At 58.0% G+C, this 52,527-nt stretch overlaps 6 protein-coding genes and 1 long non-coding RNA gene across 11 annotated transcripts; 4 read left to right on the top strand and 3 right to left on the bottom strand.

Moving 5' to 3' along the window:
• Positions 1 to 230: 230 nt before the first annotated feature.
• Positions 231 to 5,233, bottom strand: CUTC (cutC copper transporter). 2 transcript variants are annotated; one of them, XM_068139591.1, is made up of 9 exons: positions 5,067 to 5,233; positions 4,701 to 4,772; positions 4,558 to 4,617; positions 4,105 to 4,314; positions 2,849 to 2,884; positions 2,310 to 2,443; positions 1,737 to 1,764; positions 1,236 to 1,341; positions 231 to 655 (listed from the first exon to the last, which is right to left on the bottom strand). In XM_068139591.1, exons 2-9 carry the CDS (start codon positions 4,768 to 4,770, stop codon positions 544 to 546), a joined length of 756 nt encoding a protein of 251 aa, XP_067995692.1. In that variant the 5' UTR covers positions 4,771 to 4,772; positions 5,067 to 5,233; the 3' UTR covers positions 231 to 543. The 2 variants fall into 2 exon arrangements, with proteins under 2 accessions (XP_067995692.1, XP_067995693.1); XM_068139592.1 differs by lacking the exon at positions 5,067 to 5,233 and adding an exon at positions 4,882 to 4,959.
• COX15 (cytochrome c oxidase assembly homolog COX15) lies at positions 4,913 to 9,338 on the top strand. Of its 3 annotated transcripts, none has more exons than XM_068139590.1 (8): positions 4,913 to 4,950; positions 5,902 to 6,024; positions 6,259 to 6,445; positions 6,669 to 6,836; positions 7,334 to 7,415; positions 7,645 to 7,799; positions 8,686 to 8,799; positions 9,047 to 9,338. In XM_068139590.1, the coding sequence occupies exons 2-8, from the start codon at positions 5,924 to 5,926 to the stop codon at positions 9,176 to 9,178; spliced, it is 939 nt and encodes a 312-aa protein (XP_067995691.1). In that variant the 5' UTR covers positions 4,913 to 4,950; positions 5,902 to 5,923; the 3' UTR covers positions 9,179 to 9,338. The 3 variants fall into 3 exon arrangements, with proteins under 3 accessions (XP_067995691.1, XP_067995690.1, XP_067995689.1); XM_068139589.1 differs by lacking the exon at positions 4,913 to 4,950 and adding an exon at positions 5,057 to 5,138; XM_068139588.1 differs by lacking the exon at positions 4,913 to 4,950 and adding an exon at positions 5,172 to 5,436.
• An 86-nt stretch (positions 9,339 to 9,424) lies between these two features.
• Positions 9,425 to 11,382, top strand: ATP6V0E2 (ATPase H+ transporting V0 subunit e2). The gene is made up of 4 exons (XM_068139593.1): positions 9,425 to 9,762; positions 9,835 to 9,882; positions 10,138 to 10,282; positions 10,529 to 11,382. The coding sequence occupies exons 1-3, from the start codon at positions 9,548 to 9,550 to the stop codon at positions 10,229 to 10,231; spliced, it is 357 nt and encodes a 118-aa protein (XP_067995694.1). The 5' UTR covers positions 9,425 to 9,547; the 3' UTR covers positions 10,232 to 10,282; positions 10,529 to 11,382.
• A 14,282-nt stretch (positions 11,383 to 25,664) lies between these two features.
• On the bottom strand, positions 25,665 to 31,127 carry ENTPD7 (ectonucleoside triphosphate diphosphohydrolase 7). The gene is made up of 12 exons (XM_068139585.1): positions 30,821 to 31,127; positions 30,576 to 30,749; positions 30,285 to 30,490; positions 30,022 to 30,172; positions 29,528 to 29,631; positions 29,398 to 29,454; positions 28,778 to 28,923; positions 28,528 to 28,694; positions 27,483 to 27,807; positions 27,319 to 27,404; positions 27,028 to 27,189; positions 25,665 to 26,862 (listed from the first exon to the last, which is right to left on the bottom strand). The coding sequence occupies exons 1-12, from the start codon at positions 30,826 to 30,828 to the stop codon at positions 26,634 to 26,636; spliced, it is 1,815 nt and encodes a 604-aa protein (XP_067995686.1). The 5' UTR covers positions 30,829 to 31,127; the 3' UTR covers positions 25,665 to 26,633.
• A 346-nt stretch (positions 31,128 to 31,473) lies between these two features.
• Positions 31,474 to 35,655, top strand: SLC25A28 (solute carrier family 25 member 28). Of its 2 annotated transcripts, none has more exons than XM_068139587.1 (4): positions 31,474 to 31,491; positions 32,112 to 32,340; positions 33,212 to 33,268; positions 34,545 to 35,655. In XM_068139587.1, the coding sequence occupies exons 1-4, from the start codon at positions 31,489 to 31,491 to the stop codon at positions 35,060 to 35,062; spliced, it is 807 nt and encodes a 268-aa protein (XP_067995688.1). In that variant the 5' UTR covers positions 31,474 to 31,488; the 3' UTR covers positions 35,063 to 35,655. The 2 variants fall into 2 exon arrangements, with proteins under 2 accessions (XP_067995688.1, XP_067995687.1); XM_068139586.1 differs by lacking the exon at positions 31,474 to 31,491 and adding an exon at positions 31,595 to 31,965.
• An 8,533-nt stretch (positions 35,656 to 44,188) lies between these two features.
• On the bottom strand, positions 44,189 to 46,523 carry NKX2-3 (NK2 homeobox 3). Its single transcript, XM_068139235.1, has 2 exons — positions 45,906 to 46,523; positions 44,189 to 45,255 (listed from the first exon to the last, which is right to left on the bottom strand). Exons 1-2 carry the CDS (start codon positions 46,246 to 46,248, stop codon positions 44,615 to 44,617), a joined length of 984 nt encoding a protein of 327 aa, XP_067995336.1. The 5' UTR covers positions 46,249 to 46,523; the 3' UTR covers positions 44,189 to 44,614.
• A 145-nt stretch (positions 46,524 to 46,668) lies between these two features.
• Positions 46,669 to 51,454, top strand: LOC137441605 (uncharacterized). Its single transcript, XR_010987447.1, has 3 exons — positions 46,669 to 46,748; positions 47,642 to 47,697; positions 49,706 to 51,454. It is a non-coding gene; the product is annotated as an uncharacterized lncRNA (long non-coding RNA).
• Positions 51,455 to 52,527: the final 1,073 nt, after the last annotated feature.

Here is a 52,527-nt window from a genome sequence, read left to right as displayed (position 1 = left end):
ACCTAGCAGCCGCTAGATTGCTAGTCCCTAGCTATCCTACTGTCAGACCACAGCGGGCCTTGCTTTCCAGCTGTGGGTATGATGTTTCCCTCCCTGGCATTCTGGATGTGACTGTGCTCTCCTCTGCTACAACAGGGGCCTGACCCATTCAGGCTATGCAACACAGGTCACAGTCTTGCCTGGAAAATACAAATAATTATTTTTTTTTAAAAAGCACAGCAAGAGAGGGGCAGCTGCAGTGTTTATTTGACAATCACATGCAGTGCTACACAATTCAGTCCCCCTGTTTGCTCCCTTCCTCCCCAAACCTGCTGAACAGCTTGCTGCTGCAACATCTGGGAATGAGTCCTTTTATTTAAAACGGCCAACATAAGTTTCCAGGCCAGGGACTGGTCATTCAGGGGAAGCCAAGGGAAGAGATGTCAGGCTTCATCACCTAGCTCCCATCCTCTGCAGCCTGAGAACAGAAGCAGTACCCATCTGTCCGTGAGGCAGGGAAGACCCTGGAGTCTCAGCGCTCTTGTCCCACGACGGTGCCTTCCACTACAGAATGTTCTTTGCGATCGCGTTCAGGGTCCTCACTTTGGCCACATCTGCCACCTTTATGGAGTATTCAGGAGCAGAGAAGGATGCTCCCATGGTAACGTTCGGGTTTCTGTCAGGAAAACCACTGGTTACTATCTGCAGGTGATACAGAGGAGTAAGACACACCAAGAAAAAAACTCAACATACCCCCTAGTCTCAGCAGTGGTCCCAGAACCTTCTTGGTGCCACCCAAACCAAAGATGAGACAGTAATAGAAAGAACAACCCAAAACCCAAGAAAGAACAGCATCAACAGAAAACCAGATGACTTTTGACAAATATAAGCTATTCCACACACTCCTCAGAAGTGCATTCCACTGGCCTTCCAAATCCTGCATGCTTGTGTTTTAAGGCAACCACACCAGAACCTGCCTCCCCGAGTGCCACACAAGTGCACTCACAAGCCCTAGGGCAGCAGTAGCAGAAGAAATGCACCAGGGATCCAGTTCTGCATGGAGCTTGCATCCAGGTGATGAGCAAGGCTGGATTCACACACTGCAGAATACAGAGCCAGGCACCGAGATACCAACCACAAGAGCCCAATTAGCACTTAGGAAGCTGTTTGAAACTGATGCCTATTCTAAGTTCACATGAATACAGCTTTTACCTGCTAAGAGTTTTGCTAAAAAGCAAAGTTAAATAATCAGTTACCTGAACTTCATCCCTGAGTCCCGGGCTGAGCGAGCAGAGCAGTGAAACTCCGAAGCAGTGGAGCCTTCCAGAATTCTCTGCAGGTTGCGCTCTGTGATGCCACCCCCTGGTAGGAAGAATCCCAAAGTCACATACAGTGCAGGTGGCACTGTCCACACTTGGCATCACCCTGGGATCCATCCCCTAAGGGACATCCATTTACACTGAGCAAAAAATATAACTTTTGGGACAACACAGACCCAGAGGCATGAAAAGAGACAGAAGCCTTGTCTCACATTCTCCCACCTATCTAGAGCTGTTCCCAAATCCTCCAGTGAGCAGCACCGGCAGGGCTCTGCCACCCCAGGTGGTTGTGTGGCCTTTACTCGCACCAGGGCAGGAGCGCATCCTCCTGGGGGCCTGGCTCAGAAACCCAGATCAGACAGAACATCCCAGGGCAAGAGGCTAGGAAGGAGGGGCTAGGGCCTACAGGACCTGTTACAGATGACAAAAACACATTACCTGGTACCACCACAATTCTGCCCTTGGCCTGAAAGAAGAAGAACACATTAGTGATACTGCCCAGCACTACATCCACAAGCACATTTGTAGGGCAGCAAAGAAACTTTGCACAATGTCCTCCATAAGCTCAAGGATGTCACCAGGGTGTACAGTTTGTCCACTCTCATCTTTTTTTGTTTTACAAGGAAAAGACAACTTGTCACTACTTCCTCCTGCCTCTCTACCCCATCTAGCTAACTCTCAGGTACATCTGTTACATGTTCCAAACAGAAACTGTGAGAGCCCCAGCAGGAACCTCATTTTGCTGTTTCGTGGGCTAATCACACCAGCTGCTGAAAACAACTCCCAGTGTCCTTCTCCCAGCCTGCAAGCTCCAACCAGTCTTTGCTGTGGGAGACTCTGGGGTCCATCCCACATGGATTTGGGAAAACAGATTAAAGCCAAGCCACAGAGAGAGGGCAAGCAGCTCTTGACAGAAATTCTGTTAGAAGTGAGAGCCACCACAAAGGAGTGGCCTCCAGGCAATGCCCAGGAAGCAAGCACAGTCAGCCAGGGAAGCAGTGGAACACTTACCTGTTCTGCAAGCCTCTTAATTAAGGATAATCCTTCCAGCGCTGAGCTGTCACAGCCACTTGTCAACACCCGCTCAAAGCCCAGCGAAATCAGAGTCTCCAGTGCCACCATTGGGTCATGCACCATGTCAAAGGCTAAGACATCAACACAACAGCCCAAAAATCACTCATCTCATCATGTTCAAGCTCAGACCCTCAGCCAGCCCAGGAAACGATGAGAGTAAGGGTCCTTCTCACAGCTGGTCACCATGACAGGGATCTACAGCTCCTGACTATGTCTCCCTTTGCAGCAGCGGCAGGGCCACTGTGCTCAGCCATTCAGACACCACCTGTGACACAGCCCCCAAACCTGGACCCCCTTCACTTATGCCCCCCAAGAGAACAGAACAGACATAGACTGCTCTGGCACAGTGTGCAGAGCTTCCCCTCCTCCAAAGAAGAACCAAAGTACATAAAGCCTGGGTCTCTCCCATCCCCACCTTCCCCTGGCAATGGGGCAGAGGCTAGTCCCTGCTAGGGCCACTGTCCCAAGTGACATACCTCGATGAAATGTAACTGGCAGGGGACGGCACACCGCTGCAATAAGAAGACATATGGTCAGTCTGGGCTGGTACAGAGAGTCCCTTGTACTAGAACCAGAAAAGCACATGAAGTGAAAAAGGGCAAAGACTTTTGGGGCCATTCCCAGGTTGCTCAGAAGAGTTCCAGTACCTGCTGGGAATGCAGCTGCTGCTCTTTGGTGGGGAAGAGTTTTTCTGCCCTTTGAGGAAGCAACATGGCTTTGGTTTTATGAGCAATGCCAAAATCCCCCATCTCACCTGTATCATGCAGAACCCTCATTCCCACCAGAGATGGCTTTCTCTGCAGGAAGGAAGCAGAGAAGTCGTATCATCTACTTGGAGAAGGGGCAGGGCCAGTGCTTTGAAAACAGGAAAGTTGATTTTTGTGATTTCTTTCACTACCTGTAATTTCTGCTCCCAGACCACAGCAAACTTCACTAATGGTGCTCTGTTTACTGGACAAAGCTTAGCTATTTCTTTGAAAATAAATCCAACTGCCTCCTGTCCTGAAAATGCTGGTTCCAGCAGCCACCTCTGTGCTCTTTTGGAAACAAATCCTGGCAGGACTCCTCTCTTTTGCTGCACTCCCTACAATACACTCACCTTCATACAAGAACCTTAATATCACATCACAAGAGAAAGGCTCAGGCCTCTTTAGCTTTCAGGCATAGTTCCCAGACAAGATGTGGAATCAAATTTACTTCCTCTGTGTGTGTTGTCTGGACTATCAACCTCCCACAGCAGCTTCAGTAGCCCTTTATATGATTCTACCTCTCTTCTCACCAAGTGGGTTAACAGGAGAATGCAAAGATGAGTTACCTGCTACCCAGAAGGACAGGCATACCCTAGACATCTCTAGCAGGGCCGTAAGGAAACGAACAAAGGGCAAAGAAAACGAAGAAGGAAGAGAATCCAACCATTTAATTCAGTTTAATGTCCCCAAAGGAGCTAACCTAAGCTTTTCTCCTTCATATATGCTGCTGTTAAGTACCACGTGGCCTCACACTGTGTGAACTGCTTGGCACAGCAGCCTGTGAAGCTTTGTAACTATTTAACAAGCCACAGGTATGACAATACGTGAAACTCGAGGAGGAGAGAGATGGCAAGACACATAGATCAAAGCAGCCTGTGCAGTTCTTCCTACAGCATCAGAGTAGCACTGAACACCTGACCCAAGTCAGAGCATAGATATTGCTTAAAGCTCTGCATAGCATTTTTCACTGGAGACACTCTTACCCAGTAACGCTGTGCAGAGCTCTGTGTCAATGCGCCCATCCTCAGTAAGGGCCCCGAACACCAGCCCATCAGCCCCATGCAGCTTGGCAAGACGAATATCGGCTTTCATGACTTCCACCTCCCGGTCCGAGTAGAGGAAATCTCCCCCGCGAGGCCGGATCATCACGAACACGGGCACCCGCACGCACTGCTTCACCACCTGCAGAAGTCCTGGGGAGTGAAGGGAGACAGGCAGCTCAGCACCCAGCTCCTGCAGCTCTACCCACCAGCAGAGACAAGAGAAGACAACGGAGAGGGGTACCCAGGACAGAAGGGAAGCCAAGCTGACGGGAGGGGAAACAAAGAAAACCTTAGGAGGGCGCGCTAGGCACGCTGATCCCCAAGAAGAGACGGCAGCCCCACAGAGGGGAGAGAGCCCGGGCCGCCGTAGCGGAGGGGGCGGGTGAGGCTCACCCATGCTCGGTGTGGTCCCTCCTTCTACGAGGCCCGCGCACAGCTCGATCCGGCCGGCACCTGAAAAGAGGCACATCAGAACCGGCCCTGCCAGGGCCCACCACGCTGCTGCCGCCACCTCCCCTGAAGCCTCCCGGCCTTACCTCCACGCTCCGCGTTGACGGCGGATTCCACCGAGTCCACACACACCTCCATGAGGAAGCCATCGTCCATACCTGGGAGAAAGCGCCGCCGTCAGCCCGGCCCGCCCCATGGCAGCCGCCCTGGTCCGCACCACCGCCGGTCCCGCCCCACTTCCGCCGAAGGCCCCACCCCTTCACTCACGCTTCCGTTCTCGCCCCCTCGCGGTCCAGGCCCGCGCCGCCTGCGGGCGCGAGGGCGGGCGCGAAGAAGGTGGGGAGCGAGTGGGAGAGGGCCGGCGCGCTTCGCTCGCGCGCTGCGGCGGAAGCCACACCCCCTGCTGGCGCGGCCCCGCCCGGGCCCCGCCCCCGCTTCGCACACGCCCTCACCTGCGCTGGCGGCGCTCGGGGGTCGCTGCTAGCTCTTGGTCACGTGCCGGGGATTGTCATGGTGACGCCCAGGTGTGTCCGGAAGTGCTCGCCCCGCTTCCGGCAGCGCGCCACTTCCGGGGTCATTCGGGATGCTGCGGACGGCGCGCGGCAGTGTTCGGCTCTTGCTGTCTGTGCGGGGCGGGCTGGGGCCAGGTTCACCCCCAGGCTTGCTCCCGCAGACCCCCGCCTGTCCCCTGCTGCAGCGGTGCCTTCCACGGCGGCTTCTGCAGCAGGCGCCCCCGCCCGCCACCCCGCCCGCCGTCGGGCGGTGGCTCCTGGCCTGCAGCGGTGCCGTGGCCGGTGCAGTGGTGCTGGGCGGCATCACCAGGTGAGCGCGGTGTCCCCCGCCCCACTGGCACCGGTTTACGGCCGTGGCCGCACCAACGCCTCCGCATTTGAAGGGGCTCAGAGCTGAGGCTGTGTGGCGGCAGTGATCACTGCAGGCCCGTGGCCTCTGCCATCTTCCTGCCCCTGGTGCTAGTGACTCGCTGTCCCTGCGGCCTGCAGCTGTCTCCCGCGCCTGACACGTGTCCTGAGTCCTCTCATGTCTTTGCTCCCCAATTTTTAGGGGTCATCATGGGGTAGGGCTGGGAATACCAGAGAGATGGTGCTGTGTGAATGCCGGCTAGGGATAGCTTTCTTTTCATGCTTTTGTTAAAAAGGCCTGATTGATTACTTCCAGAATTAGTGATTTTCATTTTGCTTCTAACTGAGTTACCTGATGCAGCCAACAGCTCTTGCTGAAGTAGATTGTCATGCTGCCAGGGAGTGAACTGCTTGTTTCTGTCTCTAGGCTCACAGAATCGGGCCTTTCCATGGTGGACTGGCATCTTGTGAAAGAGATGAAACCTCCAAGAACACAGAAAGAGTGGGAAGCTGAGTTCCAGAAATACCAGCAGTTCCCAGAGTTTAAAATGTGAGTGTGAAAAAGTGAAAGGAGGGCGGGCTGGGAGTGCCCTTCTTGCAACTCAGTCGCTCAAGGAATTATTGGAAGAAGAAAAATGTTTTTTTTAAACTGCTAGGAAGGCACACGATGGTGGCTCCTTTGCTGTCACTTCCCTTCCCTAGGGAAGCTGATCCCTTGTGTGAAACTGTAGTGTAGGAATGCTACGTCGTATTAAATGGTTCTTTGTTTTACTGTTTTTAACAGTCTGAATCATGACATGACACTGACAGAGTTCAAGTTCATTTGGTACATGGAGTATTCACACCGGATGTGGGGCCGTGCCGTGGGGCTGGCCTATATTCTGCCTGCTGCCTATTTCTGGCGAAAGGGCTGGCTCAGCCGCCCCATGAAGGTCTGCGTTCTTGCACTCTGTGGCCTGGTCTGCTTCCAGGTAAGCACGCTCTGTAGCTGCAGGGACTAGCAGCAGCACCTTCTGGAACATCTTGTGATTGAGCCTAGTTGAGGCAGTAGGATTGATGAAAGCTTGGGGGGTGTCAGTGCTGATAGCTGGTCAAAGGTGGAGAGAACAAGTTGCTTTGCCTCTAGTGTTTACCTAGTCTTGGCAGTTACTGCCGCATTGTCTGACTCTAACACCTCTCTTCCTGTTTTGTCAGGGGCTGCTGGGGTGGTACATGGTGAAGAGTGGGCTGGAAGAGAAGCCAGACTCTTATGACATTCCTAGGGTCAGTCAGTACCGTCTGGCAGCACATCTTGGCTCTGCACTGGTCCTGTACTCTGCTAGCCTCTGGACAGGGCTGTCTCTTCTGCTTCCACGACACAAGGTACAGTGGGGTGTCAAGAGTCAAAAGTGCAGGGTAGTGTCAATTCAGAGGACTGGGGGCATGATGTGAAGGGTGAGGAAAGGATGTTGAAGGGTGGTGGTGCGTCCGTTTTAGTCTGTCTTTCTGTCTCTGATCTAATAGTGATTTACAAAATACCCTTTCTGTGAACTTCTTGGTTGTGGGACACTTCCTTTGACCTGTGCTGTTGTACTCAAAAGTGATTAGTTTCAAAGTTCATGCAAGCTCAGGCAGGGGTGTGCCTGGCTGGGCTAATTGGTTTGTGCCAGCAGCTGCCCAGTGGCCACTTCAATTGAACTCAGTTGTGGTTTTCAGAAACCACTGAAGTGCGACTGTGCTGTGTGGTGGCCTCTAGATTCTTCCTGTAAGATAGGACAACCCCTTGGCCTATATATGTGGTGAAAGCTTTTCTCATTTGATGCAAACAGCCCTGGAAATGCTTTGCCTTGACTATTTTCATTGTTTCAATTATTTAACAGTTACCTGAAACTCGTCAGCTTCTTCGCTTGAGACAATATGCTCATTGCACTACAGCTCTCATTTTTCTTACAGCTCTTTCAGGTAAGACTTCCTTTTTGCCATCTTCTCTGTGGCTCTTTCCTTTCTGACCTGTGGCTTTTTTTCTGGTCTGGTGGGGACTATGAGCAACCCCACCTTGTTCTCTGGGAAAACTTTATTGCTGCTAGGAAGCCTACAGTCAAGAACCTCCCTTACTGATCTTTCCTGGGCAGGTGGAGATGCATCTTCCAGCCTGCCTGTTGCAGTCTCATTTTCTGCTCTGCAATTGCAGGTGCTTTTGTGGCAGGGCTGGATGCTGGCCTTGTGTACAATTCTTTCCCTAAAATGGGGGAACGCTGGATCCCAGATGATCTCCTTGCCTTCTCCCCCGTGCTGAGAAATATCTTTGAGAATCCTACAACTGTGCAGTTTGATCACAGGATCTTGGTAAGTACCATCTTCCTGCTGTGTCTGTGCTGCTTCTCATTTGCCTCCTGCAGCCTAGCTGTCCCCTTTGGGTCGTGGTTCTGTCAGCTTGAGTGATATCCAAAGGTCTTGAGAGCGTGTTACCAATTTGCTTCTGCAGAAAGGAAGTTTAGCACTTATATTTATTTTCAGTGTGGTCTCCTTCCTTAAGGATGTCTTCCTCCTGCGCAAGCTGCAGACTTTGTATCTTTGTGTCTCTTTTTCCATAACATGAACTGCAAACCAGGGTAGCCTTGAAGTGTCTGGGAAAGCTGTGTGAAATAAAACTTGGAAATCCTGATACTGAATGCTTCCTCCAGAATTTCTGAACTTCCTTTACACCAGCAGTGCCCTGTAAAAAATATCTTTTCTAGTTAGAGCAATCCAGATGCTCAACTGGCACCGTTGCAGACTAAGCCGTTACTTAGATTAAAAAGAAAGATTAAGTGACTTAGAAGATGAAACTCCTGGGGTGACCTGCACAGCAAGATTATGCTGGTGAGCTACAGCCAAGTGGTGAAAACGAGATCAGTTTTCTAGTGACGGCTTCTGTCTTTAGCTGTTAAGGCGAACAGATGGGGAGAGGACAGAAATAATCCCTAATGAGTTGGAGAAATGAGGAAAAGCTGTTGGGAAATAAAGCATTAATTTGGAGAAAAATGGAACTCTTTATAACTTTAAGTTTCGGGGTGCTTAATGAGGTGGGCATGGTAGCTCTGGGATTTGGTCCAAGGTCATTTAAACCTTTCTTCAGTTAAATATCGCTCACAGACTTTTTTTGCTGTGTGGAAGGCACAGCCAAAGGCCACTGCAACCCATTTCCTTTGAACTGTTCTGGAAGGATGGTTGTTTCCTTTCCCTTCTATAGGGAATCACCTCAGTCACAGCTGTCATAGCACTGTACCTCTTTTCACGGAAGATCCCACTCCCTCACCGGACCAGGATGGCAGTGACTTCCTTACTGGTTGTGGCTTGCATGCAGGTACTTTCTTTTTTTCCCTCCTCTCTGTAGTCTTTTGCAGCATGTTCACAAGACAGAGCTGTCTCCAGCTTAGATCTGTGCTGGTCCCAAGAGCCTGGAGCTGCCAAGATCTGGTGTCTCACCAGGCTGTGTCCACAGTGTGAATTTGAGGGTGGGAAGTTTCACTGTGTGTCTTTATACATCGTATACTGCACCTGCTCCATCAATGCTGCACCTACAGTTGCTCTTACCTCTTCTCTCTTGTCAGGTGGGCCTGGGCATCAGCACCCTGCTGCTGTATGTCCCCACACCTCTGGCAGCCACGCATCAGTCAGGGTCCCTGGCCCTGCTCAGCATGGCACTCTGGCTCATGAGCGAGCTCCGGCGAGTCCCCAAGTAACCCACAGGAGTGAGAGAGAGCTGGCAGGGCAGCTGTGCCACTGCGCCCAGAGGCAGCAGAGACTGTGCACGCTGGGCGCAGAGCCCAGCTCCGCCGTGCGCAGGGAGGTGGCGGCGGGTGTGAATGCTGACTTTGTAACATAAAGGAGTTTTTATGGACAGGCTGGTGTGTGGTTGGATGCTTCCTTTCCGGAGCGAGGTGAGGAAGGACGCGGGGAGCCGCGACGGGAGCAGACAGGGGGCGCCGAACCGCGCCGCCGCGGCGGGGAGGGAGTGCAAGCGTAGAAGGGCAGGCGAGGTCACTTTGGCGCCCCCTGGCGGGTAGTCCCGTACTCCGTTCCCCTCGTCTCCGCCAATCAGAAGCGACGATATGGGCAGCGCGCCGCACTCTGGCCGCGGATTGGCCAGCGCGCGGCAGTGGCAGGGTGGCTTCCGGTGCGGCGGCGACTGTCAGTACGGAGCGGATCGGATCGGAGCGGCCATGACGGCGCACAGCTTTGCCCTGCCGCTCGTCTTCTTTTCTGCCTTCTGGGGCCTCGTGGGCATCGCCGCCCCCTGGTTTGTGCCCAAGGGGCCGAACCGCGGGTGAGTGGGGACTACGGGGGGGATGAGGGGTCCGAACTGGGCCTCAATGTCCTAACGCTGGTGTCTCCACAGGGTGATCATCACGATGCTGGTCACTACCGCTGTGTGCTGCTACCTCTTGTGAGTAACTCGAATCGGGCCGTGGCGCCGTCCCACCTCAATCTCCCTGTCCTTCATTTGTGTAGTTTCACACATCCATGTGCCAGTGGATGAACGGGACGGCTCCCGGGTTGCGGCCTGCCTCCCTGCCGAATACTTGACTTGACCTCCCGAGGCAGCAGTCCCTCTGCTAGCTTCTTGAGGCAGCAGCATCCCGGGAACCGGGTCCCTGCCCCTGTGCTACCGGGGCTGACAGCAGGTTGGGTCCCTTTGCAGCTGGCTCATCGCCATCCTGGCCCAGGCCAATCCCCTGTTCGGGCCACAGCTGAAGAACGAGACCATCTGGTACGTGCGCTTCCTCTGGGAGTGAGCAGTCCCCGGAAGCCAGCGCCTGAAGAGAGAGCCCCCCCAAATTACCACCGTGAGTGGACAGAGGGTCCTGTGCCTGGCTGGGGAGGGGGCTGCAGGCTGGTCCTTGCTGAGTGGGAGATGCTTTGGCTTCTGTGCATTGTGGCTGTGGTGAACTGGTCTCAGTATGGGGCTGCTGGTTCTGCACTAGCCCTTATCAAGCCAAGCACTTTCCCACGAGCCTCTGGTTCTTTAGGTTTGTGGGAGCTCCCTTCTGGGTACAGTTTGGTGCTAACTTCTCCTTTCTTCCCCCTGCCAGCTCTTGCTGCTGTTCCAGCCTCTACCTTCCCATACCAGGCAGCTCCCAGAGTTGTTGGGACAGAGGCTGGACCTGCTGCTGTGTGCACCCTGAGCACTGCAACCTGGACCAATGATGGCTGGGCCCCTGAGCATGGCATGCGACACCCCTGCCTGGGATGAGAGCCTGCTAAATCTGGCCCTGGGAGCAGCCATACTACTAGGGGGACATCCTCTCAGCTGGCTAAGTGTTGCAGTCACTGACACTGAACACCATCCTAAGACAGACCTATGTTTAATGCCAGCAGATTGTGCCCCTGCAGTGCTTGCCTGCTCCCTTCAGTGTGCTTAGCCCTAGCACCCCACATCCCACCCCTAGTGAAATGTCTGCTCCCAGTCCAAGCTGCCCAACCAGTTACTATATCCGTGGTCATTTCAAGTACCAGTCATCCCTCTGCATGAGAAAGCAGGAGCCTGTAGCATCCTCTGTATGGTCAGTCCCCTATGGTGGGGGTGGTCCTTACTAAGCCAGATTCTGGCTGGGGGTGGGAAAAGGGAGGGCTGACTCTGGAGAAGCATGCAGACCCCTTTGATTGTGATGAGAGAGGTCCTGGGGTTGCAGGGCAAGGGATTCTGCTAGAGGGATGAAAGGGATTCAGTGTTTCCTTCCACCCCAGCAGCGAGGGTGCTGCAGCAGTGTCTAGGTACCACCACTACCCCAACCTGTATCTTGGTTCTGAGAAGTGAGTAGGGTGTTGTGTTTTCAGTTTCCCCTTATTTATCACATAATTTATCTGTATTTATTTATTTGTCTGTGTTTGTTAAACTTGCATTGTGGAAATAAATCTTTTTCTAGTAAATGAGGCCAGAAGCAGAGTCACTTGGTGCTTTGAGGGTGAAGAACAATCTTGGCTTTATTGAAACTTCCTCCTTTCCCCCTGGCCCCACTCTTGTACTGTAAGAACATGGTTGGGATCCTCAGCTGTTGAGCAGGAGGGTGGCAGCACAGTGGTGTGTGGAAAGCTTTATCCTTGATGCCACCTCTGCACTCATCCTCTTGGGCCAGGGTCACGGGAACGACATGTGCTAGAGGGTGACCTGGGTACCTGCCCAGCCTCTCATAGTTTCATAGTTTCATTCAGGGTTGGAAGGGACCACAAGGATCATCTAGTTCCAACCCCCCTGCCATGGGCAGGGACACCCCACACTAGATCAGGCTGGACAGAGCCTCATCCAGCCTGCTCTTAAACACCCCCAGGGACGGGGCCTCGACCACCTCCCTGGACAACCCATTCCAGGGTTTCACCACTCTCATGGTGAAGAACCTCCTCCTCACATCCAGCCTGAATCTCCCCACCTCCAGCTTCATTCCATTCCCCCTAGTCCTATCACTACCTGATATCCTGAGAAGTCCTTCCCCAGCCTTCCTGTAGGCCCCCTTCAGATACTGGAAGGCGACAATTAGGTCACCTCGGAGCCTTCTCTTCTGCAGACTGAACAGCCCCAACTCCTTCAGTCTGTCCTCATAGGAGAGGTGCTCCAGCCCTCTGATCATCCTCGTGGCCCTTCTCTGGACACGTTCCAGCACCTCCACATCCCTCTTGTAATAGGGGCTCCAGAACTGGACACAGTACTCCAGGTGGGGTCTCACCAGGGCTGAGTAGAGGGGGAGGATCACCTCCCTCGACCTGCTAGCCACACTTCTCCTGATGCAGCCCAGGATCTGATTGGCTTTGCGGGCTGCAAGTGCACACTGAGAGCTCATGTTGAGCTTTTTGTCCACCAGCACCCCCAAGTCTCTCTCCTCAGGGCTATCTTCCAGCCAGTCACTGCCCAGCCTGTATTTGTGCCTGGGATTGCCTCGACCCAGATGCAGGACCCTGCACTTGCTCTTATTGAACTTCATGAGGTTGGCCTGTGCCCACCTCTCCAGCCTGTCAAGGTCCCTCTGGATGGCCTCCCTTCCCTCCAGCGTGTCTGCTGCACCACACAGCTTGGTGTCATCAGCAAACTTGCTGAGGGTGCACTCAATGCCACTGTCCATGTCCCCCACAAAGATGTTGAATAAGACAGGTCCCAGGACTGATCCCTGAGGGACTCCACTTGTCACTGGCCTCCACTGGGACATGGAGCCATTGACAGCCACTCTTTGGGTGCGGCCATCAAGCCAGTTCCTTATCCATCTAGTGGTCCACCAATCAAACCCATGTGTCACCAGTTTGGAGACCAGGATGTGGTGTGGGACAGTGTCAAAGGCTTTGCTCAGGTCCAGGTAAACGACATCAGTTGCTTGCCCCTCATCTATTAATTTTGTCACCTGCTCATAGAAGGCCACCAGGTTGGTCAGGCAGGATTTGCCCTTGGCAAAGCCATGCTGACTGTTCCCAATCACCTCTTCACTATTCTTTTGAGCGAGTAGTGACTCCAGGAGGATCTGTTCCATGATCTTTCCAGGCACAGAGGTGAGACTGACTGGCCTGTAGTTCCCTGGTTCCTCCTTCTTGCCCTTTTTGAAGATGGGGGCAATGTTTCCCCTTTTCCAGTCTGTGGGGACTTCACCAGACTGCCAGGACTTTTGAAATATAATAGAGAGGGGTTTAGCAACCTCATCTGCCAGTTCTCTCAGTACCCGTGGGTGTAACCCGTCGGGTCCCATGGACTTGAACACTTTCAGGTTCTTCAGATGATCACGAACCTGATCTGCACTTACAATGGGCAGTTCTTCCTCCCCGTCCCTGGCTTTGACTTCCATAACATCAGGAGTGTGGCTAGAGGCCCTTGCAGTGAAGACTGAGGTAAAGAAGTTATTAAGTACCTCAGCCTTTTCCTCATCACAGGTGACCATGTCACCATTTTCCTTTCTGAGGGGGCCCACACCTTCCCTAGTCTTCTTCTTCCCATTAATATACCTGTAAAAGTTCTTAGTATTCCCTTTAATCTCCCTGGCTAGATTCAACTCAAACTCTGCTTTGGCTTTCCTAACCAGGACTCTTGCTGCTCGGGCAGCTTCCTTGTATTCCCCCTGTTCTACCTGTCCTTCCCTCCACTTCCTGTAGAGTTTCCTTTTAAGTAATAGTGTGTCCAGTAGCTCCTTGCCCATCCAGGCAGGCCTCCTAGCATTCTTACCTGCTTTTCTCTTTGTTGGTACACAGAGCTCCTGGACACAGAGGAGGTGGTCCTTGAATACTGACCAGCTGTCCTGGGTCCCTCTTCCCTCCAGGGCTTTGTCCCACGACACTTTGGCTAGCAGATCCCTGAAGCGATCAAAATCTGCACGCCTAAAGTCCAGGGTCATGAGCTTGGAATACTTCCTCCTGATTGCCCTGAGGATGTTAAATTCAACTGCTTCATGGTCACTGCAGCCAAGGCCGTCTATGAGCCTCACATTGCTTACCAGCCCTTCCCTGTTGGTGAGAACAAGGTCCAGCATAGCACCATTTCTTGTTGGTTCCTCCACCATTTGGAGGAGGAAGTTGTCTTCTATGCAGTCCAGGAACATCCTGGATTGCTGGTGCCTTGCTGTGTTGTCCCTCCAGCAGATGTCCGGGTGGTTGAAATCACCCATGAGGACCAGGGCTTGTGACCTGGAAGCTGCTTCTATTTGCCTATGGAGGGCCTCATCTGCTTGGATCTGCTGGTCAGGTGGCCTGTAGGAGACCCCCACAGTAATATCTTCTTCCCCTGTCCTGCCTTTAATTTTGACCCATACACTCTCAACTAGCTTATCATCCCTCCCCAGTTGGAGCTCCACTGATTCCAACTGGCTATTGACATAGAGGGCAACACCTCCTCCTCTCCTTCCCTGCCTATCCTTCCTAAAGAGTTTATATCCATCTATGCCTACATCCCAGTCATGGGATTCATCCCACCAAGTTTCAGTAACAGCCACTATGTCGTGGCATCCCAGCAGCACAGTGGCACTTAACTCATCCTGTTTATTGCCCAAGCTGCGCGCATTCGCATAGAAGCACTTCAGCTGGGCTGGCCCTGTCCTCCTCTTGTGCCAAATCCCCTCGGTTTCCACAGAATGTCCTGGTGGATCATTCGTGGCTTGCCTCAGGGTAGCAAGTTGAGAGCCCTTACCAGCTCTCCTTCTCTCTACTGCTGGTGAGCTGCCCCTCTGTTTGTCACCAGCCAGCAGGAGACTATTAACCCCATCCCCCTTCAAATCTAGTTTAAAGCCCTATCAATGAGCCCTGACAATTCCTGCCCCAGGATTCTTATCCCACTCTGGGACAAGTGTGTCCCATGAGTTGTTTTCAGCTCAGGTGCCTTGAAAACCAGTCCGTGATTGTGGAACCCAAAGCCCTGTCGATGGCACCAGCCCCTGAGCCATGAATTGATCTGTCGGCCCTTCCTCAGTGTATCCTCATCCATTGCTGATGTTAGAGGGATGGCAGAGAACACGACTTGAGCCCCTGATCCCTTTAGCATTTGCCCTAAGGTTCTGAAGTCTTTCTTAATAGATTGTGAGCCTCTCATTGTTACATCGTCACTGCCCACCTGAAAGACCAGCAGTGGGTAGTAGTCCGAAGGACTCACGAGGTTGGGAATTCTATCTACAACATCTTTTACTTGGGCACCAGGGAGGCAGCTGACCGCTCTATGAAATGGGTCTGGTCTGCATATTGGGCCCTCTGTTCCCCTCAGTAGGGAGTCTCCTATGACGATGACCCTGCGAGGTTTCTTTTCTGGGTAAGTTTTGATGGCTGGCCTGAGGCAACCTGTCATTGGTGCAGCTTCTGACCTTCTTGGGTCCTCGACCTTACCAATGACCTGTTCCTCCTGCAGAGCCTCATACCTGTTCTGTAACTGCACTGGAGGCAGCGTGCTGCTCACAGGAGCAGACTTCCTTTGTTTGCATTTCTTCCGTCGGGCAGAGACCTGTTCCCATTGGCCCTGCTCATGGGGGTTACTACAGGGAGGTTGAGAGGCTTGCTGCTGGGAAGGTATCAAACTCCCTGTTCCCCTAAGTGTTACCCCCTGTTCTGGTTTAGAAGAGATTACCCCCTGTTCTGGTTTAGAAGAGATTACATTATGGGAATCGTCAATTTTCTGCTCGCCATCTCTTCTATCTCTTAGCCTTTCTACCTCTTCTTTTAGTTTGACCACCATGCTCATCAGATCACTGACCTGCTCACACCTGAAACAGGAGCTGCTCCCTCCAGCCTCCATGTCGAGTGCCAGGTTCCAGCACTCACTGCAGCCACCTGCCTGAACATCTGCATGCTTGTGTGTGGTCTCTGTTTGGGTGCCCACTGTCCTTCTGCTAGCCTTTGCTCTAGTGGTGACCATCTTGCAGTAACCACCCTCTCTCCACACGGCCTTTTTTTTTTTTTTTTTTTTTTTTTTTTTTTTTTTTTTTTTTTTCCCTGTCAGTGAGAAGGCGAGCTTCTGAAGCTGCCTCTCTCCTCAGCCACGCGCTGGGGTCTGTTTGGTTTGCGCGCGGTCTCCGCGGCAACCCCTCCCCCAGCTACGTCACTGCCCTCCGGCAGGTAGGCAATCCGAGCCCGCTGCCCCTCCTCCTCTCTTTGGAAAGTCCCAAGCCACCAGCCCCTTACCGCCTGAAAAGCAAGGGAATCAAAGCCAAAAGCCAAACTCCCAGAGCTGCGCTTCTGAAGCTGCCTCTCTCCTCAGCCACGCGCTGGGGTCTGTTTGGTTTGCGCGCGGTCTCCGCGGCAACCCCTCCCCCAGCTACGTCACTGCCCTCCGGCAGGTAGGCAATCCGAGCCCGCTGCCCCTCCTCCTCTCTTTGGAAAGTCCCAAGCCACCAGCCCCTTACCGCCTGAAAAGCAAGGGAATCAAAGCCAAAAGCCAAACTCCCAGAGCTGCGCTTCTGAAGCTGCCTCTCTCCTCAGCCACGCGCTGGGGTCTGTTTGGTTTGCGCGCGGTCTCCGCGGCAACCCCTCCCCCAGCTACGTCACTGCCCTCCGGCAGGTAGGCAATCCGAGCCCGCTGCCCCTCCTCCTCTCTTTGGAAAGTCCCAAGCCACCAGCCCCTTACCGCCTGAAAAGCAAGGGAATCAAAGCCAAAAGCCAAACTCCCAGAGCTGCGCTTCTGAAGCTGCCTCTCTCCTCAGCCACGCGCTGGGGTCTGTTTGGTTTGCGCGCGGTCTCCGCGGCAACCCCTCCCCCAGCTACGTCACTGCCCTCCGGCAGGTAGGCAATCCGAGCCCGCTGCCCCTCCTCCTCTCTTTGGAAAGTCCCAAGCCACCAGCCCCTTACCGCCTGAAAAGCAAGGGAATCAAAGCCAAAAGCCAAACTCCCAGAGCTGCGCTTCTGAAGCTGCCTCTCTCCTCAGCCACGCGCTGGGGTCTGTTTGGTTTGCGCGCGGTCTCCGCGGCAACCCCTCCCCCAGCTACGTCACTGCCCTCCGGCAGGTAGGCAATCCGAGCCCGCTGCCCCTCCTCCTCTCTTTGGAAAGTCCCAAGCCACCAGCCCCTTACCGCCTGAAAAGCAAGGGAATCAAAGCCAAAAGCCAAACTCCCAGAGCTGCGCTTCTGAAGCTGCCTCTCTCCTCAGCCACGCGCTGGGGTCTGTTTGGTTTGCGCGCGGTCTCCGCGGCAACCCCTCCCCCAGCTACGTCACTGCCCTCCGGCAGGTAGGCAATCCGAGCCCGCTGCCCCTCCTCCTCTCTTTGGAAAGTCCCAAGCCACCAGCCCCTTACCGCCTGAAAAGCAAGGGAATCAAAGCCAAAAGCCAAACTCCCAGAGCTGCGCTTCTGAAGCTGCCTCTCTCCTCAGCCACGCGCTGGGGTCTGTTTGGTTTGCGCGCGGTCTCCGCGGCAACCCCTCCCCCAGCTACGTCACTGCCCTCCGGCAGGTAGGCAATCCGAGCCCGCTGCCCCTCCTCCTCTCTTTGGAAAGTCCCAAGCCACCAGCCCCTTACCGCCTGAAAAGCAAGGGAATCAAAGCCAAAAGCCAAACTCCCAGAGCTGCGCTTCTGAAGCTGCCTCTCTCCTCAGCCACGCGCTGGGGTCTGTTTGGTTTGCGCGCGGTCTCCGCGGCAACCCCTCCCCCAGCTACGTCACTGCCCTCCGGCAGGTAGGCAATCCGAGCCCGCTGCCCCTCCTCCTCTCTTTGGAAAGTCCCAAGCCACCAGCCCCTTACCGCCTGAAAAGCAAGGGAATCAAAGCCAAAAGCCAAACTCCCAGAGCTGCGCTTCTGAAGCTGCCTCTCTCCTCAGCCACGCGCTGGGGTCTGTTTGGTTTGCGCGCGGTCTCCGCGGCAACCCCTCCCCCAGCTACGTCACTGCCCTCCGGCAGGTAGGCAATCCGAGCCCGCTGCCCCTCCTCCTCTCTTTGGAAAGTCCCAAGCCACCAGCCCCTTACCGCCTGAAAAGCAAGGGAATCAAAGCCAAAAGCCAAACTCCCAGAGCTGCGCTTCTGAAGCTGCCTCTCTCCTCAGCCACGCGCTGGGGTCTGTTTGGTTTGCGCGCGGTCTCCGCGGCAACCCCTCCCCCAGCTACGTCACTGCCCTCCGGCAGGTAGGCAATCCGAGCCCGCTGCCCCTCCTCCTCTCTTTGGAAAGTCCCAAGCCACCAGCCCCTTACCGCCTGAAAAGCAAGGGAATCAAAGCCAAAAGCCAAACTCCCAGAGCTGCGCTTCTGAAGCTGCCTCTCTCCTCAGCCACGCGCTGGGGTCTGTTTGGTTTGCGCGCGGTCTCCGCGGCAACCCCTCCCCCAGCTACGTCACTGCCCTCCGGCAGGTAGGCAATCCGAGCCCGCTGCCCCTCCTCCTCTCTTTGGAAAGTCCCAAGCCACCAGCCCCTTACCGCCTGAAAAGCAAGGGAATCAAAGCCAAAAGCCAAACTCCCAGAGCTGCGCTTCTGAAGCTGCCTCTCTCCTCAGCCACGCGCTGGGGTCTGTTTGGTTTGCGCGCGGTCTCCGCGGCAACCCCTCCCCCAGCTACGTCACTGCCCTCCGGCAGGTAGGCAATCCGAGCCCGCTGCCCCTCCTCCTCTCTTTGGAAAGTCCCAAGCCACCAGCCCCTTACCGCCTGAAAAGCAAGGGAATCAAAGCCAAAAGCCAAACTCCCAGAGCTGCGCTTCTGAAGCTGCCTCTCTCCTCAGCCACGCGCTGGGGTCTGTTTGGTTTGCGCGCGGTCTCCGCGGCAACCCCTCCCCCAGCTACGTCACTGCCCTCCGGCAGGTAGGCAATCCGAGCCCGCTGCCCCTCCTCCTCTCTTTGGAAAGTCCCAAGCCACCAGCCCCTTACCGCCTGAAAAGCAAGGGAATCAAAGCCAAAAGCCAAACTCCCAGAGCTGCGCTTCTGAAGCTGCCTCTCTCCTCAGCCACGCGCTGGGGTCTGTTTGGTTTGCGCGCGGTCTCCGCGGCAACCCCTCCCCCAGCTACGTCACTGCCCTCCGGCAGGTAGGCAATCCGAGCCCGCTGCCCCTCCTCCTCTCTTTGGAAAGTCCCAAGCCACCAGCCCCTTACCGCCTGAAAAGCAAGGGAATCAAAGCCAAAAGCCAAACTCCCAGAGCTGCGCTTCTGAAGCTGCCTCTCTCCTCAGCCACGCGCTGGGGTCTGTTTGGTTTGCGCGCGGTCTCCGCGGCAACCCCTCCCCCAGCTACGTCACTGCCCTCCGGCAGGTAGGCAATCCGAGCCCGCTGCCCCTCCTCCTCTCTTTGGAAAGTCCCAAGCCACCAGCCCCTTACCGCCTGAAAAGCAAGGGAATCAAAGCCAAAAGCCAAACTCCCAGAGCTGCGCTTCTGAAGCTGCCTCTCTCCTCAGCCACGCGCTGGGGTCTGTTTGGTTTGCGCGCGGTCTCCGCGGCAACCCCTCCCCCAGCTACGTCACTGCCCTCCGGCAGGTAGGCAATCCGAGCCCGCTGCCCCTCCTCCTCTCTTTGGAAAGTCCCAAGCCACCAGCCCCTTACCGCCTGAAAAGCAAGGGAATCAAAGCCAAAAGCCAAACTCCCAGAGCTGCGCTTCTGAAGCTGCCTCTCTCCTCAGCCACGCGCTGGGGTCTGTTTGGTTTGCGCGCGGTCTCCGCGGCAACCCCTCCCCCAGCTACGTCACTGCCCTCCGGCAGGTAGGCAATCCGAGCCCGCTGCCCCTCCTCCTCTCTTTGGAAAGTCCCAAGCCACCAGCCCCTTACCGCCTGAAAAGCAAGGGAATCAAAGCCAAAAGCCAAACTCCCAGAGCTGCGCTTCTGAAGCTGCCTCTCTCCTCAGCCACGCGCTGGGGTCTGTTTGGTTTGCGCGCGGTCTCCGCGGCAACCCCTCCCCCAGCTACGTCACTGCCCTCCGGCAGGTAGGCAATCCGAGCCCGCTGCCCCTCCTCCTCTCTTTGGAAAGTCCCAAGCCACCAGCCCCTTACCGCCTGAAAAGCAAGGGAATCAAAGCCAAAAGCCAAACTCCCAGAGCTGCGCTTCTGAAGCTGCCTCTCTCCTCAGCCACGCGCTGGGGTCTGTTTGGTTTGCGCGCGGTCTCCGCGGCAACCCCTCCCCCAGCTACGTCACTGCCCTCCGGCAGGTAGGCAATCCGAGCCCGCTGCCCCTCCTCCTCTCTTTGGAAAGTCCCAAGCCACCAGCCCCTTACCGCCTGAAAAGCAAGGGAATCAAAGCCAAAAGCCAAACTCCCAGAGCTGCGCTTCTGAAGCTGCCTCTCTCCTCAGCCACGCGCTGGGGTCTGTTTGGTTTGCGCGCGGTCTCCGCGGCAACCCCTCCCCCAGCTACGTCACTGCCCTCCGGCAGGTAGGCAATCCGAGCCCGCTGCCCCTCCTCCTCTCTTTGGAAAGTCCCAAGCCACCAGCCCCTTACCGCCTGAAAAGCAAGGGAATCAAAGCCAAAAGCCAAACTCCCAGAGCTGCGCTTCTGAAGCTGCCTCTCTCCTCAGCCACGCGCTGGGGTCTGTTTGGTTTGCGCGCGGTCTCCGCGGCAACCCCTCCCCCAGCTACGTCACTGCCCTCCGGCAGGTAGGCAATCCGAGCCCGCTGCCCCTCCTCCTCTCTTTGGAAAGTCCCAAGCCACCAGCCCCTTACCGCCTGAAAAGCAAGGGAATCAAAGCCAAAAGCCAAACTCCCAGAGCTGCGCTTCTGAAGCTGCCTCTCTCCTCAGCCACGCGCTGGGGTCTGTTTGGTTTGCGCGCGGTCTCCGCGGCAACCCCTCCCCCAGCTACGTCACTGCCCTCCGGCAGGTAGGCAATCCGAGCCCGCTGCCCCTCCTCCTCTCTTTGGAAAGTCCCAAGCCACCAGCCCCTTACCGCCTGAAAAGCAAGGGAATCAAAGCCAAAAGCCAAACTCCCAGAGCTGCGCTTCTGAAGCTGCCTCTCTCCTCAGCCACGCGCTGGGGTCTGTTTGGTTTGCGCGCGGTCTCCGCGGCAACCCCTCCCCCAGCTACGTCACTGCCCTCCGGCAGGTAGGCAATCCGAGCCCGCTGCCCCTCCTCCTCTCTTTGGAAAGTCCCAAGCCACCAGCCCCTTACCGCCTGAAAAGCAAGGGAATCAAAGCCAAAAGCCAAACTCCCAGAGCTGCGCTTCTGAAGCTGCCTCTCTCCTCAGCCACGCGCTGGGGTCTGTTTGGTTTGCGCGCGGTCTCCGCGGCAACCCCTCCCCCAGCTACGTCACTGCCCTCCGGCAGGTAGGCAATCCGAGCCCGCTGCCCCTCCTCCTCTCTTTGGAAAGTCCCAAGCCACCAGCCCCTTACCGCCTGAAAAGCAAGGGAATCAAAGCCAAAAGCCAAACTCCCAGAGCTGCGCTTCTGAAGCTGCCTCTCTCCTCAGCCACGCGCTGGGGTCTGTTTGGTTTGCGCGCGGTCTCCGCGGCAACCCCTCCCCCAGCTACGTCACTGCCCTCCGGCAGGTAGGCAATCCGAGCCCGCTGCCCCTCCTCCTCTCTTTGGAAAGTCCCAAGCCACCAGCCCCTTACCGCCTGAAAAGCAAGGGAATCAAAGCCAAAAGCCAAACTCCCAGAGCTGCGCTTCTGAAGCTGCCTCTCTCCTCAGCCACGCGCTGGGGTCTGTTTGGTTTGCGCGCGGTCTCCGCGGCAACCCCTCCCCCAGCTACGTCACTGCCCTCCGGCAGGTAGGCAATCCGAGCCCGCTGCCCCTCCTCCTCTCTTTGGAAAGTCCCAAGCCACCAGCCCCTTACCGCCTGAAAAGCAAGGGAATCAAAGCCAAAAGCCAAACTCCCAGAGCTGCGCTTCTGAAGCTGCCTCTCTCCTCAGCCACGCGCTGGGGTCTGTTTGGTTTGCGCGCGGTCTCCGCGGCAACCCCTCCCCCAGCTACGTCACTGCCCTCCGGCAGGTAGGCAATCCGAGCCCGCTGCCCCTCCTCCTCTCTTTGGAAAGTCCCAAGCCACCAGCCCCTTACCGCCTGAAAAGCAAGGGAATCAAAGCCAAAAGCCAAACTCCCAGAGCTGCGCTTCTGAAGCTGCCTCTCTCCTCAGCCACGCGCTGGGGTCTGTTTGGTTTGCGCGCGGTCTCCGCGGCAACCCCTCCCCCAGCTACGTCACTGCCCTCCGGCAGGTAGGCAATCCGAGCCCGCTGCCCCTCCTCCTCTCTTTGGAAAGTCCCAAGCCACCAGCCCCTTACCGCCTGAAAAGCAAGGGAATCAAAGCCAAAAGCCAAACTCCCAGAGCTGCGCTTCTGAAGCTGCCTCTCTCCTCAGCCACGCGCTGGGGTCTGTTTGGTTTGCGCGCGGTCTCCGCGGCAACCCCTCCCCCAGCTACGTCACTGCCCTCCGGCAGGTAGGCAATCCGAGCCCGCTGCCCCTCCTCCTCTCTTTGGAAAGTCCCAAGCCACCAGCCCCTTACCGCCTGAAAAGCAAGGGAATCAAAGCCAAAAGCCAAACTCCCAGAGCTGCGCTTCTGAAGCTGCCTCTCTCCTCAGCCACGCGCTGGGGTCTGTTTGGTTTGCGCGCGGTCTCCGCGGCAACCCCTCCCCCAGCTACGTCACTGCCCTCCGGCAGGTAGGCAATCCGAGCCCGCTGCCCCTCCTCCTCTCTTTGGAAAGTCCCAAGCCACCAGCCCCTTACCGCCTGAAAAGCAAGGGAATCAAAGCCAAAAGCCAAACTCCCAGAGCTGCGCTTCTGAAGCTGCCTCTCTCCTCAGCCACGCGCTGGGGTCTGTTTGGTTTGCGCGCGGTCTCCGCGGCAACCCCTCCCCCAGCTACGTCACTGCCCTCCGGCAGGTAGGCAATCCGAGCCCGCTGCCCCTCCTCCTCTCTTTGGAAAGTCCCAAGCCACCAGCCCCTTACCGCCTGAAAAGCAAGGGAATCAAAGCCAAAAGCCAAACTCCCAGAGCTGCGCTTCTGAAGCTGCCTCTCTCCTCAGCCACGCGCTGGGGTCTGTTTGGTTTGCGCGCGGTCTCCGCGGCAACCCCTCCCCCAGCTACGTCACTGCCCTCCGGCAGGTAGGCAATCCGAGCCCGCTGCCCCTCCTCCTCTCTTTGGAAAGTCCCAAGCCACCAGCCCCTTACCGCCTGAAAAGCAAGGGAATCAAAGCCAAAAGCCAAACTCCCAGAGCTGCGCTTCTGAAGCTGCCTCTCTCCTCAGCCACGCGCTGGGGTCTGTTTGGTTTGCGCGCGGTCTCCGCGGCAACCCCTCCCCCAGCTACGTCACTGCCCTCCGGCAGGTAGGCAATCCGAGCCCGCTGCCCCTCCTCCTCTCTTTGGAAAGTCCCAAGCCACCAGCCCCTTACCGCCTGAAAAGCAAGGGAATCAAAGCCAAAAGCCAAACTCCCAGAGCTGCGCTTCTGAAGCTGCCTCTCTCCTCAGCCACGCGCTGGGGTCTGTTTGGTTTGCGCGCGGTCTCCGCGGCAACCCCTCCCCCAGCTACGTCACTGCCCTCCGGCAGGTAGGCAATCCGAGCCCGCTGCCCCTCCTCCTCTCTTTGGAAAGTCCCAAGCCACCAGCCCCTTACCGCCTGAAAAGCAAGGGAATCAAAGCCAAAAGCCAAACTCCCAGAGCTGCGCTTCTGAAGCTGCCTCTCTCCTCAGCCACGCGCTGGGGTCTGTTTGGTTTGCGCGCGGTCTCCGCGGCAACCCCTCCCCCAGCTACGTCACTGCCCTCCGGCAGGTAGGCAATCCGAGCCCGCTGCCCCTCCTCCTCTCTTTGGAAAGTCCCAAGCCACCAGCCCCTTACCGCCTGAAAAGCAAGGGAATCAAAGCCAAAAGCCAAACTCCCAGAGCTGCGCTTCTGAAGCTGCCTCTCTCCTCAGCCACGCGCTGGGGTCTGTTTGGTTTGCGCGCGGTCTCCGCGGCAACCCCTCCCCCAGCTACGTCACTGCCCTCCGGCAGGTAGGCAATCCGAGCCCGCTGCCCCTCCTCCTCTCTTTGGAAAGTCCCAAGCCACCAGCCCCTTACCGCCTGAAAAGCAAGGGAATCAAAGCCAAAAGCCAAACTCCCAGAGCTGCGCTTCTGAAGCTGCCTCTCTCCTCAGCCACGCGCTGGGGTCTGTTTGGTTTGCGCGCGGTCTCCGCGGCAACCCCTCCCCCAGCTACGTCACTGCCCTCCGGCAGGTAGGCAATCCGAGCCCGCTGCCCCTCCTCCTCTCTTTGGAAAGTCCCAAGCCACCAGCCCCTTACCGCCTGAAAAGCAAGGGAATCAAAGCCAAAAGCCAAACTCCCAGAGCTGCGCTTCTGAAGCTGCCTCTCTCCTCAGCCACGCGCTGGGGTCTGTTTGGTTTGCGCGCGGTCTCCGCGGCAACCCCTCCCCCAGCTACGTCACTGCCCTCCGGCAGGTAGGCAATCCGAGCCCGCTGCCCCTCCTCCTCTCTTTGGAAAGTCCCAAGCCACCAGCCCCTTACCGCCTGAAAAGCAAGGGAATCAAAGCCAAAAGCCAAACTCCCAGAGCTGCGCTTCTGAAGCTGCCTCTCTCCTCAGCCACGCGCTGGGGTCTGTTTGGTTTGCGCGCGGTCTCCGCGGCAACCCCTCCCCCAGCTACGTCACTGCCCTCCGGCAGGTAGGCAATCCGAGCCCGCTGCCCCTCCTCCTCTCTTTGGAAAGTCCCAAGCCACCAGCCCCTTACCGCCTGAAAAGCAAGGGAATCAAAGCCAAAAGCCAAACTCCCAGAGCTGCGCTTCTGAAGCTGCCTCTCTCCTCAGCCACGCGCTGGGGTCTGTTTGGTTTGCGCGCGGTCTCCGCGGCAACCCCTCCCCCAGCTACGTCACTGCCCTCCGGCAGGTAGGCAATCCGAGCCCGCTGCCCCTCCTCCTCTCTTTGGAAAGTCCCAAGCCACCAGCCCCTTACCGCCTGAAAAGCAAGGGAATCAAAGCCAAAAGCCAAACTCCCAGAGCTGCGCTTCTGAAGCTGCCTCTCTCCTCAGCCACGCGCTGGGGTCTGTTTGGTTTGCGCGCGGTCTCCGCGGCAACCCCTCCCCCAGCTACGTCACTGCCCTCCGGCAGGTAGGCAATCCGAGCCCGCTGCCCCTCCTCCTCTCTTTGGAAAGTCCCAAGCCACCAGCCCCTTACCGCCTGAAAAGCAAGGGAATCAAAGCCAAAAGCCAAACTCCCAGAGCTGCGCTTCTGAAGCTGCCTCTCTCCTCAGCCACGCGCTGGGGTCTGTTTGGTTTGCGCGCGGTCTCCGCGGCAACCCCTCCCCCAGCTACGTCACTGCCCTCCGGCAGGTAGGCAATCCGAGCCCGCTGCCCCTCCTCCTCTCTTTGGAAAGTCCCAAGCCACCAGCCCCTTACCGCCTGAAAAGCAAGGGAATCAAAGCCAAAAGCCAAACTCCCAGAGCTGCGCTTCTGAAGCTGCCTCTCTCCTCAGCCACGCGCTGGGGTCTGTTTGGTTTGCGCGCGGTCTCCGCGGCAACCCCTGATCACCCTCGTGATAGACAGCTGTGCTGCGGCCTATCCCCATGGCTGTACAACAGCTGGAGAAACTCAGTGGCCCCTTTCACAGGCTGGGAAATAAGGTAAAAAGCAGGAGCAACATCTTCCAGGGTCTCTGAGTGGACTTTAATTTAGGAGGAGAGAGGGGAGCAGCAAAAGATGCTATCTCCTATGATCACAACAGTTCACTTTGGATTGGAGCCCTCCTTGCTGCTACCGACTTGGGACTTGAGCTCAGCTGTCCCTTCTGCTTGCTGCCAGCACTAAAGCAGCTCTGTGGTCCCAGGGCAGGGGCACAAAGCAATGCTGTTGCAAACATGCTGGCCCCCTGGTCATGCCACCAGCCAGGAGTTGTCACTGCTAGGGAAGTGCTCACTAGAAAACAACACCAGTGCTGGCTGGCTCATGGAATTTGTTTTATTGCTACAGAAGTAGGAACAGCTGAATTCAAGTAAAAAGTGTCAAACTTCTTTGGGTCCGTGGCAGGGTACAGGGGTGTGCTCCATCCCCAGGGGAGGAAGGCTCATGTGTGTGTGCCCAGCCACAACTCAGGTCTGGCCTGGGGCAGTGAGCTGGGCTGGAGCGAGGTGGCTCCCTCATGGGCAGGCCCAGCCTGCAACTCACGGTGGAGGGAACCACAGGTCCTGGTGCTAGTTCCTGATTAAAGTGTGGGATACCACACTGCAGATGTGCCCAGAAGGGAATGCATGAAAGGAAAAGTAGCCCACATTAGTGGTGCCTTACGAACCAATCCCTGAGCCCTCAGGGCTGAGCCTGAGCCATGGGCTAGGATGGTAGGCGGATTGTCCTGGGAGGGAAGATATGGTAAAGAGCAGGACAACACTTAAGGAATGCAATAAGAGGGATGAGGCTGGCCAGAGCAGTTCAGGGGAACTTGTGACTCACCTGATTCCTGCAGTTACTTCCCTGGCAACTGCTGATTTTTACCCCCTGGGCTAGTAGACTGCAGAAAGGCCACCCCAGGTGATAAACTACAGCCTGCTCTGCAAACCAGTGGATGAATCATGGGGTGGCCCTGTGCCTGAGGCCTTAGGTTGGCTGCATTGGTGATAGTGCCCTGCTCATTTGAGGGCCCTGCCAGGGCTGCAACCTTGAGCCTGCTGGCATCAGAGGACTTTGCTCTACAGGCAAAGGCTGGAGGCCAAGGAATGTTAAGATTAGGACTGGGGCAAGGTGGAAAGGAAAGTTCCAATGTCCACAGCTGTCTCGGCCCACAGGCTGTGTTTCTGATGTGGAGATGATGGACTGCAGAACTGAAATAGTCTTTAAGAAAGCCCTTGGAGCCCAGGCTGTCATCCAGTCCTGGTTCTGCTGGTGCAACTGGAAGGTGGGTACCACCAGTATCATGGCCCATTTCCCTGGCTTGGTGCCACTACAACCTTGTCCAGCCAGAGCAGGGTGTGCTGGGCTGAGCGCAGCTGCCGGCGGTGGATGCGGCGCAGCCGCAGGAGGTAGAGGACTATAGCCAGCACTACGACCAGGATGCAGGCGAAGAAAAGGTAGTGGTTATAGACAAAAGAGAGGCGCAGCCAGGAGGAATGTGCTTGCCTCATGCTCTCCCGACGGAGATCCCTGCAGAGAGGAGTCAGGACTGGATCTGAGATGCTGGTGGGTACTACTACAGTTTGTACTGCTGCTCCCCTTGCTGGGTGTGGCAGAGCCCTTACCCAGCATGGTAAGTTGTACTCATCCCCACCCACCCTTCCCTGAGTGATGCCATCAGCAAGCCAGTGGTACCTGAGTGGCAGAAACCGTGTCTTGTAGAGAATGGCTCCCAGCGTCCATTGCACCTCCCGGTCATACACCAGCTGGGCTGTGCGCAGGCTGGGGTAGTCCAGGGGGAAGTGGAAGCCCTGGTGAAGGACCTGATACATCCAGGCTGATTTGAAGCACTGATACCTGCAGGCATGGCACATGGGATCATCAGTCAGATACTGCTACCTGCACCACAGTCCCTCACCCCAGCGACCCTCCGTCCCCAACCACCAGGAGGTGCAGCCATGGCACCCCTCAAACAAAGCTGCTTACTTTAGCCGGTGCTGGTCAGCATGTGCAGAGTAGAGGCCACCACGGAAGCGCTGGGTCAGCACCTCCCATCGTTGCCTGCAGTACTCCTGGGGGACAGAAGTTGGGGATCAAGGCAGAGAAACAGCCCCTACTTCCTCCCAGCCCCAAGCTTGGGCAGCACCCACCTGGGCAGCAGCAGTGAAGGTGGGGGCACTGTAGCGGCCCCCCAGGCGCAGCACATCCTCAGTGCAGTAGAAGAACTCAGAGAAGCCATAAAATTCACTGTTGCTAAAGTCAATGGGTGCTTTGTAGGTCCCCACCAGGGAGGCCTGGCTGCTGTTGGGTGCAGCTAGGAGGGGTTGCACCATTTCCACACAGGCCAGCCAGTCCCCTCGACCCCGCACATAGAGGGTTTGGCGGCCCCTCACCACAGTGTCCTCCAGCCCCACAGGCAGGCAAGGGTCCAGGAAAGGCATCTCTGGGCTCAGCCCTGTCTGCTGGCCATGTAGGCTGGAAAACATGCCAGGAAGGAAAGGCAATCACACGGGGTTCTTGTACTACTCCTAAAAGCTTAGTCTAGGGCTGCCTCACATCCAGACACCCCCTGCACCAGACCAAGCCATGTCTCCTTGTACCCCACAGTGCTGGCATCTGTTCTGCCATCCCCTGCCAAGGCAGCACTTGCCAGATCCATCACGCTGACCTGTGGCCACATGCCCTGAGCATCTGTGGGATGCCCACCCACCCATCTTGCAAAGATCTGCCCCACTGCTAGCCCCTGGGGCTCTGGAGGCAGGGTTTTCTCCTGGCACAGGAGTATCTGGGCACCCAGCCTCTCCACCTCTGGCAACAGCTTCACATAGTGCTCTGGGAAGGGGAGATAGAGAGATTAAGGTGGGGATGTGATAGAAAGATGTGCTAGAGGAAGGAGTCAGAGCAAGAAAAGCCAAAAGCGCCTCCCCACAGCCTGCCATGAGAGGAGGAGGAAAAAGGCAGGGAGCTACAGCACTGATAACATCTGCTGGGCTTGGAGAAGGGCAGTGCCAGTACACCCTGTGCCAGCCTGGGCATCAGCCACTGCCACGTGGCTGCTGCCAGGGTGGTTGTGGGAGCTGTTATTGCCTCAGGTGATTCTTGGAACAAATCCAGGGGGGAGAGGGTGGTGTGAAAGGACCAGCACCGCATTTTACAAAGCCCCAGCAGAGGCACCTCTAGGCAAGGCAGCAATACCGGTTGTGCACATAGGTCTGGTTCAGCACAAGGTCCTCATAGCGCTGCCGGGCAAAATTGCCCCCGAAGCCCAGGAAGGTGTTGACATAGACACGATACATGTGGCCAGTGTGCTGCACATCACAACCCAGGTTGAATTCTGCCAGCAAGCTCTTAGCAGTCTCCTCCTGGGAATGCAGAGAGGTCTGTGATCAGCAGAGACTCAGGGAAGGCAGGGGCTGCTCTTGAGGCCAGCTGGCCAGGTACATACCTGCTGCGAGGAGAAAGCTCCAGAGTCAGGCACCTCATAGGCGATCTGTAGGGAGGCGCCCCCCATGTCTAGGATCCCAACTGTTCGCTTCCGAACCAGCGACTCTCCATGGTCCCCCAGTGCTACAGTGACCATTGCATCCTCCTCTGCAACCCACAGAAGCTTGTCAGTGAGGAACAGAGCCTAGGGCAGCATCTCCTCACTTTCACTGTTATCCCCTCAGAGCAACTTTGTGGGGCTCGTCCACCTCTGATAGTAGTCCCTGAAGATTACTTGCAGGGCAGCGGGTCCTGGCAATCAGGGCTGGCCGCCCCCAAGCTTTGTGTTTCCCCCAAAGTATCCACTGCTGGAAACCACTACAGGAATAGTACTACAAACCCTCTCTCCCTAGTTCTTCTCCAAAATGCTGGAAGGGTGCCCCTCACACAGGGACTTGTTTCTCTGACTGGAGCAGTCCCAGGCTCTGGAGAATTCCACACACATAGCTGGCTTCAGGCATTGCGTGGCCAGAGGGGCAGCCACTGCTCACTCGAGAGCTTCCTCTTAGCTCCAGCATTGGCATGAGCTGCAACAGGGTTCTGTTAAGACAATCCAGCTGCTCTACAAGCAGCCAGACTCACCGTCCTCATGATCAAACCGGCCCAGGACAAAGTTGATGCCGATCCAAGCATAAACACCTGCACAAGACAGAAAAAATCATTGTGACAATATACTACAGAGAACCAAGCAGTACTTTGTGGCAGCTCCTACCTTCCTGTTTCCCTGAGATCACTTCTGCATGTGATTTGGAGAAGAGGAAATCAAACTCCAGGGGCACATTTCTCACCAGGTCTTCCAAAATTGCAGCTTGCTGCCTGCAAGGATGCAGAAGACGGAGAGATGCTACAGGACCTTCACTAGCAACTCTCCTTCACAGCAGTGCAAGAAATAGTGGGAATCTCCTTGTAATATACCTCACAGCCAGCCCCATGAACCTTGCTGCTGCACCCAGTCCACTTTGGACACGAGAAACCAGATCTATCCATTTGAGACTTCAGTAAAAAGTGTTTCCTCTCAGCTACCACCCAGCATGCTCAAGCCCTCCTTTGGCAGCCCTTGCCATTACAACATGCCCTTTTCTTTCTCAATCCCTCCTGTCCCCCCAATTCCTATTTCTCCCATTAGGCTTCAGACAGGTAGCTTTCTTCCCCCGTTCTGGCAGCTGGGAGATCCCCGCGGACTCCCAGCTCCTGCGATGAGCTCACCTCTCAGGCAGCAGCCGCATGCCTGCCGTGCATAGGATGTAAAGTGGAGTTTCCTTGTGCTTCTGAGATGGGACATGGGCTGCCGCGAACTGAAGCAGAGGACGCAGGTAGGGCGTAGCTTGCTCGGGGGGTGCCGCTGCCACGGAGATGCCTGCCCAGGAAAATAAGGCTGTGAACCAGTCAGCCTCACCACAGGCAGCAGTCGTACCTGTCCAGTATAGGGGGGGACATCAGGGCCAGGAGGGGAGATAGGTAGCGCCGACCTGGTTTAATTTTCTTGACGACGGGACGGCTGCTCCGATCCCTCATCTGCTTGATGTCCAGCAAGTCGTGGGGGTTCCCGTTGTGCGGGGGCCAGAAGTAGACGAATACCCGGGACCCGCTACTCCCGCAGTCAATCACCACTCCGTAATTGAGGGCAGAATCCTCGGTGTCAGTGGCCGTCAGCTCTTCCGCCCGTGCCAGGTACCTGGGGGCGGGGAGGGGACAGGGCACCTCAGCACCACCGGGCAACGGCGAACCGTGGACCCTCGGTAGCTCCAGCCCTTGCTCACCTCTCGTCGCGCCAGGCGGCGCGGGGAGGTGCGGCCCAGCGACGGGGTGCGGCGACCGCCAGCAGCATTAGCAGCCCCACGGCGAGGGCCAACGCCAGTGCTGCCGGGCGCTGCCGCGGCACTGGGCACGGGCACGGTCCCGCTGAGCGCCACACCGGGCAAGAAACGCCAATCCTGCGGGCAGAGGCCACAGTTCAGCAGCGGGCCCAGGGCCAGCCCCGGCTTCCCAGACCGGCCCCGCTCACCTGGCCATGTGCGCCCGCCGCCACCCGCCCGCGCATCGCCCCGCTGCCGGCACCCGCCGCCGGCACCGGCGGCCACGTCACCAGACACCCCCGCCCCGGCCAATAGAGGACCAGCAGACAAGCCCCGCCGAGCGGCGCTCCGCCCCCACGATCGCGAAACTCAATCGACGTCACCGCCCACCGGCGGAGCCACGCCCACACGACCAGGCAACCAATCGGATGGGGCGGCACAGCGCCCCCAGGAGGCCGAGAACCGCGGCTGTCTTCGCCCTTGCTCCCGCGTGCGACCTTCGCCGGGAGACGTCACCCAGAGCCTTCTTCCGGCGCTACCTATCGCAGTCTTTCTACCGCTATCGGTCAGCCAATACGAGGCACCCAAATAAACAGCACGCGCCTAGAGCTGGAGTGGCGGGTGAAACAGCCAATGGCGACTCTCTAGTCCCGCATAGAGGAACTACTGGCGGGCCAAAGGTCTCGGGCTCGTCGTCCAATGGGATGCGTGGCGGGGTGGGCCGCAAAGTTGAGACACCCAATGAGCTGTGCAATTCGGCTGGGCGGAGAGTTCAGACGGCCAACAGGCAGCGCACCCGAGCGCGCCGGAGGGAGTAGCCAACCAGTGGCTGTGTCCGAGCCGCGGAGGCGTCGGCCAATGAGCGCGGAACTCAGGGATGGTAGGCGGCGAGCCGAGCCAGTGGGTGCGCGGCTGGGGCGGGCAGCAGACCACGGTGGCCAATGGGCGCGGCGGAGAGGGGCGGGAGCGGGGAACGGGGCGGCACGGCGCGGAGCAGGGCCGGGGCGGCGGCGGTGGCTGTGGCGCCATGGAGCTGGGGGCGGGAGCGGGGGCGGGCGCGGGCCCGGGCCCCGGCGCGCGGGGCGGCGCGGAGTCGGGCCGCGTCCTGCTGCTGCTTATGGGAGGCGGCGGCGCGGGCCGGGCGCGGCGAGGCGGCGCGGAGGCAGAGGTGGGCCCGGGCCCCGGCGCCGGCCCCGGGGGACCCGAGGCGACACGGGGCCCGGAGCCGCGCTCCCCGCCCGCCCCCGACTACGAGGCGCTGCCGCAGGGCGCCGCTGTCTCCACGCACATGCTAGCGGGTGCCGTGGCGGGCGTCATGGAGCACTGCGTGATGTACCCCGTCGACTGCGTCAAGGTGCTGGCACTGGCGGCCGGGCGGGGGCGCGGTGGGGAGGGGGATGGCAACCGGGCCCTGGCGGGGAGGAAGCTGGGAGTTGCCCCAGTTGCGTCCCGTCGGGCCCGCGGGGGTGACGGGACGCCCGACCGGGCCTTATGTTGCAGACACGGATGCAGAGCCTGCAGCCGGAGCCCGCCGCCCGCTACCGGAACGTGCTGGAGGCCCTGTGGCGCATCGCCCGCACCGAGGGTGTCTGGCGGCCGATGCGGGGCATGAACATCACGGCCACCGGCGCCGGCCCGGCGCATGCCCTCTACTTTGCCTGCTACGAAAAGTTAAAAAAGACGCTGAGCGACGTTATCCACGCGGGGGGCAATAGCCATGTGGCCAACGGTACTGCTTCCGATGCCCCCCGGGGGGCCACGGAGGCCGGGGGCTACCGTGGGACGCTCCCTCTCAACGCCGGGGTGGGGAGAAGCCGAGTTTTGGCGGTAGGGAGGTCCGATCCGGTCCCGCTCATCTGCAGGGCCGTAGGCGCTACGGGGTCGGGGGGGTCACGCATGTCTTAAAAGTCCTGTGCTCTCTCCAGCTGTGAGCTCCCAGCTGTGCAGTGCTGCGCCGGTGTGCTGCCAGGCTGGGGGAAGAGCCGGTCCTGTACCTGCTGGAGTTGCTGACAAGTATCTGGCTTGAAGCAGGTTTGCAGCCCCAGCTCAGAAGGGTGTCTGCAGAGGATCTGCCTGCAGTTGAGCTGGGACCAGCTGGAGGCACACCGGTTATCGACAGAGCTCACTCCAGGAGCACTGTGGGGTTTTGGAGCTTGTCTTGCCATGGTGCCTGTTGGTTGACTCAAGAAGCTGATGTGGTGGGGAAAGCATAGGGCCAAGGGGAGAGCAGGGCATGTCCCACCCTCAGCAGGTGTGCAGTGGAATACCATCATCTTTCTCTTTTTTCATGGGGCATGGGACACTTGCTATTTCCTTGATCCCATGTTACCTGGTGGAATCAGTCTGTCCCTGAGAGCTCCAGTCAACTATGGGAACTGACAACCTCTCACAATCCTCTCCCTCTTGAGCCTTCTCTGGGTGGGAACTACTGAGGACCAGCCAACCTCTTGGAGAGGACATGGAGGCCCCTTTTGGATTTCACTTGTTTAGAGGCCTCCTCCTGTGCCTTAGCAGGGGACTTGGGGCTGTGGTAGAGCCCCAGGATCCCCTCACTGCTGCCCCCCAACCCCCCCTTACATATGGCAGTTCTTGTTTTGCAGGTGCAGCTGGGTGTGTAGCAACGTTGCTCCATGATGCAGCCATGAACCCTGCTGAAGGTAACAATGGGGAGGATCAGGGACTGCCCATGCCACTTGGGTCCCCTCTGCAGCACAGAGGGTGCTCTCCTCATTGCTCACCCAACTGCAAGAATCCTTTTGGGGATGTGGCTCTAATTAGGGGCCCTGGCAGCTGCCTGTTATGGAGAGGGTAGGTAGAAGTATCAGTTCTGGGAAGTGCAGCAAACTCCCATCTTATGAGGAGCCAGGAAGGCACTAGCCTTTTGCCCAGAGATTTGCCTGGTGAGTTACCTGGAGCAGGAGAGAGGGCAAGAGAGATGTGATCCATACAGTTGAAGTGATCAGAAGCAGGGCATTGCTGTGGCGAGATCTCAGGAAGGTGCGTTATGTTTTTGGGCCTGTAGTCAGGGGGGAGAAAAAAATAAGCAAGTGCAAAAAGGTGCTAGAGAAGTCAGATGCTGATTTTGTGGAGTTTGGTGTGTATGAAAGAGAGATAAATTGTACTTAAGGTCTATGAACATGATGGGAGCAGGAGAAATATCACGGGAAGGCCGGTCGTGAGTGTATTCTTTCCTCTTAAAACTGGGGGGCTTGTGATGGTGCAGGCTTCAGCTGATTTGGGCCTAGCAAGGATCCTGCCTGCTGACTGGCTGGGACCCTGAGGAGCAGGCAGTTGAGTGGCCAAGACCATTGTCATGCCTTCACTGGAGCTTGTCATCTCGTTGCAGCTGCAGTGGTTTGTAGTCATCTTGGTTTTGGTTCCTTGTCCTGTGGGGAGGCTTCACTGCCCTGCTCATGGATGTGTTGAAGTGGGTCGGTGTTTGGTTCTTGCCCCAGACTGGCTGTGTTTTGCAGCGGCCTTGCAATAATTCCTGGCTGATGGACTCTGATTTGCTGTAGTTATTTTGGGCTGCAGCAGGGATGGCTGGGGAGGGACAGGTTCATCAAGGTTATGAGTCGTCTGAAAGCAAAAAGTATAGATGCAGAGGGAGGTCTTCTGACTGGTAGCTCTGCAGTGGTGTATGGGGAAAAGCCAGTTGCTTGGGAGTGAGGCTGAATCTGGAGTAAAGTGCCTGGGTATTGGGGGTGTTCCCTGAGGCTGCAGCAACTGCGGGGTTTGCAGACGATATCTGTGATAGTGATGCCTCTGCAGGTCTGAATGTCTGTGGTCCTTCCTGGGGACATGCAGAGCACTGCTGGCCCAAGTTAAGCCAGCATGACCAAACTCCAGTCTGGCTTTGCACTTACCCTTTCTCTCTCTTCTTCCATGCCTGGGTCCTGGCTGCTGTTGCCGGCTGCCACCATCTGTCCCAAGTGGTCAAACAGAGGATGCAGATGTACAACTCACCTTACCAGCGTGTGACGGACTGTGTGCGGGCTGTGTGGCACAACGAAGGGGCCGGAGCTTTCTACCGCAGCTACACCACCCAGCTCACTATGAACATCCCCTTCCAAGCCATTCACTTCATGACCTACGAGTTCTTGCAAGAGCAGCTCAACCCCCACAGACAGTACAACCCAGGCTCTCACGTGGTCTCTGGAGCCTGCGCGGGGGCCGTCGCTGCTGCTGCCACTACGCCTTTGGACGTTTGCAAAACGCTGCTCAACACCCAGGAATCCCTGGCCTTGAGCTCCAACATCAGTGGACACATCACAGGCATGGCCAATGCCTTCAGGACGGTGTACCAGGTGGGCGGTGTGACCGCCTACTTCAGAGGGGTCCAGGCGAGAGTCATTTACCAGATGCCCTCGACAGCGATCGCCTGGTCTGTGTACGAGTTTTTCAAATACATCCTCACCAAGCGCCAGGAGGAGCGGCGTGCTGGGAAGTGAGCCAGAGCTGAACACCATTCCAGACCTGCTTCACCTCCCCTCCTGGTTTGTCTTCTGACCCCTCTCCCTTTTGGTTTGGTTTGTGGTGAAGAAAGGGGGCAGTGAAACCCTTTGGGGTTTAGTGATGCCATTTATTGCCTGTGGCTGCTGCAGCACTGCTCAGGCTGTACGGCTCGCCCTCTCCCAGGGTCCTTCAAGATGTCTTGATGGGAGGTGCAGCCCAGGTCACATCTCCTGGCACTTCAGTGGAGCTGTGCTCCTGTTCTTTCCTTTAACCACAACTTCCTTTCACACAAATCTCACCCTTCCTCGGAGGGGATGGTGAATGTTGTGCCCTGCTTCTGGCAGGGCCAAGCTGAGCTTGCAGTCACTAAGGAGGGGGCAGTGGTGGCACTGCCTTGGGTTGCTGGGGGCTTTGTCTGGCTTTTGGCTGAAGCGAAGTGTAAGCCTTGCCGTTGTCTTGTAGCACGCACATGTGATGCTGACTGCCCCAGTGGCGGAGGGGAGCGGGAGGATGGCACTTGAGGAGGGGAGCCTGTAGGTTTGTTACTGTTCCTGCTCTTGACACCTCCAATAAAAACAGTTCTGCTCTATCTGCATGTCCCCTTGTTACTCCCCATGGCCTAACTTCTGGCACCATGCCTTTCTGACTCTGCCTGGTGCTGAGCTCTTGATGGATGCCAGGGGGAGAAGTGAAGTGGAGTCTTTGAGTGGTAATGGGACAAGAAGACCTGCCTGGCAACATGCAAGGAGGAAGGTGGCCCCCATCCTTGGGCTTATGGCCCATTGCCTGCTGTAGGCATGGGATGTGACTTCATTGGAGAAGCTGAGATTCATACTCTTTGATTAGGTAGTCTTGCATCCTCAGTCTCACCAGGGATCTTCAAGATGCTTCCAAACTGCTCCAGAGATGCTGACAGGAGAGTCCCAGATTGTGTACATCAAGGATTTCATGGGAATGTTGGCACTTGTGTGAGACTAGAGGGCTTTGTGCACCTTGCATAGGAGATCTGGGGCTCAGCAGGGATTTTGCCCCCTGATTTTGACTAATTAAACTGGCTTGATACTTGATGAGCATTTTAAGACTTATCATTAGATTAGAAGATGGTGGTAATTAGTAGAATGGCTTAATTTTTTTAACATGTTAGTTGCTTGATACTGACTGATAGGGTCCCACCCAGCTCTGCTGTGCACCAGAGTATCACCCAGTTGTGCTGACCCTCCCAGACCAGAGCTTTGCATTTCTCAAGCCAGGAGCTGGTGGGTGACCCCTGGCACTCCCAGGATGCTCCTATAAGTGCTTACAGGAGAGGCATGCACTCCATGCTGCTATGCCCAAAATGATAGCTTGGAGGAAATGGGTTCACAGCCATTGTAACGTGCTGATGCTGAGTATCTGAGTCAACTGGGGGCTGCTCCAGAGGGCAACTGGGGAGGACTTTACTGCAGCTGGAGAGACTGCTGAGTGAAAGGGTGAATGTGCAGCCCTCCAGGAATCGGAGAGCAGCAACCCCGGCACTGCAGGGCCAGAAGCTTGCCACTCCCAAGCTCCAGTGAACCCCTAGATCCGTCTTAAATATCTTTCTTGCTCAGGGTTCTTCAGGTTGGATGCTGAGCCACCACCTCTGGGATTTCTGATGGCTGCCCTGCAGGTGTGGGTGTCACTGGGCACAGAGTGGTCACAGCCACTGCTCTGCTGCCCAGGTCCACCTGGATTGTGTGTGTATTCTCTGCTCCCTGGCATGGGCTGCAGGGTCCTGATGCCTGCTTTTGCTGCACAGGCAGGAGGATGAGAAACTCCTTCAAGAAATAAAAGCCACTGGAAGGCAGGAGCCCCCATTTTTTTCACCATTGCAGGAGATGGGGATTTAAGGAATACTTTGAGTATAGCAAGATTTGGCAACCCAAGATTCCTCCACCCAAGAAGGTGAAATCTGAGAAGCAAAAATGCCTGGGAGAGACCAGAGGAGAATTAACTTGGCAGGGCATTAGATGGGTACAATTGGGCTCTGCCAGGATGGGTATCCCTGCCCAGATGCTGAACAGCAGAGCTGTAGCTTCACCTTTAACCTTCACCACATACCAGGGTCATGAGAGACCCTGCAGAGGGAAAGGCATAAACAGAGGCTGGGAGGCAATTGACAGCATTAAATCGATCAGCTGCTAGAAGAAGCTCTATAAATGTCAGCTGGTGAAGGATGTTTCCAGGAATAACTGCCCATAGAAGTGCTGTAGAAAGGAGCAAGACCCCCAGGAAGAGGGAGATGAGTCAGCACAGAGATGATGCTATGTGAGTAACTGGTCTGAATGCTCCCCTGGCAAGGGCATGGCCTTTCTGATCTCCTGGCACTTTGATACCCTACCCAGCAGCTGCTGGGTGTTGCCCAGCACAAGCAGCAGCAGCCCCAGGGAGGATGTTTCTGCCTGTGAAAGTTCTGGCACTGCAAGGACAGAAGAATCACCCAGGGAGTTTCCAGATACCCCTTGGATAGGCCAAAAAAGAGTGGGGGGAAAAAAAAACCAAACAACAAACCTGTCCTGCTGCAATCTGCATACCCTGAGCTTAGTTTCTGGCACAGTCCAAAGGCTGGCCATGCTGGGGTGCAGCTGCTCCCCAGCTCTGCCATGGTGGGAGTGCTCCCCTTTCCAGCCAGCCCGGTTCCTCTGGCACCTTTGGCATGATGAGATAGGCAGAGGTATCAGTTACTGAACCAGCTTTCAGCTGCAGCCACTGCTTTTTCAAGGTCTGCTAACACCTCGAGGAAGCCACACTGCTCTGGGTCTGTCCCATGGCCTCCTAGGTATTTGGCTGCTCTCTCCTACAGTCTCTTCTGAGTAAAGAGGCTATTTTTGGCTTTCCAGCAAGGAAGCCACATTTAGCCTGGCAGTTTTGGAGACAACCCCTTTTTCTCTTGCCTCCTTGCAGGATTCCCAACCATGTCCAGTTTGGGCAGATATTTGCTGCCTTACCTTCCCATGCCTGACTGCCCCTTGAGCCCTGTCCTGCCAGGAGGGGTGAGTCCCATAGCTCACAAGAAGGCAGGGCTGGGCAGTGCTACCAGCCTTACCTTGCTGCAGATGATAGATCCAGGGCTGCCACAGCTCTGCTGTGACACTAAGCCAAATTATTACAGGCAGACAGAGTTTGTCATGCCAGGAGCAGCTTAGGAGCCCCCAGCCATCTTTCTGGGGTAACCAGAGATGCCTATGCTCCCACAGAGTAAAGGCAGAGCTGAGGTGAGGGGAGCTGGAGGGGGTTAATCTCCTCCAGAGCAAAAAGTGGACTTCCCTCCAGGGTCCTTTTCTCATATCTTCAGCCAGGGGCTGGTGGGCTCCCAAGATGCCCCTGTTCCAGGGACCACATGTAGACCATCGGGTTCCAGACCACAGCAAGGGGGCCTTTGCCAGCCCAGTCCAGGGGCAGGCAGGGTGGCTAAATACACTGCCCTGTCAAACCATATCCTTGCCCCTCTTCTATGACCAGAGCTTTCCTGTTCCTCAGCCCCTCTGCAGCGGGTGCCAGACAGCATTGCTCAGCAGGAGGAGATGGCCAGAGCCCTCAGGGGCTCAGAGGTGGGCTTCCAGCCTCCCTCCATCCCCAGTGCACTGCGGCTCTGGGATTCCTCAGGGCTCTGTCAGACCCCAATAAAGTAGTACAAGTTCTCATGACCCCACAGCTTTACAGTGGTGGTAAATGCAGGCACTGGGGCTGCCTGGACACAGAGCAGACATTGCTTCTGGTGGGCCCTGGGAAAGCCTCTTCTGACCCATGTTACTGCCTGGATTAAGCTGCTGCTGGGAGACAGCTCTTGGCTGAGCTGGTCCCAGCCTGCCTGACTCCAGCTGAGCATTGTGGGGCAGGAAGGGAATATAGCCTGAAAGCTAAAGCTGAGGCTGACAACCTGCTTTCTTGGGTGAAAAGAGGCACCAGAGAAAGCAGTTCCCTAGGGCTGGGCTGGGACTAGTCTTCGTGTGTCTGGTTTGATGAGGAGATATTGGTAATACCTGTACTTTGTGCAAGGTTGTGTTCAAGTCCCCTGACAACAGGCTGCAAGTGGCCCTGGGGAGATGCTGCTTGTCTGAAGCTGGGTTGTGGGCAAGTGGTGTGTCACATTGGGGAGGTAGCAGAGGTGGGAGAAGAGCCACTTCTGGGCTAGATGGGGGTGGCATGGCAGTGGCATCATGGGTAATTGTCCCAAGAGCATGCAGGTGAGGACAGCTCAAGGCTGGTGTGACACTAGATGCTGCTCTGAGATCAGTCTCAAAAGCAAATGAAGCAAGGGCTGTTCCAGAAGATAATGGGGGGGGAGAGGGGGTGCTCCAGCCCTAATGTCCTCAGCCCAGTGTACCTGCAGGCATTGCACTGCTTGTGGTGCTAGTCCCAGGAAACCCCTGAAATCCTCCCCTGGACAGCTGTGGCACGGCAGGGGCTGACATAAAAGCCTCCTGGCAGGGCACAGACCATGCCTGTCACGGCACTTTTGGGAGCCCATTAGACCTGAGCAGTATGTCAGCCGGAGTATTGCCAGGGGCAACATAAGGGGGAGGGAGTAAGGAATTGGGATAAAATCGAGTCGTGCCTCCATCGGGGACACAGCTCCCCCTGGTGAGGACACAGCTGTAACGGGCACCAGGCGTGGGACAGTACAATCGTAACATGTCCCTGGGCAAGGACTCGCCAGGCGTGAACGTGGTAGCTGAAGGCTGCGAGCAGTGCCATGACATTTGGAGCTTTGGGAAGGGACTCATAGCCTTGGGGTCAACTGCATCATTTGGGAAAGGAGCAGATAACCAGAGCTAGAAAAATGCTCAGCTCTAAACAGAACAAAACACCCCAACAACAATGAAAACCATGGCGATAAAACCAGGGCTCCCTAGAAATGGACCTGCATGGTGGCTAGAGGTTGAGAGGGCACACTGACGCTGTCCCCCGCTCTCCCACTGCAGTGGGGGCACGTGTCGGTGCTTGTCTTTCGCTGCGTGTACAAGTCTCAGTGGTGCTGCTCGCTGAAGCAAAGCTGCTTGTGCTGGGAGACCCCAGTTCCCGTCGAGCTCAGCTCCAGGGAGACACTAGCCTGCCTAGAGCCACTGCTGTCCTTCAGGGCCGGGGGTGTAATGTCAGCGGGGTGGTGGTGTTAACCCTGCTCGGCTGCTCTGCAGACCTCCGAGCCTTGCAGGGACACCCAAGCACCCCCCAAATGGAGCCAACACCAGACGCAGAGCTCCCGCGGAGTAGGCTGGTGAGGACAGAGGGGTACGTGTCACTCCCTGTTCCCTAGAGCCTGCCGATAGATGGCGGTGGCGTACCTCGCTTGGGGACATGCCCCGGGAACAGCGATCCAAGTGACAACGCAGGGGACCTGGCGCTCCTGGGCAGCAGCCCGCCGGCCGCTGGGGACCCTGATGGCCCCTGCACTGCCAGCGTGTACCGGTCCTGGGTGAGGACGAAGGGTCGTCTCCAGGAAAGGGTCTGTGGGCTTTATTGCCCAGGTAGAGGAAGGTGGCACGGTGCAGCTGGAAGGGAATAAAGATGTGATATCCTCTGAATTCACCTGAATCTCTCGTAGCAGCACTGTGCCCAGTCTCACCAGTGCAGGGAGGAGGGAAGGAACAGTTAAAATACGTGCGCCCCCCTCCCCCCCCCCCCCCCCCCCCCCGCTTAGTCAGGTGTAGTCAGCTTTTGATGCATGGAACAGGCTGAGGACTAGAAAGGGTCTGTGGCCATTTGTGACTCAAAGAAGAGAGGCAGGTCCCTGGCCCTCATGCTAGCAGGCAAGTAGTGGGAGAAACCCTCACTGAAGGCTCCACAGCACAAGTGCCAACATCTTAATTTAATTACCTGATCTATGGCTGGCCACAGCTTTCTTGGCACTGGAGAACACTTGTGCAATAGCTTTGCGTTGCCATTGCCAGAAGTAGGTTCCCGCATCTCTGAGGCCTGATGGCTTCATGGAGCATTGCTGGCTGGGCAGCCTCTGCAGCTCCCCTCTCTTGGTGGCGGCAGTGGAAAGTAGTGTAAGGCAGGAGCTGCAACTCCAACCCAGACACAACACAGCAGGGCAAGAGGTGGGCACCATACCAGCACACAGCTGAGTCCCCCCCAGTCTCCTGGCCCCAAGGCAGCAGGAGATAGCCATGCAAGGGTTGAAGTAGATAGGACCAGAACTCAGTGAGGTCTGGCCAGGTCCATAAGCAGCCTGGCCAGCTTCTCTGTGAAGAAGTGTCTCTCTCCACACCTACAGGAGTTCCTTGCGGATGACAGCAAGTGGGTGGTGAAGAGAGGATGAATGGCATGAGATGGATGGATGACCACAGCAGCAGGGAAGGGAGGATGGAAAAAGAGATTGGGAAGAAGAGGAAACCAAAGTGCATATGTAGTGCTGCAGAGGGAACAGCGCTGCTCTCATTTGATGACAAGCATGATGGAGAGGCAACAGGAAAATATCTAGTGCTGGAGTTTGGATAAAGCCTCCCTAGGAACCACTGGACAGAGACAACTTCTGCTCATGTGCTCCTCCTTGGCCAGGAAACTCAAACGCAAACCAGAACTGGAGCCTATGCACAGAGTGGGCCTGAGGCCTGGTACCTGAAGTCTGGCTGCCCAAACATTCTCTCCTTTGCTTTAAGTCAGTGCACTGTTTTAGAGAATGTCACCCCTGTCCAAAATCAGTCAGACCTTCCACCCTGACTCCCAAATGGCAGGAAATCCCCTGAAACAACCAGGAAGAAACAACACACAATCTCTGCCCCTTGACCATGGCCCTTCCTATCCTTCCCTCTGGCTGCACTGCCACAGTCACAGCGAAACCATGCTGGAGGGATTTCCACTAGCACCCTGCTTCACCCCAGGGTGGGGGGGACAAGGTACGTCATGAGCAGGCGCTGCTTCCAGCGCAGCCACGCAGCAACTTCCCTCCATTGTGTCTCCCCACCCTGGGCAGCCTGTCCAATCTGCAGTCTCCCACCATCTCCCTCCCACTGGCGCCCGCCGGCTGTTCCTCCTCTTTGGAGCGCTTCACTTCCGCCACCCTGCTCCAGGCCCTCCGGCACCACCAGCTCTTTGTATTGCTCTGTCCTCCCCATTAGCTTTGGGTCTTTGGGTGAGAGTCTGCAGAGTCCTACTAACCCCTTGCCATCCCCCCACTCTGAGCTGGTGGGACAGCTGGGATCTGTCCTAGGATTGCAGCTTGCTATAATGGACATCTAGAAACTTTCATCACCATGCCACACCAGCCTGCAGCCAGGCCTCTCAGTATCCCTTAGCCGGGTGGTACTGCAGTTCTGTGTAGTGAAAACGTGGTCAGGGAGCACACATGGATGTCACCAGGTGCAAGTGGGGTGAGCACCTATGGCAATGCTGCTTGATAATGCTGGTACTGGTATCACCTCTTGCAACACAACCATGGTGTACCTGTGTGCCCCTTTGCTTAACTGTTTGTGCTCCAGAGACTGTGGCCAGAGATGTGGGCATGTACCCCACACCAAACCTCTGCTTTCACCTGGAGCCTCTGGGTGCTGCCAGGGATGCAGTGGATTTCTAACCATCTACCACATACTTGGAGGGGATGAGCTAAGCTGGGAGCTTGTACTGTGGTCATGATTCCTTTGACTTGCACAGTGAGGCATGAATTCACATGGACTCCCTATTTTTGCAGACAGCAGTCTGGCAGAACATGGAGGAAAGCGCAACTCTTTCCTATGGCAGAGACAAATCTCCCCAGCCTGACTGCTGTCGCGAAGACAGAGCATTACCTGCCCTTGTTCTTTGTTCTTGGCTATCCTGTTTCTACCCACGAGACCACAGGGCCTTAACCACTCATCTCTGAAAGCCAAGAGCAGGGCTTGGGCTTCCTCTCCTGCGACACCTTGCTCCCACCCAGCAAACAATCAGCTGGGTGTGCCGCATCCTCTCCCAGCACCGGCCCCATGAATCCTACTGGCCTCGGGGTGGCTTGCTGGACATCACCATGCTGTGCCAAGACAGGGCAGGGAGATGGGCATGCTGGTTGCCCACTCTGTCCCTGTGGCGCTGCAGCGGAAAGAATTTTTGTGGTTCGTTTCAAACAGCAAATCCCGAGTGTGCACGTTTCGCTCATGCAGTGGAAGTGTGCAGTGTAAAACCGAATGCAGCAGTGCAAACAGATGTTAGCTGCTGCTTCTGCGACGGCAGGCAACAAAGCCTGGTCCTGTGCTCGTGGCAGGGGGACTGCTGTGGGGAGGCAGAGGGAGGACACAGTGAACATTACTGGCCGATGGTGGGAGACACACAGAGCCCCTGGTCTGCCTCTGTCCCATGAGCTCCCTGAAGGCTCTGCTGGAAAAATCTTCGGGAGCTTCACCGTCGCGGCTTAGGAGACCTACGGGACAGTGTGAGAGAGCTCCGGGCGCCACCGGTCTCTAACGCTGCCCGGAGAGAGCCAGACAGAGCTCCGCGGGTGTTCAGCCCTCCCTGAGCGCGTCTCTGGCCCCGGCGGTGGCGCTCGGTAGGATCCGCACGGCAGAGGCACGGTCCAGTGATGGGACGGGGACCGCCTCGAGAGCTCCGCGGCGGCGGGACGGCGCGGCCAGGGGTATGGGTGACCCCGCGGCCGGTCCCGGACTCGGGGGGCCTCGGCTGCCCCCTCCCCCTGCAGCTGAGCGAAATGGCTGAACATGTAGCAATAATGCCCCGGCATTCAGGCTGCTCGGCCCGGCCGGCCCTAATCAGCGGCCCGCGGACCCCCCTCCTTTCCCCCTGCGCTCCCAGAAAGGGGAACAAAACCCAGCACGTTTCTGCAGACCTCGCGCATAAAGCGCCGGGCCTGGGCCTCAGTGGGGGGCAAAGCGGCCCGTCAATCTCGGCGTCGGGGCCCCTTTGTCCCTCGCCTCCCTGCCACACCTTTTGTTCCCGAATCCAATAAGCGCCTATTCCCGCTACCTTCCTCGGCGGCTCCTTTCAGTGCCGGCCCGGCGACCACAATGGGCCCGGCTCTGAGCTGCGCGGCCCCATTCAGCGCCCTTGGCACGCTCACAAACTGGCCGAGCCGCCCTGCCCCGCGGGCACGCCGCTGCGACCGCCCCGCCGCCGGGCACCGTCCCGGCCTCGCCGCCAGGCAATGGCCACTGGGCGAAGGAGGAGCGGGCAGCGGATATTGCACCTGGTTTATTGACTGACGCGGCGAGTTGGCGCTGGCAGTAACCGATACAGAGTAGACAGAGGGGCCGCGGCACCACTGGACCCCGCCGTCGGCTTTTTAAAAGCAAAGCTGTTCCACTGGCACGGCGCGACAGACTCTGGTTCGCCCGACCGTCGCGGCGGCTTCGCGGGGCGGCGGCCCTCTGCTGCAAGCTCGGGCGGCCCTGTCCCGTCTCGTCCCGCCGCTCCGCCGGCCCTGTGCCGCGGCCCGCGGGAGCGCCGGCGTCCCGCCGTGCCGTCCCTCCGCCGCCGCCACTTCTCCAGTCCGGGGCACCCGTTGCGCAGCGTGCAACCGGGCTGCAGTGCGGGTGATTGACGGGGCCCCGGAGCCGCCGGGCCGTCCTGCTGGTCCGCTCTTGGCCGTCAGTGCGTGCGGGCTACCAGGCCCGGATGCCCTGCAGTGCTCCCTGGCTGCAGGAGGGCCCCGCTGACGCCTGGTGCAGCGGCTGCCCGCCGCTGCCGAAGCCCCCCAGGCTGCCCACGTTCACGAAAGGGCCGGCGGCCGCTGCCGGGCTGCAGGCGGCTTGCATGGAGGTGCCGCCGGTGCCCGCGGGGTAGGTGCAGCCGTAGCCGGGGTTGTAGGAGGCAGCGTTGCCATAGCCATAGGCGGGGAAACCGTTGTAGGAGTAGGGCCCGTTGTACGCCGAGCTGTAGCTCTGCGATCCGCCGAGACACGGTTTGCCGTCGCGGACCAGCACGGGCACGGCCACCCTGCGCGGCGGTGGCGGGGCCGCGGGGCCGCCCAGCTCCAGCGACTTGTCCTGGCGCTGCCGCTTGCACTTGTAGCGCCGGTTCTGGAACCAGATCTTCACCTGCGTGGAGGTGAGCTTGAGGCTGCTGGCTAGGTGCTCCCGCTCGGGCGCCGACAGGTAACGCTGCTGCTTGAAGCGCCGCTCCAGCTCGAAGACCTGCGCCTGTGAGAAGAGGACGCGCGGCTTTCTCCGGCTCCGCTGCTTCGGCCTCTCGGCCTCCTCCGCCTTCTCCGCCGCATCCAGCGGCTTCTTCAAGACGCAACTCTCTGCACGGGGAGGAGAGCACAGGTCATGGCTGCACCTCGACGCACTGGGTATTCCCTGTTCCCGACGAGCCCTACTGGCGGGCGAGCGCCCGCCGCCGCTCCCCAGACGTCCCCTCGCTGCTACGCGCCCTCCCGGGAACCGCGGTTTAGATGGAGAGGCAACGCCGGGACCGGCCGCCTCTGGCACCGCCTGTCTTTTCGAGAAGTGGTTCGGGTGGCAGGGCTGGGTGCGACCCCGCGCCTCCTGGCCGGCTGCTGCTTTACCGCTGCGGCACCGCGGGGCCGAAGCCCGAGTCCCGTATGGCACCTACTCATCGGAGGGTCCCGCCGCAGCGGGCACGGGCTGGGCCTAACCCGTCCCGTTCCTCTCTCCGCTATCGAAATTGTGGAGCGCGGGCCTGACCCGACAGCTCTGAATCGGCTCCCTGCGGAGGCGCTTCCCGGGAAGGCAGCGAGGTGGGCGCAGAAACGCGCAGCGGCAGCCCCAAGACGTGCCAGTCCTGGCTCGACATGCCCTTGGGACGCGACGGCGACGGGAACCGGAGTTTCACTGGACGATGCCCAGCGGGGTGAGAACGTCGTGCATGGCCCGAGCGCGGGCGCGTCCCGGCAGTGCGGCGCGGGAGAGCGCAGCGCGGACTGGTACTCACTTGGGTCGCGGGCTGCGGGATCCAGCTCCTCTCCCGGGCCGGAGGCTTCGCAGGAACCGCGCAGCACAGCGTGCACGTAGTTGTCAGCGGAGATCCGCGCGTCCGGCTGGCTGCCGGGCGCTGCCAGGGGGCTCAGGTACGACAGCTTCTCCTCCTCCTCTTCTTCCTCCCCGTCGGAGAAGCGGGCTCCGTCGGCGGCCGCCAGCAGACAAGCAGCGGGGTGGAAGTGGTGTTCCAGGTGGTGCGGGAGCTGGGCCCCATAGTGCGGGTCCTGCTGCTGCTCCAGGTTGAGGATGTCTTTGACAGAGAAGGGGGTGGAGGTGACGGGGCTCGGTAACATCATCAGGGCAGCGCAAACAGCCCGGCAGTCCCGCGGGCCCGGCAGCGTTCGGGCAGCGGCTCGATGAAGAGCGGCGCGCCCGGTGCTGGGGGGGAGTAGGCAGCGTCGAGAGACGAGGGGCCGCGCCTTCTCCTGTCTAAGTTGCCTCCATTAGCCCTGCGCTGGGGGTCTGCGTTTTGTTACAGCTTCTGCAGGGACAGCCAAGGGCTCTGGAGCCTCCTCTGCCCCGGGCCGGCACGTCACGACGAGGAGGGGCCGGGGCCCGGGGGCGGCCTCGCCATTGGAGGGAGGGGGAGGCAGAGCCAGCCCCTTGCCCGGCTCCGGCCGTACGGCCAGAAATAGCAATGTATTAAGGCTGCTCTCGTGGAGGCCGCTTCCCCACGGAGCGACCCGCCGGCGCGGCACCCTCACGGTGGGCGCGGGGTCGGTGCGCTGGGGTCGAGGTCCCCGCAGAGAGCCGCTGCCGCCGCCGCCGCCCCTCCCAGTGCTAAGCACACGCGTAGGTAGGTAGGGAGCCGAGCCCCGGCGCTCCCCCCTAGCTTCTGCCCGCACACGGCTCGGCCCGGCCCCGGGAGGGACGAACACGTGCAGCTCCGCCGGCCCGGCCTCCCCGCCCCGCCAGCACCGTCGACCGCCCGACTCCATAAGTGCCTCCCGCCGGCCAGCATGCGGCGAGGAGGTGAGGTTCACCTCGGTTGCCCTGCAGTCCTCCAGGAGCCGACGGCAGCCCCGCCGTCCCGGGCGGACTGTAGCCAGGCGACGTATATGTAGCCGACCCGCTCCGCATCCCCCCGTACTCCTGACCCCCTTCCCCCCCCCCGCGCCCGGTGCCCCCGCAGACAATCTCCGAGACCCGGCAAGCTGCAGCCCGCCTCAGCGCGCAGAAGCCGGCCACAGGGAAGGCGCGTTCCGCCGCCGCTGCCGGATCGGGCCCCGCAGCCCCGCGACCAGCAGGCCTACCCGGTTCCGACCGTATCGGCTCGGGCGGGCATTCTGGGGCCGCAGCGACACAAGGCTGGGTCGGGGAACGCTATCCCATACACTTAGGTGTATTCTTTCGTTTTCTTTCGTTTTCTTTCGTTTCTTCTGCCGGTAACGGGCGGCGACCTGCTCCATGGAGCCAGCACGGCGTTCTGCCGGCGCGTAACGCATCGAGCGAGTCTGCCGAGCTTTATTCGCATTGCGAATCCCCCGACCCCGGGACTGCGCCGAGCACCGGCCAAGCACGCCGGTGCGGCGGCGCGGGGCGTACCGTGGCACCGTGGCAGTGCCCAGCGGTCTCTGGACCCTTCCAAGGACTGAGCGTCGCCGCGGTGCAGGGAGCGTGTGCACCGAAGGCGGGGCGGGGGTCCCGGGCGACATATTTCGTTTTGATTAAAATTTTGTTGTCCCGCAGAGGTCGGAACGGCGCCGAGGCGAGGCCACAGGGAGCCGGGCGCGGACGCCAGACAGGTGAGTGAACGGCGATGGCGGCTTCGCGGGGGCTTTCCGGGCGCTTTTCTCGGGTCTGTACCGTCCGGCAGCTCCACCGTTTACCGCCTCTGCCGGTGCTTTCGTTTCTCTGGCTTCCACCGCTCCTCATGTACCGGAGAAAACCGTTTGTCGGCGGCGCAGCCTGGGAGGAGATCCCGGGCCTCGCGCACTTCGCCGCAGCTCGGGCGCTCCGGTTCCTGCGGTGGGGCCCGTTGGCGTTTCCCCAGCGCGCCGGATCGTGCCCACAACGCCACTTCAAATGCCTCCCCATAAATCGTGGAGGATCGGTCTCTTCTCGCCGCTTCCCCCCACCTCCCGGTCCCAGCCGCCTTCCTCCTATCCCGAGGCTGGAGGGTGTGTGGGAAAAGGCGTTCGCCATAACCAGGCCTGATCAGGGGCCGGCTCTGCCTCATGCCGCCGGTGCTGGTGCGCGGAGAAGCCCGGCGCTGCCGCGTTGCCGCCGCTCCAATAACAGTAACAATTAGTAACAATTAGCAACAATTAATGTCTTATCAGTGTTGTACAACCGCCGCCGGCCCAGCCTGTCCTGCCGCAGGGCCTCGCTCCTGGGGAGGCGCAGGCACGGAGGCCCGGCGGCAGCTCAGCGGGCGGCCAGGGCCCGGAACGGCTCCGCACTTCCCTGATCTTCGCGGCGGGGAGAGCAGTGGCAGAGGCCCGTGTCCTTGGTGGCGGAGTGAATGACAGCTGCCGGGCCGCAGCTAGGGCCTGGTCCCGGAGGGGTTTGGCTCGCCTGGTGCCATCGCACTTCAGCCCGCAGCAGGATCCCGGACGGGCTGAACACCAATCGCGGCCTGCGGGCACAGAGAGCCTGGGCCGGGCGGAATCGGCTCTTTAGGACGATTCCCAGGCTGTGGGACAGGTTATCCCGTCGGAACCCGTTTAGTCGTGCCGCCGTCCGACCCCAAGTGTGCTCGGGGAACTCGCACTCTGCGGAAGGAGCAAGGGTGGCTGGACCCGTACACGCGTGGGAGCAGCCCTGTGTTATTGCGGCCTTTCTCGCGGCCGCCTTCGTCCCCCGCCAGTGATCTTGGTGCAGTAAAGCGAGCCCACACCTTCCCGGCCTCCCGCCACCCATTCCTTTGGTGAGGTCGGCTAAGACCCTCTTTGGCGGGATACAAGCGGCGGTTTCCCACTTGGGAAGGCCGAGAGAGCGGGGGACTGCTCGGGCACGGCCGGGCCGGGGCGAGCAGCGCGGGGGTGCAGGAACCACGGGAGGGCGCAGCCCTGGTACCTGCTGGCGGGTGCAGCTCCGGGGCTTTCCCAAGCCGGCTGGGCCAGGGTCACCGGCCCATTAATGGTTATTTTATTTATATCATTAGCGGCGTCCCCTGAGCTGTGTTTACAGCGCGGCCTTGTTGTCCTGGCCGCTCCTGTGCTCTGTTTAGACAGGGGATTATTGTAATGGATGGAGCTCGCCGTGCGGATGCTGCAGCGGAGCCAAGAGCCTCCCCCCCCCCCCCCCCCCCCGAGCCCGCGCCCGGGGAGGGGGAAAGCATCCCTTCAGCGGCGGCGGATACCGCGGCTGGCGTGCGGTCTGCCTCCCCTTCCCCGGGGCCCCGGGCGCAGGCAGCCCGGTAGCAGGCGGCCGCGGCCGGGGGCCTCGCTCGGGGCGATGCTATCAGCTTCAGGGTTGCTAATTGCTCCATTAGTCTCGCGGGTGCCGAGTGCTGGAGCCGGCTCCGCGCTAATGGCCGTAAACAAACAAACACTTTAATCCAGCTCTGTCTCGGGGAACCAACGAAGGGACGGCGGTGCAGCCCCGACGGGAATGCGGGAGGCCGTCGGTGGGCGGCACCTACCTGCCCGTCGCCACCCGCATCCCGGGGGCCCGTGGGCCGGTGTGGACCCGCGCCGCCGGGAGCTGCCCCCCGCGTCTAGCTCTATTTACACAGAGCCTGCCCTTGTGTAAACGCTGTTCGCCGTGGTTTATCTCAGGGCCCGTCTGTTTCTCGTTCTCTGTCAGCAGCGCCCGGTGAAGGATGGCCCTTTCCCAGCGGCTCGGCCCTGATTTATGTGAGAACCGCAGCGCGCCGGGGACGCCCCCGCACGGCGGGGCCGGCGACGCGACGCGGAGAGGCGGTAGGTCCCGGGGGCAGCGACTCGCCGACGGGACCGCTGATGGGGACGCGCCCGGCCCGGCCTAGTCCGCACCGACCCCGCACGCCGCGGACACCTGCCGGCGGCGGGCCCGCCGGCTCCCACGGGGAGCTGCGCCTGCTTCCGGGCCGGGCTCTTCCCTCACCGAGTCTGGGCCGCGCCGCCGCCCCAGAGTGTTCCGGGGAGAGCTGGCACAGAATTGCCTTACGAGCAGCACCCGTGTTGCTCCTGCCTGGGCGCGGCCCCAGGATCGCCGCATCTACCTGTGTAAAGGCTGGCTTTTATCCCAGCCCCATTGCTTGCCTAGGAGTGATTCTTTTTTTCACTGGTTTTTGAAACGAAACCTTATCTGTATTCTCCAGGAGAGCTTCTGCCAGCAAATGCTGCACATTCACCAAACAACGTGCTGTCTTCATCTCCCACTGTCCTGCCCCAGCCCTGCCCAGGCAGTGCCCAGACCATCCTGCCCACTTGGGTCTGCTAGTTGACCCCTGCCTCTCCTCTCAGGGTCCTGGGTACTCCCTGGCTTGGCATTGGCAAGAACCACCCACATAATACACATTTTCTTGAGAAATGCATCACTGCAAATATTTGCTTTTCTTCAGTGTTTTCTTGCTTTGTTGGCATTTGCATCACAATTCTTCTTCACAGTACAAGGATGTACAATTTGGAAACACATCCTAAAACAAAGCTTCGATGAGAATTGTGTTTTCTGAGGGTCAGACCCAGAGTTTTCAGTGTCCTGAGAAACATATGTTTCCAAGGTGGGAGCTTGATTTGGGAGGATTAAAAAATCTTTGTGCAACTTCCAGTGCTCAGCACTTCAGAAGATAGAAGTGGCTCGTGCATGGGTGCTGGTCATTGCAGCAAGGGGAGCTCTATAGGTTTGGATGTAAAGGGAAGGTTACCCTTCATATCAGTGCCTGAAGGACCTCTGAAACCGAGGCTAATGTGTTGAGCTTTGTGAGAGCAAATTTACAGGAGCAGGTAGAGGTCCTCCCACATCCAAGGCAATTCAGGATAGGAAATGTCAGTGCTAAGGACCCCCTCCTGCCTGCTTTTATTTGGCATGTCTTGTGCACAAAGGATATCCATGCTTCACAAAGCCACCCTGCTGCACAACACAGCCCCACAATTGTAGACGTGCAGAGGGTAGCAAAACACCTCTTCCTCTGGAGGAGGAGTTGTCATAAATCAGTTTACTGCTCATGCAATGAGGTGATCTCATGTTGAGACTTCTGGAGGACAGCACCGTAGACACAGATACACCATCCCTTTCCTAGAGCAAAACCCCCAGTCTTTCTGGGAGCCCCTTTGCCTATGTCTGGAAAGCTGCTGTTACATGTTCGCATCCATGAGGTTAAGAAGCTGGGCTGAAGCAGGCCTGCGGACTACTTGCATCCCATAGGGCTTAAGTGGAGCCTAAGTGGACCCTGGGCCTTGTGCTGGCAGCCTGCCCAGTACTGGATTTCAGCTCCAAGCTCAGGCCTGCAGCTCTGATTCTTTCACATAATCCTGCTGAGGTCAGCAGGTTTCATCCTGCTCCCACCGCAGCCTGCAGGACGGTTCACACGAGAGTGGCAGGGTCAGGCTCTGTGTTTGCATGTGCCATAGAAAATGGAACAATTAAGATTAAACCAATTAAATTTTAACAGGTCTGGAAAGCGTTTTATTACATAATAAACAGGAGGGATTAGCTGTGTTGGGCTTTGCCGCGTGTGTGCTAGCAGAGAGATTCCTTGCTGTCTGCAGCACTTGGTGTTCCTCTGGGCTGGGGACCTCCCTGTGCTGCTGCTGGGCCAGCCTGCTGACAAACACCCAGGGCTGTGGGTGCAGCTGCATGCTGGTTCCTGTTCCAGGCCAGCATTCTGAAGCATTCTGGGTGCAATGCTTTTCTTAGCCTAAGCAAAGCCCTTTCCAGAAGAAATTTTGCAGATTACTCAGTGGCTATTTCTATGGCATCCTTCAGGAAGAGGGAAGCCCTCGTGTTTCTGTACAGGCATGCTGGTGAGGAGTGAGGGGGCTGGGTTTGTGTGAGGTGGTGACACATGTCTCATCTTGGAAACAGAGCTGATAAGTTCCTCTTGTTTGGGGCATCTGTCTGGCAGTCAGTCCCCACTCCTCTCCCTGCTTAATCGAGATTCTTCCAGCTGCAGGCAAGGCTTGGTCCTGTGTGGATGAGGCCATCCTGGGCATAGCTACTTCCAGAGCTGTCAAATCTGCCCCCCCCCCCCCAAAGTGGCACACATGCCAACATGGTTTTGGGATAATTTGGCTAAGAAAGGATGCAGGAGCCAGCTTCTGGTAGAAACTATGCTGCAACCTTGGCTCAGTGCATATATGGAGCAGTGCACAGGCAGTCACCTCTGTGATGGTACTCAGCTCTGCTGGCATTCATCTATAGGGGCTGCCATTGGCTCTCTCAGTCAGGAGCTGTTGCACAGCTTTGTCTTCTCAGCTGCAACTTGTTGCTGGCCAGTTCAGCAGGGTTGTGTACAAATATTCTCTTGCCTTGCAGCTGGGAGTGAGGGAGAAAGACAGAGGCTGGGGAAACTCATCCTTTCTGTCTCCATTGGATAAATATCAGGCAAGGTCCTGGCAGGCTCAGTTGAAAGGCATTTCACAGACTGTTTCCAGGGGCCACTGTGGGCAAGCTTCCAATGCCATGGCAGGTTTTTATCTGGAAGTGGA

This window comes from Melanerpes formicivorus, unplaced genomic scaffold (genome assembly GCF_026170545.1).
Source record: "Melanerpes formicivorus ecotype bairdi unplaced genomic scaffold, bMelFor1.0.p_v2 SCAF_6, whole genome shotgun sequence".
NCBI lineage: Eukaryota > Metazoa > Chordata > Aves > Piciformes > Picidae > Melanerpes > Melanerpes formicivorus.
This window is presented reverse-complemented; position numbering and strand designations above follow the sequence as displayed.

Coding starts and splice junctions, on each gene's coding strand:
- ATP6V0E2 (XM_068139593.1), top strand. CDS start 9,548: ATGGGCAGCGCGCCGCACTCTGGCCGCGGATTGGCCAGCGCGCGGCAG. Junction 9,763..9,834: donor CCCAAGGGGCCGAACCGCGG/GTGAGTGGGGAC, acceptor GTGTCTCCACAG/GGTGATCATCACGATGCTGG. Junction 9,883..10,137: donor GCTGTGTGCTGCTACCTCTT/GTGAGTAACTCG, acceptor GTCCCTTTGCAG/CTGGCTCATCGCCATCCTGG.
- ENTPD7 (XM_068139585.1), bottom strand. Junction 29,455..29,527: donor GATCTCAGGGAAACAGGAAG/GTAGGAGCTGCC, acceptor TGTCTTGTGCAG/GTGTTTATGCTTGGATCGGC. Junction 27,190..27,318: donor GCTGACCAGCACCGGCTAAA/GTAAGCAGCTTT, acceptor CCATGCCTGCAG/GTATCAGTGCTTCAAATCAG.
- NKX2-3 (XM_068139235.1), bottom strand. CDS start 46,248: ATGATGTTACCGAGCCCCGTCACCTCCACCCCCTTCTCTGTCAAAGAC. Junction 45,256..45,905: donor TCCCGCAGCCCGCGACCCAA/GTGAGTACCAGT, acceptor CTCCCCGTGCAG/AGAGTTGCGTCTTGAAGAAG.
- SLC25A28 (XM_068139586.1), top strand. CDS start 31,639: ATGGAGCTGGGGGCGGGAGCGGGGGCGGGCGCGGGCCCGGGCCCCGGC. Junction 31,966..32,111: donor ACCCCGTCGACTGCGTCAAG/GTGCTGGCACTG, acceptor CTTATGTTGCAG/ACACGGATGCAGAGCCTGCA. Junction 33,269..34,544: donor AGCCATGAACCCTGCTGAAG/GTAACAATGGGG, acceptor ATCTGTCCCAAG/TGGTCAAACAGAGGATGCAG.
- CUTC (XM_068139591.1), bottom strand. CDS start 4,770: ATGGACGATGGCTTCCTCATGGAGGTGTGTGTGGACTCGGTGGAATCC. Junction 4,315..4,557: donor AGGGACCACACCGAGCATGG/GTGAGCCTCACC, acceptor TTCACTCCCCAG/GACTTCTGCAGGTGGTGAAG. Junction 1,765..2,309: donor TTAAGAGGCTTGCAGAACAG/GTAAGTGTTCCA, acceptor TTCTTCTTTCAG/GCCAAGGGCAGAATTGTGGT.
- COX15 (XM_068139588.1), top strand. CDS start 5,198: ATGCTGCGGACGGCGCGCGGCAGTGTTCGGCTCTTGCTGTCTGTGCGG. Junction 5,437..5,901: donor GTGCTGGGCGGCATCACCAG/GTGAGCGCGGTG, acceptor TTCTGTCTCTAG/GCTCACAGAATCGGGCCTTT. Junction 6,025..6,258: donor CAGTTCCCAGAGTTTAAAAT/GTGAGTGTGAAA, acceptor TGTTTTTAACAG/TCTGAATCATGACATGACAC.